The sequence below is a fragment of the Oncorhynchus masou genome, chromosome 10 (genome assembly GCF_036934945.1).
Source record: "Oncorhynchus masou masou isolate Uvic2021 chromosome 10, UVic_Omas_1.1, whole genome shotgun sequence".
In the NCBI taxonomy this organism is placed as follows: domain Eukaryota; kingdom Metazoa; phylum Chordata; class Actinopteri; order Salmoniformes; family Salmonidae; genus Oncorhynchus; species Oncorhynchus masou.
The window spans coordinates 42,159,389-42,231,477 of NC_088221.1; the positions used below are offsets into that span (position 1 = coordinate 42,159,389).

Genomic DNA, 72,089 nt, shown 5'->3' on the forward strand with positions numbered 1-72,089 from the left:
CAAATGAAGTGGTCTCTTGTCACAACCTACCTGAGTGGGCTACTGAGTGGCGCAGTGGTCTAAGGCATTTCAGTGCAAGAGGTACCACTACAGTCCCTGGTTCAAATCCAGGCTGAATCACATCCGGCTGTGATTGGGAGTCCCATAGGGCGTCGCTCTAGTTGGCCAAGCGTTGCTGGGGTAGGCCGTCATTGTAAATAAGATTTTTTTCTTAAGTGACTTGCCTAGAAGGCAATATAAAGGTTAAAGGTTCAATAAAAAGAAAAGTAAATAAATAAAACCCCTGGTATGGGTTGAGGTTAGCCAAGGGACGGGGTAAGTTCAGCTCCTACAAATTTCTGTACTGAATTAAATATTATGACTACCTCATATAAAACCATGTCTATCTTTTATCACAAGTTAGCACAATTACAATAAATGTTGTTGTCTTTTAAACATATTTTAACACAGAAAAACTAACAGGTCTGTGAGAGCCGGAATTCGTACTGGTTTGTAGGTGATCAAATTCTTATGTCATGCAATAAAATGCAAATTAATTACTTAAAAATCATACATGTGATTTTATGAATTTTTGTTTTAGATTCCGTCTCTCACTGTTGAAGTGTACCTATGATAGAAATTACAGACCTCTAACTGGTTTGTAAGTAGGAAAACCTGCAAAATCCAGTTTCAACTGTTCTGCCTTATTATTATTCGACCATGCTGGTCATTTATGAACATTTGAACATCTTGGCCATGTTCTGTTATAATCTCCACCCGGCACAGCCAGAAGAGGACTGGCCACCCCACATAGCCTGGTTCCTCTCTAGGTTTCTTCCTAGGTTTTGGCCTTTCTAGGGAGTTTTTCCTAGCCACCGTGCTTCTACACCTGCATTGCTTGCTGTTTGGGGTTTTAGGCTGGGTTTCTGTACAGCACTTTGAGATATCAGCTGATGTACGAAGGGCTATATAAATAAATTTGATTTGATTTGTATCAAATACTTGTTCTCCCCACTGTATATATATCACACTGTATATTAGAATTAAAGTGGTCTGTTGTTTGGGCATGTGCATGTCTTGGAGCATGAGTCCTCAAGGTTCTGAGCGCTGACTGTGAGTGGAAGGAATGTCTGACTTGAGTCATCTGTGCTGCTGTGGAAGTGAGGTGTGTACTGTATCCCAGCTGTGGCCTTCAGATTCCTCCACTCTGAGCTGTACTGGTTAGTAAGTATGAGTGCTGTAGTCCGTATATGTCCTTAACATTGGAATGTAGACCATATGGTTATGTTTATACCCCTGCACATCAACTCGGTACTGGTACCCCATGTATAAAGCCAAGTTATCATTACTCATTGTGTATTTATTCCTTGTGTTATTATTTTTCTATTTTTCTCTCTGCATTGTTGGGAAAGGCCCTTAAGTTAAGCATTTCACTATTAGTGTACACGTTGTATACGAAGCCTGTGACAAATAACATTTGATTGATTGATTGATTGGTAGGTTGAGGATTAGCAGGCTTTGGGCTGGAGGGACAATTCATTACCTTCCTGATTTCAGTTATAAAAATAATAATAATCATTTGGTGGGTGCTTATATTTGTTCTATTTCACAATTGGAATTATTTGTTGTTGTTGCATATCCCAACTCCCTCGAGACACCTTAGTTAGTTGGGGCGGCAGCTAGCCTAGTGGTTTGAGCGTTTGGCCAGTAACCCTGAGCAAGGTAGTTAACCCACTGTTCCCTGGGTGCTGTGGATGTTGATTAAGGCAGCGCCCTGCACGTCTCTGATTCAGAGGGGCTAAATGTGGAAGACACATATTAGTTGAATACGTTCAGTTGAATAACTGAACAAGAATCCCCCTTAGTTGCTACTTTCACTGTGTTTTAGACACTGGTGACCAGCCTTCTGTGTTTTTACTAGTGACCAGCCTTCTGTGTTTTTCCTAGTGACCAGCCTTCTGTGTTTTTACTAGTGACCAGCCTTCTGTGTTTTTACTGGTGACCAGCCTTCTGTGTGTTTACTGGTGACCAGCCTTCTGTGTTTTTAATATAGGCATAAGCCTATAGAAACCTATCAGGTGTTTTAACGTAGTTCACAAGGCTAGTTAGATGTACACTACCGTTCAAAAGTTTAGGGTCACTTAGAAATGTTCTTGTTTTGGAAAGAAAAGCACAGAAAAGCATCCTGGAGTAGCCTCTTCACTGTTGACGCTGAGACTGGTGTTTTGTGATTACTATTTAACGAAGCTGCCAGTTGAGGACTTGTGAGGCATCTATTTCTCAAACTAGGCACTCTAATGTACTTCTCCTCTTGCTCAGTTGTGCACCGGGGCCTCCCACTCCTCTTTCTATTCTGGTTAGGGCCAGTTTGCCTTCTTCTGTGAAGGGAGTAGTACACAGCGTTATACGAGATCTTCAGTTTCTTGGCAATTTCTCGCATGGAATAGCCTTCATTTCTCAGAACAAGAATAGACTGACAAGTTTCAGAAGAAAGTCTTTGTTTCTGGCCATTTTGAGCCATTTCAAACTGACAAATGTTGATGCTCCAGATACTCAGCTAGTCTAAAGAAGGCCAGTTTTATTGCTTCTTTAATCAGGTCAACAGTGTTCAGCTGTGTTAACATAATTGAAAAAGGGTTTTCTAATGATCAATTAGCCTTTTAAAATGATAAACTTGGATTAGCTACCACAGCGTGCCATTGGAACACAGGAGTGATGGTTGCTGACGACAGGTCTCTGTACGCCTATGTAGATATTCCATAAAAAATCTGCCGTTTCCACCTACATTAGTCATTTACAACATTAACAATGTCTACACTGTATTTCTGATCAATTTGATGTTATTTTAATGGACAACAAAACATGCTTTTCTTCCAAAAACAAGGACATTTCTAAGTGACACCAAACTTTTGAATTGTAGTGTAGTTCACAAGGCTAGTTATGTCACAGCTCTACCACAGAAATAGGGCCTGGTTTTGTTTTCATTTTGGGTACAGTTAAAACCAGAAAACACACACACACACATATATACAGTATATATATATACACAGTATATATAAAACGATATCTAAAATATATTTAAAAAAAATAAATATATATATATATATATATATATATACTGTATATATAACAAAAGCCATTTTACCAAAACGTGTTGCTATTAACCCTATCCTTTGAAATGCGTATTTCACACTACCCAACAAAATACTCACAAGAGATGTCGTCACACTTCCATAAAAAGTGTGAGGCCATCCTAGTTTTTTATTCATTGTTTATTTTGAAGGTATTAAACGTTTCGATGACGCATACACCAGCACCTAGACCTACTGCTGTTCACGTTTGTGTGTATTTGGTTCGCTAAATGTCAGCAGAAAGAAACCGTCACTTTTGTGCCCCTCCTAACAAGTCCTGGATCAAAGACATTCCCAGAAACCATCACTTTAGTGCCCCTCCTAACAAGTCCTGGATCAAAGACATTCCCAGAAACCATCACTTTAGTGCCCCTCCTAACAAGTCCTGGATCAAAGACATTCCCAGAAACCATCACTTTAGTGCCCCTCCTAACAAGTCCTGGATCAAAGACATTCCCAGAAACCATCACTTTAGTGCCCCTCCTAACAAGTCCTGGATCAAAGACATTCCCAGAGTTATTATAAACCTGGCCCAACAGCGTAAGTGTCGGCATCTGCAACGCAGCTTGCTTTTTATGGAAGTCGTGCAGCGGGCTGGAGAGAGGATGGGTGCAATACTGCATTCCTTACTGTCAACTGAGCCCCCAAAACCAATGTATCCCTGTAGAATAGCTGTCCCAGTGCTGTACAGCTGCTACAAGCCTTGGCTAACATGGTGGGGCATTTCAAAGGATAGGGTTAATAGCAACAAGTTTTAGTAAAATGGCTTTTGTTATATATATATATATATATATTTTTTTTAAATATATTTTTGATATTGTTTTATATATACTGTGTATATATATATACTGTATATATGAGTGTGTGTGTGTTTTCTGGTTTTAACTGTACCCGAAATGAAAACAAAACCAGGCCCTATTTCTGTGGTAGAGCTGTGACATGAGTGCTATGGCATGCTCTGTGCCCTGCATGAATTCCCCCAGATCCATTTTGCTCCTCTCCCTTCCAATAGCAGTTAGCACCAGTCTACACCCTCACTGTTCACACACACTAATCATCTGTTCCAATGGTTAGAGTAGTGACGATAGTGGGATCCCAACACACAAAACTGACAGTTATTCTTTGACAACTATACAACAAACCCTATACAGGTCTACTGATGTGAGCCAGGCAATGCAATCCATAACTCCCTGTGAGTCTGGAAAACATGTTCTGCATAGGATTTTAAGGCTGAGAAGTCTCTGTCTCTTTAGCAGGGGAGAGCTGGCTGGTTGAAAACCAGCGATGACTCCTATGACAAGCCCACCACACACACAAGGACCCACCTAGTGTCAGATTCACCCACACACCAGCCGTCTCCAGACAAAGAAAAAGGCTTACATCCCTGAAAGAACAACTCATCTGGACCAAGTTAGTTACTGTACCTGGAAGAGTTTCAGACTGGCAGCATAGGGAATATCCTAATCCCCACAAATACTTATAATGTTCCACACTCACGTTCTACCAGTATATTTACTGAAGAGAAGAACAGCTGCTGCTTTGGAGGGGATAACATGTTTTGATCATTTTCTTCCTAATTCATAAATCTACGAGTTGCTACAGTAACATATGGCAGCCTAATCAGTCACAAGGGATTTTCTAATATTTTGTAATCACCGATTTGCCCATACTATGTGTGAGTAACCTGACTCAAGCTTGTAGGAAAGCAACCTGACTTGTTGGAAAGTCCGGGACTAAAAACACACCTTTCTCCACACTCTTGTAGTAGGGAACTTTCCCTTTGCCAGAAGTCCGAAAAACACACTAGTGATGCATTGGCCTGTGAGTTACTGACAGAGTTGTAGAGTTTATTCAAGTTTAATTGAGGGACTCTTGCCAAGGTTTTCTGGTAAAGAGATTGAAGCGATTGAGCAATATCCTGTTTTCTGGGCGATTGGCTTGATTTCATAACCTCAGGTCAACACACTGAAATATAGCTCTACGTAGGAAAACAGTCCACTCTGTAGAATTTAACCAAGTATCAAGGGGGAATTCTTTGTTGTTTTCTTCTGTGTATTGAGGTAGATTTGTCCTGAGACATACAGTGTGCGGTCACAGGTTTAATGAAATACTGTTATTATTAAAAATATGAATGGATTCTGGAGTGTGAGGGATCATGTACACATAACAGTCATCTTTACAGAAAAACACAATTGAAGTTGTTTAATACTGTTTAATACTCTATAATGTTCTGCAGATACAGTAGATATTTTAAATGTTCACCTTTGGTCCGATGATTTATGACCAGAGGCTGGTACTATTTATGACCAGAGGCTGGTACTATTTATGACCAGAGGCTGGTACTATTTATGACCAGAGGCTGGTACTATTTATGACCAGAGGCTGGTACTATTTATGACCAGAGGCTGTTACTATTTATGACCAGAGGCTGGTACTATTTATGACCAGAGGCTGGTACTATACACATAACATTACACTCATTTACTCAACTTCCAATCCACTGTACAGTCCTGTCGACATGTCTGTATGACGCTTTAATATGACATCACTTCCACCAGTCATTAACGTTAGCCAGTTGATGTTTAGTTTGCTGGATATTTAAGATTCACATCACCATACCAACTTATGTAAGAGATTTCTCTACATGGACACGAGACTCTTCACCTCAGGGCGTTTTCCCAGTAAATGCTATTGCCTCGATCCTCATGAGTCATTTACATTGAGTTTAACGTGTTAAAAATAGATTTGCAGAGGTTACTACATCCCTCTACGGCCCTCTACGGCCCTATTCTGTGCTATGGTGGGTCTTGTTTGATGATCCAATCCCTTAACAGGGAATTAAGAGCAGAATGTCACTGATGCCCTTTCCTTCCATCCCCAAGGCACATTACATAACATACCTGCTGCATGTCGGAACAGCCTGGTCCCAGATCTGTTTGTGCTGTCTTTGCCAACTCCTATAGTCCTTGTCAAGCTATGTCACAATGACCATAGGAGTTGGCAAGATGACACAAACAGATCTGGGACAAGGCTGGTGTTGGAATGCCATGATTCCACAATGATTCTGTAATGCCCCTCCCATGGTAATCATGTTGTGGGCTAATGGGTATTAAAGTCCGTCTGTCTCCCTAGAGGGACACAGGAAGTGGCTTTCCAAGCTGTCTGAGTGTCTGGGAGATTCAGGACTCACTTGGAGATTCTTCTCTCATCCCAGCGATGATTTCAACCTATTACAGCCAGTCATATTACTCTCTCAGGACCTGCTTTAACCACCATTTGAATAAAGGTGGGCTAGAATTAGATAAATGGAAGGAGAACATTTTAAAATATTATATTAAACTGGAGAAACTATTGAAACTAAGTCAAACGGAACTCTTACAAAAGGAGCAAGATCTGTCTTAACCTCCCCCTTTCCTCCCTTCCCTCTTCATCACAGTGCCTACCATGATATAGACAAGGTTTCGATGGCGATGCACATACTATGATACAGAGACGAGGGGTCAAAAGCTAAACGTGAGCATTATGGATGCGTTGAGGGGGCATATCAATCACTGAAATACACAGGGCCTGTCGTTGCGCCATACGTAGCGAGGGCCCAGACTGGCAGAGCTGAGGTCATGTGTTATTTCATATGTGTGAGGTGGTCCCGTCCCATTGGAGGGCTCATGTTTCAATAGTGAAATGACAGCTTGATTTATGCCTCACTTCCTGTTGCCAGGGGCGATCACGAACGTTCCATGGGACATGTTAATGTGGCACGCTGAACCTATTGCTCTTGCTGAATTTTGATGCTAATCTAAGGCTGGTTGATACCTAGATTATGAGTATCATTTCAATGTCTCCAAGACATAGTTCTGAACTGAATGTGAAATTCCAGCAATTACTTAAATGCTGTAAAGCCTTATGATTATCCATGAGCAAGAAATCAAAACATTGTAACTAAAACTCTGACAAGAACTGACTCATGTCAACCTCTAATTTTCCTACTGTACTACAGACACCGCCTCTTTGTCAATATCAGTGAGCCCATGCCAACCTACTGGAAACCCAACAGATAATGAAGTTGAATACCAACCATGGTCAACCATGTTGACACTTATGGATGGTTCACAGTTCCTAATTATCATGGGAACACAACAGATAATTACCGTTAATGATACTCTTAGCTAGTGGGGAGAGAAAACGAAAGACACAAAACACTGTCATTACCTAGTTTCTTTTGCAGTAGCTGACAGAGGAGATAACTACCCTGTTGTGCAGGAGGATGATGATGATGATGATGATGATGATGATGATGATGATGATGCAGGCAGCCATATGAACTGTAGTAACCACTGGTCTGTAAGCACTCTCATTATCCCTGATCTGATGGTTGAAAAGAGATAGAACATGCTGCATTATACTGTATATACATAACAATGGACAAATACTGCGTTATACCTACAGTAGAGAATCATAACATGTTTAGTTGAACGATTCTGATGGCGGACTAGATCTTTAAGTGATGACATCTGGTCATGTAAATATTGAATTCTACGCATCTGTTTAAATTGATCGGAGTGGTATGCTCATGAAGCACACAGTTTATATTGATCCGCAGCGCCATGGGTTTGTGTGCTCTGTTCTGCTCTGTTTCTGTGGTAGACTGGTGTCGTTGGGCAGTCAGCAGAGGGCTCAATGCGAGGGTTCAGAGGTCAAAGGTCAGGCTGCCGCAGGAGATGACTTTCTCTGGGCTAGACGATGGGGACTTTGAACTTAATGTACAATCTTGTGATTTTTATATAAATATCATATAAAATCGTATTCAATTGTCAATCGTATTCAAACAAATGAACGCCAACTGAAATGTAAAGCTCATGATGTTCTTCCCAATGATTTTAATGCTCCTCATACAATCCTCTGAGAAAAGGGAGAGAGTGACTCTTCAGCTAGACCTGAGTCACGATAAAGGAAGATGGTCCTCGAGTCCATTACAACTCTGAAAAGAGCAGCTGCAATCGAAGAAGGCTCAGTGGGTAATGGGATGGCTATGGGCCTGGGTCTCTCTGGAAAATGTTGTCTCATGACAGACTGGGCAATCTTCCCTGGAGCAGAGATCCAATTAGGACTGAGCCCGACGCACCTGGCCCCTCATCATGAGGGAAGTCATTAGCAAACCAATCCTATTCACTGTATCCCTTTAACATGGTAGATGGCACTACACGACGCTATACTCTCACTAAAAGCATGAACAGATGGAGAGAGAGATTGTATTTTTTTTTACAGTGTTATGTAAAGTGGGGAGAAGATGGTAAGTTGGTAAGTGTGGGGTTAGCAGACTTAACCCACTGGGCACAGACTTCAGTTCAATGTCTCGTTTTGATTTAAATTTGAAATCAACAAAAAGTGGCACCATGACGTTGGATTTAGATCAAAAGTTAGCTGAAAAAAAGACGAAACGCCCTTATGCTGATGACTTTTTGCAAATCCAATCAGTTTTCCACGTTGTTCCAACATCATCACATAGATTTTTTGTGGTTGCAATTCAGTGGAAACAATGTTGATTGAACCAGTTTTTGACCCGTGGGAATATGGCTTTTCACATACTTTTCACCGTCTTAAAAGAACGTTTAATCTGTGGAAGAAAACATTTCTGATATAACTTCTGTTTATTAAACGTAGCTCCACTCACTAGCTCTATGGCATCGAGTGTATAAGAGGTGAAGTCAGGTGCAGGAGAGTAGCGTGAGGTAAACAGGCACACTTTTATTTTAGTTCCAAAACGAGAGCGCTACATAAATCAAATGCGCTCAAAACACGGAACACAACAAAAGTAAAGCGCGTAATAAAACACCACAATAACATGAAACAATATCACACAAAACATGATGGGAAACAGAGGGTTAAATACAAGTAGCTTCATTGGGGAAATGGAAACCAGGTGTGTATGGAAACAAGACCAGACAAATGGATATACGAGAAATGGAGCGGCGATGGCTAGAAAGCCGGTGACGACGATCGCCGAACGCCGCCCGAACAAGGAGAGGAGCCGACCTCAGCGGAGATCGTGAACCTCTATTACAAAAGCCAATAGACTCACTTCCTAGAGACTTTATTCTTAAGCCAAATGACTTATCAAAGAAATTGTAGAGTGCTGTCGGAAAGTATTCAGACCCCTTTACTTTTTTAAACATTTTGTTACGTTACAGCTTTATTCTGAAACTGATTAAATAGTTCCCCCCTTATCAATCTACACACAATACCCCATAATGACAAAGCAAAAACAGGTTTTTGCTCTTTTATAATTAAAAATAACTGATATCACATTCACATCAGTATTCAGACTCTTTACTCAGTACTTTGTTGAAGCACATTTGGCAGCGATTACAGCATTGAGTCTTCTTGGGTATGAAGCTACAAGCTTGGCACATCTGTATTTAAAGAGTTTCTCCCATTCCGCTCAAGCTCTGTCAGGTTGGATGGGGAGGGTCGCTGCACAACTATTGTCAGGTCTCTCCAGAGATGTTCGATCGGGTTCAAGTCCGTGCTCTGGCTAGGCCACTCTAGGACATTCAGAGACTTGTCCCAAAGCCACTCTTTCGTTGTCTTGGCTATGTGCTTAGGGTCATTGTCTTGTTGGAAGGTGAACCTTTCCCCAGTCTGAGGTCCTGAGTGCTCTGGAGATCAAGGATCTCTCTGTACTTTGCTCTGTTCATCTATCCCTAGATCCTGACTAGTCTCCCAGTCCCTGCCGCTGAAAAACAACCCCCACAGCATGATGCTGCCACCACCATACTTCACCGTAGGGATGGTGCCAGGTTTCCTCCAGACGTGATGCCTGGCATTCAGGCCAAAGAATCTTGTTTCTCATGGTCAGAGATTTTAGGTGCCTTTTGGCAAACTCCAAGTGGGCTATCGTGCCTTTTACTGAGGCAAAGGCACTGAGGCCTTCTCCCCTGATTGCTCAGTTTGGCCGGGTGGCCAGCTCCTGGAAGAATCTGGGTGATTCCAAACTTCTTCCATTTAAGAATGATGGAGGCCACTGTGTTCTTGCGGACCTTCAATACTCCAGACATTTTTTGGAATCATTCCCCAGATCTGTGCCTCAACACAATCCTATCTCGGAGCTCTATGGACAATTCCTTTGACCTCATGGCTTGTTTTTTTCTCGGACATGCACTGTCAACTGTGGGACCTTATATAGACAGGTGTGTGCCTTTCCAAATCATGTCCAATCAATTGAATTTGCCACAGGTGGACATCTCAAGGATGATCAATGGAAACAGGATGCACCTGAGCTCAATTTAGAGTCTCATAGCAAAGGGTCTGAATACTTATGTAAATTAGGTATATTTGTTTTTCTAAAGTTTCTAAAAATCTGTTTTCACTTTTTCATTATGGGGTATTGTGATGTCATTATGGGGTATTGTGTGTAGATTGATGAGGAACATTTTGTTTTATCCATTTTATAATAAGGCTGTAACGTAACAAAATATAGAAAAAGTCAAGGGGTCTGAATACTTTCCAAATGCGCTGTACAGTTGTGGTCAAAATATTTGAAAATGACACAAATATACATTTTCACAAAGTCTGCTGCCTCAGTTTGTATGATGGCAATTTTCATATACTCCAGAATGTTATGAAGAGTGATCAGATGAATTGCAATTAATTGCAAAGTCCCTCTTGCCATGCAAATGAACTGAATCCCCCAAAAACATTTACACTGCATTTCAGCCCGGCCACAAAAGGACCAGCTGACATCATGTCAGTGATTCTCTCGTTAACACGTGTGAGTGTTGACGAGGACAAGGCTGGAGATCACTCTGTCATGTTGAATGAGTTTGAATAACAGACTGGAAGCTTCAAAAGGAAGGTGGTGCTTGGAATCATTGTTCTTCCTTTGTAAATCATGGTTACCTGCAAGGAAACACGTGCCGTCATCATTGCTTTGCACAAAAAGGGCTTCACAGGCAAGGATATTGCTGCCAGTAAGATTGCACCTAAATCAACCATTTATCGGATCATCAAGAACTTCAAGGAGAGCGGTTCAATTGTTGTGAAGAAGGATTCAGGGCGCCCAAGAAAGTCCAGCAAGCGCCAGGACTGTCTCCTAAAGTTGATTCAGCTGCTGGACAGAGCTTGCTCAGGAATGGCAGCAGGCAGGTGTGAGTGCATTAGCACGCACAGTGAGGCGAAGACTTTTAGAGGGTGGCCTGGTGTCAAGAAGGGCAGCAAAGAAGCCACTTCTCTCCAAGAAAAACATCAGTGACAAACTGATATTCTGCAAAAGCTACAGGAATTGGACTGCTGAGGACTGGGGTAAAGCCATTTTCTCTGATGAATCCCCTTTCAGATTGTTTGGGGCATCCGGAAAAAAGCTTGTCCGGAGAAGACAAGGTGAGCGCTACCATCAGTCCTGTGTCATGCCAACAGTAAAGCATCCTGAGACCATTCATGTGTGGGGTTGCTTCTCAGCCAAGGGAGTGGGCTCACTCACTATTTTGCCTGAGAACACAGCCATGAATAAAGAATGGTACCAACACATCCTCCGAGAGCAACTTCTCCCAACCATCCAGGAACAGTTTGGTGATGAACAATGCCTTTTCCAGCATGATGGAGCACCTTGCCATAAGGCAAAATGGATAACTAAGTGGCTCGGGGAACAAAACATCGATATTTTGGGTCCATGGCCAGGAAACTCCCCAGACCTTAATACAATTGAGAACTTGTGGTCAATCCTCAAGAGGCGGGTGGACAAACAAAAACACACAAATTCTGACAAACTCCAAGCATTGATTATGCAAGAATGGGCTGCCATCAGTCAGGATGTGGCCCAGAAGTTAATTGACAGCATGCCAGGGCGGATTGCAGAGATCTTGAGAAAGAAGGGTCAACACAGCAAATATTGACTCTTTGCATCAACTTCATGTAATTGTCAATAAAAGCCTTTGACACTTATGAAATGCTTGTAATTATACTTCAGTATTTCATAGTAACATCTGACAAAAATATCTTTGTGGAGATTAATATTTATGTCATTCTCAAAACATTTGGCCACGACTGTATGTGTGCCGTACGAACACTGTAGGTTACATAATTGTGTGGCTGGTAGTGTTTACTTCTGTATGGATCATGTAACTTTGCAAGATGAAGCCCTGTAACCTGAAGGTCCTGCCACAGTCAGTCTCCAAATCTAAGGATTAGTGCGGTCTGTAACAGAGAACCAGTTAGGTGAGGTAGGGGCATGGGGCATGGGGTTAAGGGGAAAAACATTTATTTATCCTCTGTTCTGTCACCCATTTTAAGATAATCCTATATTCTCATTATTTCACCTCAACACAAAGCCCTGCTACACAAACTCACTTGCTTCCAGCAAAATCTGTCGAAACAGGTTAAATCCTTGCGTGAATCCTGTCCATTTGTCCCTTCTTGCTCTATAAAAGTAAACATAACGGTAGGCAAATGCCCTAACTCTAGCAAATGCCCTAACGAAAGAGCAAATGTGAGGCCTTATCCCAGACAATGCATCTCTCTGACTCAATGAGCTCTGACATTACCACTGTGTTGGGTGAAGACGAAGCTGACATTACCACTGTGTTGGGTGGAGACAAAGCTGACATTACCACTGTGTTGGGTAGAGACAAAGCTGACATTACCACTGTGTTGGGTGGAGACAAAGCTGACATTACCACTGTGTTGGGTGGAGACAAAGCTGACATTACCACTGTGTTGGGTGGAGACAAAGCTGACATTACCACTGTGTTGGGAGAGACAAAGCTGACATTACCACTGTGTTGGGTGGAGACAAAGCTGACATTACCACTGTGTTGGGTGGAGACAAAGCTGACATTACCACTGTGTTGGGTGGAGACAAAGCTGACATTACCACTGTGTTGGGTAGAGACAAAGCTGACATTACCACTGTGTTGGGTGGAGACAAAGCTGACATTACCACTGTGTTGGGTAGAGACAAAGCTGACATTACCACTGTGTTGGGTGGAGACAAAGCTGACATTACCACTGTGTTGGGTAGAGACAAAGCTGACATTACCACTGTGTTGGGTGGAGACAAAGCTGACATTACCACTGTGTTGGGTGAAGACATAGCTGACATTACCACTGTGTTGGGTGGAGACAAAGCTGACATTACCACTGTGTTGGGTGAAGACATAGCTGACATTACCACTGTGTTGGGTGGAGACAAAGCTGACATTACCACTGTGTGGGTTTAGAGACATAGCTGACATTACCACTGTGTTGGGTGGAGACAAAATTCTCCGGGGATATATACCAGGACCACACAGCAGCTGAGCAGGTCTGAGTAGACCGTCCATGCGATTCACTGATATGAAAGGAGAATGTTATGTTGATGCTTAATACTACCTGGTGTCATTACGCATGAGATGATATTGTCATTACAGTAGTAGCTGCCATACAATGTTACATTTTCTATAATTATGTGGCAGAATGTGAAGTGTCTGATCATTCTGAATAATAGTGTGACTACTTGTCTTAGCCTACTAAACCTGCTATTTCAGAATGTAATTTAATATCTGTGCTCTCGCATTGTCTTATATTTGAGTTTCTCATATTATGTATTCATGGCTCATTTTCAAACTACACTACATGACCAAAAGTATGTGGACAACTGCTTGTTGAACATCTCATTCTAAAATCATGGGCATTAATATGGAGTTCATCTCCCCCCTGGGCTGCTGTAACAGCCTCCACTCTTCTGGGAAACCTTTCCACTAGATGTTGGAACATTGCTGCGGGGAATTGTTTCCATTCTGTCATAAGAGCATTAGTGAGGTCGGGCACTGATGTTGGGCGATTAGTCCTGGCTCAGAGTCAACGTCAGGGCTCTGTGCAGGCCAGTCAAGTTCTTCCACACCGATCTCAACAAACCATTGCTGTATGGACCTCGCTTTGTGCAAACGGGGAATTGTTATACTGAAACAGGAAAGGCCCTTCCCCAAACTGTTACCACAAAATTGGAAGCACAGAATCGTCTAGAATGTCATTGTTTGCTGTAGCATTAAGATTTCCCTTTACTGGAACTAAGGGGCGTGGCCCGAACAATGGAAAAACAGCCCCAGACCATTATTCCTCCTCTACCAAACTTTACAGTTGGCACTCCTGGCATCTACCAAACCCACATTCGTCCATCGGACTGCCAGATAGTGAAGTGTCAATCATCACATCGGATTACTCCAGAGTCCAATGGCGGCGAACTTTACATCACTCCAGCCGACGCTTGGCATTGTGCATGGTGATCTTAGTCTTGTGTGTGGCTGCTCGGCCATGGAAACCCATTTCATGAAGCTCCCGGCGAACAGTTCTTGTGCTGACGTTGTTTCCAGAGGCAGTTGGAACTTGGTAGTGAGTGTTGCAACCAAGGACAGATCCTTTTTACGCTACACGCTTCAGCACTCGGCTGTCCCGACCTGTGAGCTTGTGTGGCCTACCACTTCGCGGCTGAGCCATTGTTGCTCCTAGAAGTTTTCACTTCACAATAACATCACTTACAGTTGACCGGGGCAGCTCTAGTTGGGCAGAAATTTGACAAACTGACTTATTGGAAAGGTGGCATCCTGCCAAAAGCTTCCTTTCTGAGCTTATTTCATGTCTACGAAAATAAACAAAAATGGCTGCCATCAGATATATTCACCTGAGAGTTTTCTGTCTCGACTCATTCCTCCATGATGACCACTACCCTGTGACCCTCCATACCTAACTATTCCAGATATGGACAACAACATTACTATTCTCACTTGGTGCAACTTTGTTGAGCAATGATGAGATGGTGGTGAGTTCCATGTGTGAAGAAAAGTGTAGGGAAGACCTAGGAAAAACATTGAGGGGTAATTGTTGCCTTGTGAATCTCCAGCTGTCATCCACATGTTGTTAGAGGAACATCAGCATGCATATAGTGATTATCCTGACATACTGCTATACAACATACAGTTACAACACCAGAACAGCCAGAATACGGAATATATTCATATTTACCACCTTCCCTTCTCCCACGTGGATTACTTTGTAATACCAGGGATTTGCTTTCTACACCACTGATAGAATGAATCAAACCTGGCATGAAATTGCATCTCTTTTCTTACCTTTCTTTTGCATTATTTTTTTTTATTTTTTTTGTATTCATGCCCACGGCTGGTTGAATATCATAATAGAGGAGTGAAATACAGTGGGGTACGTAAGAAGAACCTATCTGGTGATGTCAACATTTGTTCTTGCATCTTTCATTCCATTTTCTGAAATCAGAATCTTTGTGACATTTCACAACACCTCTCCTCTCTCAAACAGGTGAATAGTACACAATAACAAGTTCCATTACAGACCCCAGTGCCTTTGCCAAGTTATACCAGTGAGACAGGCGGGTACCTTGGATATAGTGACAGCGATCACTACAGACTTGGATGAATCAGACTCTTCTGTAGTTGGCCTGCTGTATGTCTTCAAGCCAAAACGTATCGCATCATTAGCCACTTCAAAACCACAAATCATGACTTCTTTGTTTCTCTAACAGAACAGATTAAAGGTTTGAGGGAACCAGAGGTTAGTCTCCTCTTGTATACTGAACAAAAATATAAATGCAACATGGAACAATTTCAGATTTGACTGAGTTACAGGTCATATAAATTGAAATTAATTAATTAGGCCCTAATCTATGGATTTCACATGCAATACAGATATCCATCTGTTGGTCACAGACACCTTAAAAAAAATAGGTAGGGGCATGGATCAGAAAACCAGTCAGTATCTGGTGTGACCACCATTTGCCTCAGGCAGCGCGACACATCTCCTTCGCACAGAGATGATCAGGCTGTTGATTGTGGCCTGTGGAGTGTTGTCCCACTCCTCTTCAATGGCTGTGTGATGATTAGACTCCTCTTGTAGGTGTAACTTTCTAGTGAGGAACGGAGAATGTCAGTTTCCAATGTCATTATTGACAGATTACTGCATTGCAGCTTTGCAGTTTTTTTAAAAACATTATTTAAATGAGTTTACGGCATTACAAAAGCACAGGTACCAGAGACTAGAAAGCTGTTCTATTTTCTCCTTCCTCTCTTATAATTTTAAGGAGGTCGTTAATTTCTTCCGCAGATGAATAAAGAGGGCAATTATAACTTCGGGTCTGCTCTGATGCATACAAGAGCTGATTTGCCTTAGTTAAGGACTGCACACATACAGGTCTTCTTAAAAGGGAGGCTGAACAAATGTGACCTTCAAGTAAACATCTGCGCTGGGATTTGATCTCTGAAAGATGGAAACCGACCTCCTTGTCCGACTCCTGCCATGTTAAATAATAAATACCTACAGAACAGTGACAATGAGATCAGCGGATCCTTTTACATTCAGACAAGTAGGCATTTTAGATGCTTTGTCATTTGACCATATCTGGGTTGACCTTTAAGATTCATCTCGCCGTTGTTTTTCAGTACAACCAGTTTGTATGTAGCCTACTTATGAACACTCCCCGTTGAAATCATTTGTCATTTTGAGCAAATGAAGTAAACAAAAACAAACATTTGGATATTACAGAAAAGCAATCTGAGATGCACCAAACCATATAACAAGATAAGGCTGTCTATGAGTCTGGCCAATATACTGAGGATAGAGAGGAGTTATTGTTCTATATATTGAATTTAGACCAGGGTTGCAGCTCTGGTAATCAGACCTAAATGTTTTGTTGTGATATGCTGTATTGGGTGCCTCTGGCTAAAGGGTAGAAGCTATTGTTAATGGATTTCCCTCTAACCTGTGCTGTATTTCGTATTGAGGACCAACCAACCAGTGGTGGACCCTTACTGTATTTGATCGTCCCTATGGCTCATGGGACTCCTGCAGTCAGTCATTGGTAGCTTTGCTTTAAGACTGGGTGGTAGGGTCTATAGCACATTCACAATCCTCTCTTCAACGAACCTCCTCCATCTACTGTGCGCCGGCCTCAGACTGTAGAAAGTGGGCGTTTACAGACAGCGGAACATGTGGAGTGTGATTGATTTTGAGAGAAAAGTAACTCTTGCTTGAGATGACAGTTCATAATTGAGGCGTTTCATCAAAATTATCTACACAGAACATTTGGCTGAGCAAGAAATGCTTTAAAACTTGAATACTGTATATTGTGCTTGAACAAGTAGCTAGCTGTCTTTTATTTTCCCATATCGGCCAATTCTCCCTGTGTTACAAAACAGACATGGGCATGTTTTTTCAGTCCAAGTCACAGCAGGGTCACATGAGGTCACATTGAGCTTCCAGATAAAAATGTGGTGCCAATCTGCATCATACTCCTCCTTGGCTGTTAAAACATATATTTTGTCCAGGAAATGAACGACTGATAAATTGGATATATGTCTTCTCTTGGCAGGCCCATGCACCCGTCCTTCACTGTTGGGAGCAGATGCATTTTCAAGACCGCAGTTGAGGATTTGGGAGAAAGGGACGGGCAGTGATTGTGATTCCCCCTATGGACACCCCTATCCATCTGGCTTCACAGGTTTCTGGTGATATAACTGTATGTCATGCCAGTGGTCATGGCAGCACCTTCCTGGAATCAGCTTAAAGACAGATGTATGTTTTAAGAGTCTCTGGGTCAATGAAAAGCTCTATATAAAATCCATGTATTGTGTATAATCAAACCACTTTCTCGATTTTCTTAAATCCTCTATGTGCTATTTTCACACTTTAACTAAGCTAGAGTAAATATGGTTGTTAATGGTTGCGAGATGGGGTGCCCTAGGAATAATGATCTGAGGGTGTGATGGGGAGAGGGAACAGTCAGGTGAAAAGGTTTAGTCCACAAAGCCCACTAGGCATTAACCTGTGGGTAACGCTATTCAATGCTACGAGGAAGTCAGAATACAGACAATGTTATGGAAGGCCACGCTACTAAGGGGAAATGGTCAGTGATCATTTTTTTTCTCTTTAGTACAATCTGGTTGATGTACACATGTCAGTGTTATTCCAATGGTTATTAGGCTTATCACAGGGTTATTACAACTGGTCCGATGAATAAATCCTTGTTGTAACCTTTTCCTCTGCTGACACACTGACTAAAGTCTAGACTGACCATTAGCTACACACACATCTGAGGAGAGGTGGCCAGACCGGCTGGCGGTACATATTTGGCACAGTTGGGCTAATCATATGTGGTATAAATCACTAATTTTGATGTATTTATTTAACCTTTATTTAACTAGGCACTCATAATGCTGTGTGAGTAGGATGTCAAGGTGTATGACCTTGCCTCCACACAGCTCAGGCTCTGACGGGCTTGACTTTATCACTCCAGAAATCCCATAGATTTTTCCAACCTCGTTAAATTTTAATGTCTGAAAGTATTGAGTGAACGTCCTTTGAAAATAGCACTGCTAATCCATATATCAGAATGGATTAATTACTTTTCATTTTACCTTAATGAAAAAGTGAGGATTTATGTCATCAACCTCCACTCCCATAGCCTCACCCTATTAAATACCCAACCAAACTATGCCATAAATATCAAACCTATCCCAAAAATCACCATTTTGATTTTCCATCGCAGAAAAAACATCATAATAACAAATAACCTTGGTAACTTCCAGACACATCATGTTGTACAGCAAGGGACTCCTTATCAACAGTCACTATGCCTTGTACATAGGGTTCAACTTTAGTCTACTTGACCCCTCTGTCACTAGGGTTACATAAAACAGACATGGCCGTTTATGACATCTGCCATGTCATTATCATGATAGTTTTGCATAGCTCAAGTTGTGTTACCCAACAAGACTAGGCTGACATGATCACATGAGGCTCAGATGTCAGACCGCACTACATCGACTACTCTTCTGTTCTGCCTTTATGGAGTTACCTTCAGCAGAGCACTGGGAAAATCTAGCACTAATTCTGCCTCAATTTAGCACTAGGACTTTGAAGTGAGGTGGATTACAGAGAGAGAACAGGAAGGAAAAGAATCTTCCAGAACAGCAAGAGCTTCTTTAGAAAAATGGAAAGGAAATGACAGTTGAGTTTTCCATTGCTCACCTCTCCCAGAGCAGAGCTCTAGAACATGAGATCATCAGACATCGCTGTGGTTACTACTGAGGACAGGAAATTCCCCATCTGTGTGGCTCAGTCGGTAGAGCATGGCGCTTGCAACGCCAAGCGTCGTGGGTTCGATTCCCGCTGGGACCACCCATATGTAAAAGTAGTGGCCCCAGCCGACTTGTAAGTCGCTTTGGACAAAAGCGTCTGCTAAATGGGATATATTATTATATTAATTATTTGTACCTGTACTGTAGGTAGGGGTGAAATGACTATGTATAGATAATAAACAGCGAGTAGCAACAGTGTACAAAACAAATGGAGGGGGGGGGGTTAATGTAATAGTCTGGTGGCCATTTGAGTAACTGCTCAGCAGTCTTATGGCTTGGGGGTAGAAGCTGTTAAGGAGCCTTTTGGTCCTAGACTTGGCACTCCGGTACCGCTTGCCATGTGGTAGCAGAGAAAACAGTCTATGACTTGGGTGGCTGGAGTCTCTGATCATTTTATGGGTTTTCCTCTGACACCGCCTATTATATAAGTCCTGGATGGCAGAGAGCTTGGCCCCAGTGATGTACTGAAAAGATTTGGCATGGGTCCCAAGATCCTCAAAACGTTCTACAGTTGCACCATCGAGAGCATCCTGACCGGTTGCATCACCGTCTGGTATGGCAACTGCTCGGCATCAGCACTACAGAGGGTAGTGCGTACGGCCCAGTACATCACCAGCTTCCTGCCATCCAGGACCTATATAATAGGTGGTGTCAGAGGAAAGCCCATAAAATTATCAGAGACTCCAGTCCTCCAAGTCATAGACTGTTTTCTCTGCTACCACATGTATATAGCACACTGCGGTACCAGTACCCCCTGAGAGCCAAGTCGGTAGGACCAAAAGGCTACCCCCTGTATATAACAGCTTCTACCCCCTGTATAAGCCATACGGTACCAGACTGCTATACAACTAATCAAATGGACACTGGACTATATCTGTTTTGTACACTGCTGCTATTCGCTGTTTATTATCTATGCAGTCACTTCACCCCTACCTCCACACTGTGGTACCAAATATAGCCTCTAACCTGTACACACTGACACGGTACCAGTACCCCCTGTATATAGCCTCCACACTGACACGGTACCAGTACTCCCCTGACATATAGCCTCCACACTGACATGGTACCATGGTACCAGTAGCCTCCACACTACCCCTGGATATAGCCTCCACACTGACATGGTACCAGTACCCCAGCCTCCACACACTGGTACACCCCCTGATATAGCCTCCACACTGACATGGTACCCCCTGGATATAGCCTCCACACTGACATGGTACCAGTACCCCCTGTATATAGCCTCCACACTGACATGGTACCAGTACCCCCTGTATATAGCCTCCACACTGACATGGTACCAGTACCCCCTGTATATAGCCTCCACACTGACATGGTACCAGTACCCCCTGTATATAGCCTCCACACTGACACGGACCAGTACCCCCTGGATATAGCCTCCCACTGTACCAGTACCAGCCTCCACACTGACATGGTACCAGTACCCCCTGTATATAGCCTCCACACTGACATGGTACCAGTACCCCCTGTATATAGCCTCCACACTGACATGGTACCAGTACCCCCTGTATATAGCCTCACTATTGTTACTTTATTGTGTTCGTTTTTATTTTGTTTATTTGGTAAATATTTTCTTAACTCTTCTTGAACTGCACTGTTGGTTAAGGGCTTGTAAGTCAGCATTTCACGGCATATGCTCGGTCTGTACACACCATGCCTATTTTACTTGGTTTTTCAATAACCTGTTATACAGTCCTGTGCATGCAGTTCAAATGTACTTCAGGTTCCGCCACTGATCATGTCATGCTGTTAGTAATTCAAAGAACTCAAGCAAACACACCCTAATAAGTAAAATCACAGCGTCATTGTAGATGTTGGGCAGTTCCATAGAGGAGTTTCCTACCCTGCTGGCCTGTGAGGCATAATGGCCACACATTCCAGAAAGAGTGAGTCAGAGCGACCGACACATAAGGAGGAATTACACAGGAATTACCTCACCAAATAGATCCACCCCAGGATGACAGACTGCTGTTAAACAAAGAAACCCATATTGTGTGTGTGTGTGTCTGTGTGTGTTTTATCTGTGTTTGTGTGTGTGTGTTTTGTCTTTGTGTGTGTCTTTGTTCGTACGTGCATTGCTAACATGCATCTGACAGGACAGGCCTACTGGACTTCACAGCCTGGGTGACCAATCAAATACACACTCCCTCACACACTACACTGACACTAAACCCACACACATTCACATACAGTGTATACGTACACACACATGCATACCCGACACAGCACAAACACACACACACACATGCATACCGACACAGCACAAACACACACACACACATGCATACCGACACAGCACAAACACACACACACATGAATACCGACACAGCACAAACACACCCACACACATGCATACCGACACAGTACAAACACACACACACACATGCATACCGACACAGCACAAACACACACACACACATGCATACCGACACAGCACAAATACACACACACACACATGCATACCGACACAGCACAAACACACACACACACACGCATACCGACACAGCACAAACACACATACACACACATGCATACCGACACAGCACAAACACACATACACACACATGCATACCGACACAGCACAAACACACACACACACACATACCGACACAGCACAAACACACACACACACACACATACCGACACAGCACAAACACACATACACACACACGCATACCGACACAGCACAAACACACACACACCCACATGCATACCGACACAGCACAAACACACACACACACATGCATACCGACACAGCACAAACACACACACACACATGCATACCGACACAGTACAAACACACACACACACATGCATACCGACACAGCACAAACACACACACACCCATGCATACCGACACAGCACAAACACACACACGCATACCGACACAGCACAAACACACACACGCATACCGACACAGCACAAACACACACACACCCACATGCATACCGACACAGCACAAACACACACACACACACACATGTATACCGACACAGCACAAACACAAACACACACACACACATACCGACACGGCACAAACACACATACACACACGCATACTGACACAGCACAAACACACATACACACACGCATACTGACACAGCACAAACACACACACACACACATGCATACCGACACAGCACAAACACACACACACACATACCGACACAGCACAAACACACACACACACATACCGACACAGCACAAACACACACACGGTTTGATTTACACTCATCATATGCTGCTGTCCTCCTGCCCCACTTCATCTCTTCTTCCCTTTTCCCTTGTTGGCTTTGTTTGTCTGTATCCTCTCCTTCTTCCTCTCTTTCTCCCTCTTCTTACCACTCCTTCCTCCCCCACACCATCTCAGAGGAGTCTCTATTTTTCTCTCTCTCTCTCTCTCTCTCTCTCTCTCTCTCTCTCTCTCTCACAGTGCCTGCAGACACCCAGATTCTAATCTGCGGTCACTTGATCCATGGCTGTGACAGCCCCACCAGGACCCTAGGCTAGTCTGTATCCCACCAGTGGGTCTCTGTGAAGGCTGACTAGCAGCCAGACAGGAGTAGACCCTGCGGCTGCAGCCATTTAAGCTAGCTCCAACACATGGAGTGTAATTGAGAAAGCATATGAGGTGTGAAAATAACAGGCTACCAAGTTAATGTGGTTTAACAACACAACTATTGATCTGGTTTACGGTAATATAGGGTTTATTTTCCCTGAGGTGGTTAATTTAATGTTTGACAGTAGCTTAAAGAGCGCTTTGAAGAAGCGCAACCTTCTCAACTCAACCTTCCTCAGTCTGTGAGCAAAAACATAAAGCCAAATTTAATATAACAACACTTGAGAAGGTTGGGGAAATGAAAAAGCAGTATTCTTCTCCTCAACACTGAGACAAAGGGGAACCGATGATGACAGCATCTGTCTGTCACACCTTGTCCATGTGATGCCTGTTTCTAGCGGGTGGATGCCATTGCACATTGCCAGGACCCAATACATATAACTGTGAACTGTTGTGAACTGTTATCTGCAGTGGCGACCCATCATTCAGGGCAGATGGGACAGAGCCCCACCTATTTTGAGCCCCACATTTTTTTGTTAACAAAATAACAGGTTTACCTGTTTTGCATGTTGTTTTGGCATTAATACATGTCACATATCAATTTGCAAACAATGTAAAAAAATAAAAATAATAATCATTGAGTTAATACAGCTGCATAAAAACATGGTCTCTTCTTTATTTTCTTGAGTAAGGCAGCTCCAAATACAGGTGTTTCAGTCTAGCTCGGTGCTTTCAGTGTTGGTGGCAGCCAGTGGAAAATACAGAGCGTATGTGTTCTCGCCATGATTAGCTGTGTTCTGTCACTTGTGGGGACAGTACGTCACCGCCAAGTCTAAGGTTAGACCTCGAGCTGCCATAGATGTTGCAATATAGGTGCCCATCCAAGAAGTCTCAAGGTCATTGGCCACAGATAAAATGACGTTAATACCCGTTATAGCTACAGTAGCTTTGATTGGACTGTCAACATGTCGACATCATACTTTCAAAATCTTGGCTAGCAGTCATCATCATCATCAGTCAAGTTGACAATCTACTGGCAAATTCTTCTTAATCCTTGTCGTATAAAGAGAAATAATCAAGAGAAATTATAGATGAAACATATCGGTGCTCATCCGCCATAAACATGACACAAGTTGGAAATCTCAAAATCAACAATGAGTGGTTTGGAAGGAATCAATGACAGTGGCTAACAGCAAGAATTGCAGAGCAATCACTAGCCTGCTATTCAGTGGAGTGGCTGTGTGGTCCCAAATCTGGGAATAAGTGTCTCTTTTCCAAGTTTAAAATGATAAACATTCAACATTGGCCATGCTGTCAATGAAGAATGATTTGTGCAGCCGCAAAACAACTGTTAACTCGGAACTGGGGGGTCAATGTAATAGTCCGGTGGCCATTTGAGTAACTGCTGAGCAGTCTTATGGCTTGGGGGTAGAAGCTGTTAAGGAGCCTTTTGGTCCTAGACTTGGCGCTCCGGTACCACTTGCCATGTGGTAGCAGAGAAAACAGTCTATGACTTGGGTGGCTGGAGTCTCTGACAATTATATGGGCTTTCCTCTGACACCGCCTATTATATAAGTCCTGGATGGCAGAAAGCTTGGCCCCAGTGATGTACTGAAAAGATTTGGCATGGGTCCCAAGATCCTCAAAACGTTCTACAGTTGCACCATCGAGAGCATCCTGACTGGTTGCATCACCGCCTGGTATGGTAACTGCTCGGTATCAGCACTACAGAGGGTAGTGCGTACGGCCCAGTACATCACTGGGGCCAAGCTTCCTGCCATCCATGACCTATATAATAGGTGGTGTCAGAGGAAAGCCCATAAAATTGTCAGAGACTCCAGCAAAAACTTGACTTGAGTTCAAGACAATTGGGAATTCCGGAAAAAAAATTGCTCTGATTGGGAAAATACGTTTTGAAATGACATCCAACCCGGAATTGTAAGTCTGGAACTCGGGCCTCTTTCTAGGGCTACGACCTGAATATCAATGACATTATCATGATTAATCATCTGCGCAATCCACAAGGGCACGAAAGCCAAAAAAAGCACAGGTACTCACACGCACCAACGGACATTGTAACAATAATCGACCAAGACAAATGGAACAGTGGGCACATATATACAAATAGAATCAGTTGGAATAGGGGCCAGGTGTGCGCAATGAAAGTTCCAGTGGGATCCGTGACACGTCCGTCCTAGCTCACTCATTAATGTCTTAATCACAATTGCGGATCGCCTCTTATCCTCTTGTCGTCCCCTTTTATGCCATAGTTTGTACATCTCAATTGCCATTATAAACCACATTTGTTTAAGCAAGTCAGCCATATCAGCTACATTTCTTGACCAATATACCTCGGCTAAGGGTTGTTCAAATGCACGACACAACGCGTAATGCCTGCACACAGCCCTTAGCCGTGGTATATTGGCCATATACCACAAACCCATGAGGTGCTTATTGCTATTACAAACTGGTTACCAATGTAATTAGAGCAGTAAAAATACATGTTTTTTCATACATGTGCTATATGGTCTGACATACCACGGCTGTCAGCCAATCAGCATTCAGGGCTCGAACCACCCAGTTTATAATTCAGATTGACTTGCACTGCTTCCCACCGACGGAAATCAATAGCATCAAACTATGAGGTGCATTGCAGTAAAATGTATCATAATTCTCCTTTTCTCACTGTTTTGGTTTTTGCACAGTAGTTTGGTCAGTTTATGTTCATCAGTGATTTTGGAAAGGGGGATACCTAGTCAGTTGTACAACTGAATGCATTCAACTGAAATGTGTCTTCTGCATTTAACCCAACCCCTCAATCAAAGAGGTGAGGGGGGCTGCCATAATCGACATCCACGTCTTCAGTGCCCAGGGAACAGTGGGTTAACTGCCTTGCTCAGGGGCAGAACGACAGATTTTGTAACCTTGTCAGCACGGGGATTCGATCCAGCAACCTTTCGGTAACTGGCCCAACGCTCTAACCAAGGTGGTGGTGGTGAATATTCCCAGCTCTCAGCATCTAATCACACACACTAATATTTCTTCATATTTATAACACCCGTTTCCAATGATTAGCTTATTCAGGAAATGACAGCATGTGAGACCGCATGGTGAACATCATTAGCAGTAGTCGACACCATTAGTGGCTAATTTTAATGAAGAGGAGGGGGGGGAGGGGCTAAATGTTGGGGCCCCGGGGCAATGCTGCAGAATGAAGTGCTTTCCTTAAACCAAAGCAGAATCCTCTCCCTTATTTAGAGCCTCATTGTGTGTTTACTATGACGAACAGCTGCAGGGCAAAGTCAAGGGAACTCATCATATCTCACAATAAGTAATGCTCAGAGAGAGTGTGTGTGAGACGTTGTTTCCTCCATCGTGCTACAGAAGAACACACTGACTGATGGTGAGATAGGTGAGAGACAGCAGATGTTGCCTATGGGCTCTGTCATCATTCATATTCATCTCCTCTATGCACAAGAACACACAGTCCCAGGAAAGGTCCTTTAAAAGAGTAGACCTTTTTAAAAGAGTAGACCTTTATAAGAGTAGACCTGTTGTAGTTGTTTACATTTTACATTTACATGTTAGTCATTTAGCAGACACTCTTATCCAGAGCGACTTGCAGTTAGTGCATTCATCTTAAAATAGCTAGATGGGACAACCTGTGAAATAAAGGTCCCTGCACATTTTTTTCATGTTATTTATTAATGTGTCCTTTCATTCATTGATACACTGCATTCAAAGTATGTTCCCTTCACGAATTACATTCATCACCCATCTCATCCCTGATGGGCCTACTTAACCCAAAACAAATGTAATTTCCCTCCCTCTTAATCTTGAACCACTCCAGTGTCCTTCATCTCAAAGTGAATTGAATTAATCTCACTGCTTTCCCTTGACCAAACCCAAGGGAGGGGCGGGAAAACACAGGTTGAGCCTGTTGTTACCAGATGCAGAAGCAGACCTACCAGAAGTGAAGAAAAGTATCTTCATACACATGCCTGTTTCGCCCTGGGGGCAGCCACATGTTCTAAACACGAGTTATGTGTGCATTAGTTCACCAGGTGTTGAACAGACACCTTGTTCCAGCCTTCCAGGTATTTCTGCTGAATTACATAATGGACCGTTTAGTTAATGGGGCGGCAGGGTAGCCTAGTGTTTAGAGCGTTGGACTAGTCCAATTTGTAAGTGGCTCTGGATAAGAGCGTCTGCTAAATGACTTAAATGTAATGTAAACGTAGTAACCGGGAGGTAAATCTGTCGTTCTGCCCCTGAACAGGAAATTAACCCACTGTTCCTAGGCCGTCATTGAAAATAAGAATTTGTTCTTAACTGACTTGCCTAGTTAAATAAAGGTAAAATAAAAATAAAATAATTCACTTTATTAATACCTTCATCTTGAGGTGTCCCACTTATTCAGCCACAGTGATAATGACTTATTTTTACTATCAGGTGAAATAAACTTGCTGGCTTCTTTTCATCTCTGAACATGTCTCTATGTTCTGTTCCTCTGAGATCCTGAAATACCAAGAAATAGAGGGCGCTGTCCTCGTGGTAATGTTGATTGCCTCCACGAGGGAGAAAGGGGCGGACTACTGCTTCACAAAATGACCAGGGAAAGCGATTGGTTCACCGGTGGCCCATATATACACCCCCGTACGCATCGCTGGGCATTAGCCACAGTAGTTTTTCAGTGCAACGAGGACGCGTGTGAATTAAAGGCTAAACAATATCACAGCACAGGAGCAATTGTTATGGGGGATCTGATTTCTATGCGGAGTTTTTCTCTTTGAAGTCGGCAATCTACATACATTTTAAAAAGTCAATGAAGGATACAGGATCCAGTCAAAAGCTTTCACCGAAATCCGGGATGGATCCTAACCAGAGCGTGAAGCGTAAAATCGTGGTCGTTGGGGACAGTCAGTGTGGAAAAACTGCTCTTCTTCACGTCTTTGCGAAAGATTGCTTTCCAGAGGTATGTTGTTGGCTATCGTTTGGGTAAATGCATATAAACGTGCAGGTTTGTAAGGCGTTACCCGGGGAAGTGTTGGAAAGAATTTCGAACTTTCGTGTGCGCTTTAGTACATGCCAAGTCTTCAATTATTCAAATGATATGCTTGCAGCGTTATGGATCAAATTGTGATGGAAAATGTTTTTCTGGGTACAATTCATTTTAACATTGTTGGACAATTGTGTGTGTGTGAGAGCGACAATAATGCGTTGTAAATTCTTTATAGAATTATGTCCCAACGGTGTTCGAGAACTACACAGCCAGTTTCGAAATCGACACGCAAAGAATAGAACTCAGTCTCTGGGACACTTCAGGTGAGTAACTTTGCATGACAATGTTTTATTTAATCTCTATATAATTTCTTAAATATGGCAGTGTCACAGGGAACGAGTCCGACTGGAATTTGGATTGGAACAGTGAGCGTTCGAATTAGACTGCGCTCTGCCTGAAATCTTAATTTGACGGGTCATTAATATATTAAACCACCCCAGTGAGTGGAGACTCTACAGAGATTGAACTCGGTGACGCATCTCTAGCATGTTGGGATGGACCGCTGTAGCGCGAGGATTTGTCTTCAATGTGCAGTGTTTACATCCACACCTCTGTGCATCTTGGTCCAGAGCTGAGTAAAAACAGATGAAGCCATTTGGCACTCAGTTGCGGTACCAGCTAAGAAAACACAATACATTTGCAAATTAATTATTTATATTGTTAGTTTTGAATAGCATAGCATTTAGAAAAAGCCCTGATTGGGGACAGCAACAGGCTAACTGAACTTAAAATCACTCGGCTGCCATTTGGAATCGTTTTTGACTCAATAAATGCTGACACATTCCTTACATCTGTTCTTGCTAAAAACATTTCCCCACAGAGGTCCCGGGAGATCTAACCCTAAAGGCGTTCGCATAGTAGGTTCAGTTTGCTCCTAACAGAACTCGGCTAGGCGAAGTGAACGTATGTGCCTCGCATACTCTTAAAATAACTTTGCTTGAAAAACAAGGGAAGCGGCATTAGTACTGTCTGTTCGTCTTGATACACCGTAGCTATTTAATTTAAAGTGTAAATTAATATAAAAACTTAAATTTATTACAGGTTTATTGAGTTACCGAGGAGGTCTCAGTCTTCAATTTTACATTAACTAAGATGTTTGGTCCGTTATTTCTCCAGTGAAATAATTTGCATGACAACGAGTAGTCTCGTTGATGACTAACTCACTGTAGGGGGCGTAGAATTTGGCTTCCGAATTTAGGCTTGCCTCAAGAAAAAAATGGGTGCATGAACAGCCGAAAACCCTTGTCGAAGACCATAATAAAACTGTTTCGGATGGGAAGCATGTGGACACCCCTAAGGCGTCAGTATGCTTCAGTTCGGCTGCACTCATCTAGGCGAACTGAACGAGTGTGCTCGCATGCTCTCTTAAAAAAAAGTAACTTTCGTTTGACAAACGACAAAAAAGCAGCAATAATACTATTTGTCCATTTTGACTCGCCATAGCCAGTATACGCTTCCTGGAATTAGTCAGAATTAACATGGCACAATAAATCTGTCATTCATTTTCTAGTTTTTGAAGACTAGATCTAAATAGCGCAATGTACATCAAACGAAGGACTTGGTGCAGTATTTGGAAAAGAATGTTCATGAAAACTCATATCATTGAATGACAAGACTTTAATTGAAGAATCTCTACTGATGCCCAATAACCGACAAAGGGGCGTAGACTACCGATGTGTTTGCCTCGAGTCGAAAATAAAACCTTACCGAAGTCCACAACGAACGAAAACGTAACAATGTCATAAAGTATACATGCCGTCTTCCGAACTGTTTCGGCTGGGAAGCAGGTGGACGCCTTTAACCCAGCCCCTGGTGGTAATAATTTCCTATCTACAGCCTCTGAATCAGCCTGGACTGGCTGAGGGATTGGGCTCCTCCACTCCCACGGCTGGCTGCTGTAGGGGGAGGAAGAGCTGTGGGCTGCTTCACCAGCTGGGGGGATACAAGAGCTCTGGGCACCTCCCCTACTATGTCCACCAGCTGATTGTAGCTTCCCATGTGTCTGTCCAGGACATTACTCCGTGACTACACCACAGCTTCAGGAAAAGCTCAGCTCACCACACCAGGCCTGATATGGGTGATGTTGGGGACTGCCTTAGCTACACTGGGCAATATTATTTTTACAAATGTAATCTTATAGCAGAAGCTGTTCATGGGGATATTTCTGTCCAGCACTACGAGAAGCCTGATGTTTTAGTGTCTTGTGCTAATGTTAAAGCAGTTTGTTTGGAAGCGTCACTATATACTGTATGTTACTGGATCTCTGGTCTAGCCATTTGAGCAGATGGTTGTCGGTACCTGGCACACAGCAAGTGTAGGTTTCTCAGCTGTCAGTTGTCTCACCTCTTAGCCTCAGGCTCACCACTACACTGTTACTATCTGTGCATAATAAATGAGGTCATGTTTGTTATTGAACCAACCGCTATCACCCAGTGTAATGAATGGGATAGTTTGTGAAGAGACACTGACTCGCAATCAGGTACACCCTCTATTGCTGACTGGGTCCATCTTTATTGTCTTTATGCAGTGGTGTTTGATTAGAGGCTTATTTCAAACTGGATGTCCATGTTGGGGTGGCAGGGTAGCCTAGTGGTTAGAGCGTTGGACTAGTGACCGGAAGGTTGCAAGTTTAAATCCCCGAGCTGACAAGGTACAAATCTGTCGTTCTGCCCTTGAACAGGTAGTTAACCCACTGTTCTGAGGCCTTCATAAGAATTTGTTCTTAACTGACTTGCCTAGTTAAATAAAATAAAATAGGTGACTCATTAGAACTCCCACTGACATCCACCCATGTTTCATGTAGATGCCCCGAAGGCTGGTCATTCACCTATTGGAGGAGCAGGTCAGAGAAGGAGTGCCCGGGCTGTTGATCTGGTGTTTAGGTAGGATGTAGTAAGCAAGCACACACAGCATTTGGTGTCACTTGTTTGTAGCTTCTTGATGTCTTTAGTCTAATGAGACAAAGGAACAGCATAAGGCCTACCTGGCTTTTTAAGGATTTCATTATTTTTGTAGTTCAGCCCTTGACCGATATGGCTGGGCTGCCCTCTAATATGGTAGCACTGGCAGGGCTCTTGACTCTGTGTTGAGTGAGTTTGAGCTGCATGCCATTCACAAGAGGCTGGATCTATTCACAAAGACCTCATTGTTTGCATCGCTTTATTTTATTTATTAAGCTCGTTTTCAAAACTCTGCCTATGTTGTGAGCAAAACATTCTCACCTTTTTATATTTTAAGTACAATGCCTTCGGAAACCATTCAGACTCCTTTTCCCACATTTTGTTACATTTTAGAATAACGCTGTATTGTATGGGGTGGCAGGGTAGCCTATGTAACAGTATAATTTTACACCGTCCCCCCGGGCCAAACCCGGGCGCAAACCAGGGACCTTCTGCACACATCAACAAGTCACCGTCGAAGCATCGTTACCCATCGCTCCACAAAAGCCGCAGCCCTTGCAGAGCAAGGGGAACAACTAATTCAAGCTCTCAGAGCAAGTGACGTCACCGATTGAAACGCTATTTAGCGCACACCGCTAACTAAGCTAGCCGTTTCACATCCGTTACACTTAGTGGTTAGAGCTTTGGGCTAGTAACTGGAAGGTTGCAAGTTCAAATCCCCGAGCTGACAAGGTACAAATATGTCGTTCTGCCCCTGAACAGGCAGTTAACCCACTGTTCCTAGGCCGTCATTGAAAATAAGAATTTGTTCTTAACTGACTTGCCTAGTTAAATAAAGGTCAAATAAAAAATCCTCAGCAATCTACACACTACCCCATAATGACAAAATGAAAACAGGTTTTTAGAAATGTTTCTGAAAGTGTTACACATACCTTTTTATATAAACTATTCAGACCCTTTGCAATAAGACTTGAAATTGAGCTCAGGGGCATCCTTTTCCCATTGCTCATCCTTGAGATGTTTCTACAACTTGATTGGAGTCCACCTGTGGTAAATACAATTTGATTGGACATGATTTGAAAAGGAACACATATCTATACACTGTCAACTGTGGGACGTTATATGTCAGAGCAAAAACCAAGCCATGAGGTCGCAGGAGTTGCCTGTAGAGCTCTGAGACAGGATTGTGTCGAGTCATAGATCTGGGGAGGGGATGTCTGCAGCATTGACGGTCCCCAAGAACATAGTGGCCTCATCATTCTTAAATGGTTTGGAGCCACCAAGACTCTTCATAGAGCTGGCTGCCCTTGGTCAGGGAGGTCACCGGTCAGTGTTTTTAGAGGTCCCGGAGACCCTTCTGTGTCGAAACATGTCCTCCGTCATACAGGGGTGGCTAAGGATGAGATGGGTACCTGGCTGTCGGAATCAGGGGACTGAACAAGCCTCAGGGCTGCACTGAAATGGGGCTAATGAGCTGTCTGTCAGCAGTGCCATCGACCATCCTCACCTTTTTCCTGTGCTCATGTATTATCAGTGTCCCTATTTGAATTTTATTTAACTAGGCAAGTCAGTTAACATTCTTATTTATTTTCAGTGACCACTGTTTGTTTCTTTATAGTACATTTAACAATCCGTCTCCATGAGCAATGTATACTTTTGCTGAATCTATTCAATGACGTTAAACACTCCTATCTTCATTCTTTAGCTGATCGATGAGCAGTCTCATTGTTCAGAAGGGTAAAGTCCAGGGAAGGGCCACGTATCATCGCTGAGTTATCAGGTTAGACAAACCAACCAGGGTGGTCCCCCTAACAGACCAGTTAGGGGCTTGATTGTATGCTGGGGGGCACGCGCAACTCTTCTGTTTGGCGCTCTCAAAGGATCTCCCAGACATGCTTGTAATCTCACGAAACAAATATTCCTAATATTCTTGGCATAGCATTCCACATCTGTAAGCTCAATGTTCCACTGCTAGTCATCAGACTGTACACGTATTGTTGGGCTTTAATGAAGTAGTCCTATTCCAAATTCAGTTTGAATCTCAGGTGTCTTGCTTTTTGCATGTGGCATACCACCTCTACTGGATAATAAGTAAAACAATTTGTCTTTAATTTGCCTTGTTTTTACCTGACTTTGTTGGTGACTCCTCCGGGCATTATTATATTAGTGTGCAGTAGAATTGAGGAAATTAAAATTCATGTGGAAAGATGCTTCAAAGAAATGCAAAAAAAAAAAAAGATCATGCCATATTTAGGTTCCAATCTAGCCTGCTCCTAATCAGTTGCCCAGTCCCCCTTTTTATGGTGAGACACTCTGGGGGGGGTAACTGGTGGGATCTCATGTAGTATACAGCAGTGACCAGGGACGGGAGTGTATAATTTTGTTTCTTAGATGAAGCTTTGAATAGCTAGCCTAATCAGTGAAACCCTTATCTGCCGAATTTGGAAGAGGTCTCCTGTCCTAATTCTGACTGTGGCCTCTGGGCTGGATATGAATGGATGCCAGAGCTCCGAGCAAGGAGCGCGTGTGTGGGAGAGCTCTACGAGCATATTAAATGATTACACAAGCTGTTACTATGGCTGTCCCTAGGTGTTGACTCGCACAGTCACATGGCGTCAGGGAGTAAGTTTTCTATCCCTGGGTCATTCTAACACCTGCACTGTATAAAATCTATGTCTGGAACTGATGACATGTTTAGTTTTAGCACAGTTACAGTGCAGAGCTGAGGAGATGTGATGGTGTATTAATTTGACCTTGTTTGCATATTTTGACCTTGCTCTTATGCTTGTCTTTGCAGGTTCACCATACTATGACAACGTGCGACCTCTCTCCTACCCGGACTCTGATGCAGTCCTCATCTGCTTTGACATCAGCAGACCAGAGACCCTGGACAGTGTACTGAAGAAGGTGCGTTTTCAGGGCATGTATGTCCTGTATATTGTAAGCTACCTCTGCTTTGCCCCTGAATTATAGTAGGAAGTGGCCTGTCCCACTAGAATTTTCAATCAGCCCCCTTGACCCTCTCTAAAAGTCTTCTTTGTTACTGGGTCAAGTGGCTTTTCAGAAATCCCAGCGCTCCAAATTACTTTACCGGGCTGTACCAATGAGGGGACTAGAACTCGGGTTGTACCATTTGAGAGGAATGTGAAAACAAACTCGCGTGAGGCTCAGCAGTAGTCCAACTGGCCTTGTTCACACATGGTCGTCCAGATCCCAGACACGGCTATGGTGGGTCTCGGTGCCCTTTGACCTGTAATGTCACCAACGCTCAGTATTGCACCAGCTGAGAGGCGTGTGGTCCTGTGTTGAACAACTAAGGGGAAACATGATGTTCAAGGCTCTGAATAAGCCTGGAAAAGTGGAAGAGGGTGTTTTCCATTACTTAAGTTGCGCGACACAAAGCTAGCGCTGTCAGAGTGACTTTTTTCCCTTTCTTTTCAACGATGGCATGATAGAAAGACAACGAGAGGGTGTGGGTGGTTGACTTGTTGAGATGCTCCAGTGTCCATCAATACAGCCCTTTATGCACATGTTTTACTCACAGAAGCCCAAATCTTAATTTGATCCTTGCGCATAACAAAAAGTCACGTTATCCACTTAACTCATGTTGGGTTGTCTGACGCTGAATATAAACCAATCCTGTAAAAGCACAACTTTTTTTTTTTGTACTAGAACTGTTGCTGATCTCTCCCGTTCTCTTTCCTCCGTATAGTGGAGAGGCGAGATCCAGGAGTTCTGTCCCAACACCAAGATCCTGCTGGTGGGATGCAAGTCAGATCTCCGTACAGACCTCACCACACTGGTGGAACTATCCAGTCACAGACAGACACCCGTGTCATATGATCAGGTAGGCGCTACATGCTTTTTGCTCGTAGTTTGACACTCACTAATATGCAGTTCATAGTTTTTATTGGACTTGTACTGTATGTCTTTCACTTGCCACATTTATTCATTAATAGTGCCATCTATTTACAGCTTAAAAAAAATGTTAAGTCTGCTAAATTGCATAGATTTTCAATACTGAAATATGCTTGAGTTCCAGACTCTTTGTTCATCTCTCCCACTGATTCTCTGTCTCAGGGCTCTAACATGGCCAAGCAGATCAGTGCTCCGTACATCGAGTGTTCGTCTCTGCAGTCTGAGAACAGCGTCAGGGACCTCTTCCACGTGGCCACGCTGGCCTGCGTCAACAAGGGCAACAAGAACGTCAAACGCAACAAGTCCTCCAGGAGCACCAAGAGGATCTCACACATGCCCAGTAGGCCCGAACTAACCGCTGTCACGTCAGACCTTCGCAAAGACAAGGCCAAGAGCTGTACAGTCATGTGATTGCCCTAGACTAGGGCGACTGACTGTTATGGACTGGCAGGAGCAGGTGGGTGGTGAGGACTGTGCATAGAGCCCCTTCCCTCCTTCTAGACATGCATGCAAAGCAGTGAGAAGGCGGGTTATCGCCGCACATGACATTATCAGCCCCCCCCCAAAAAAAACTATCAACCTACATCTAGCTGCCCTACTCTGTCATAGGAGAAGTACACCGGAGAGACTGAGGCCACTGAAGACTTAAATGTCTTCAGTTTATTTATTTTTAAAGGTCAATAAACTAATCCACAAAGACGTGTGGACTTCTTGTCGACATTTCTTCACCCGCGGAAATGACGTGCACTTTTTTTGGTCCGGGATCTGGACAGTAAATGCGCTAATCTGGTTTTTGACTTTTGTCCTCAAAGAGAAAAGTGTACTGTGTATTCACCACTGAGTGAGAAGATCCTTGTTCAGATGCGAGAGACCGCTACTGTGTTCTGCTCAGTAAAATGGTTTACGAAGAGAGATGGAGCTCTTGCGCTTGCCCCCAGGTCTCGCACTTACAGCCAGAAGTTCAAAGGACTGCCTGTTCGAGTTTTGTTTTGTTACTGCCTTGAGTTTGTCAAATGGAAATGGGATGTTTGTGTTAAAAACTTGTTGCACACTGTTACAACAGAGCTGAAAGCCTTTTTAATGTGTTTTAGTACGTTGCATATTGTTCTAGCGATGTTTTCGATCAGCATTGCCTGCTTCCTCCTTGTTTTGCTGTCTTATAAGTTTACAACCAAAGAAAAACTTGACAGTGGCGATATCGCTCAGCGTACTACTGTTGTGACTGGCTGCATAACGATCATAGCCAATGATTTGAAAAGATGTGCTACATCTCTTTGAGGACGTATCCTACACCATGGCTCCTCTGTCACTGGGTAGATTTCAGCGGTGGTGTCTAGTCCCGAAGCCAGTCACTCCGTAACGGTAGGGGTGAACACCCACGCCAAGTTTTACATGCAGGATGGGGTTAACGATGCCAGTGCTGAAGGTCACTGAGCTCAAATCCATTATTGCACGGATTCTTTTTAAGGATGTCCTCAGCTATGCAATGCACAGATTCTGATGACCAGTGTCTAGTTTTCAATGTTAGCTGGTTGAAGGACTGTACAGTGCTGTTTGCTTTGTGAGGTGCTCTAGTGCAGGCTACACACTACTCAGTCAATCTCTGAATCCATAGCCTACTTTAATTCAAACGCATATCTCCTAGCTTGTATCATTGTTTGGTACTAGGCGTTTGACTAGTTCACTGGGTCAGTAGGCTAAGTCAAGTAGCTAAGTAGAACTAGCCTGCAGACGCTGTAGCTATAGATCCCTCCGCCCTCTCCAAGCAGCTGCTGGTGAAGTAGTTCTAAATCTAACAGCTGCAATTTTATTTTCTGTTCTGTCATCATAGTACTTTGGTGTTTTCCAATTTCTCATAACTGGAGAAGTCTGAACTGCTTTGACAATAGTATTATCAGCCAGCGGGTGTAGCCTCCTCTGTATGAAAATGGTTTAAAGTAACGGTCAGTGTTAGCTGTAGAACATCAACCTCTTTTGAAATTAAGTCCATTTGTGCGTCTGTATGATTGTTACCACAGTATTTATTGAAGTTATATATTTTCCATTTGACAATAAAGTTCAGTGTACAGTACAAGGTCCATTTCTGTCTTGACTAAGACCTGATTTTTGTCAAACTGTCTGGAATACCACAGATTCTGCCTGGATATTTTCAGAACACATTTCAGACATTTTGTTTTTCTTGCTGCATCTGCAGTCTCCTTGCAGTAAAATAATTGCTTCGCTTGGGATAATTAAAACATTGATTAATAGTCAATTAAATATTTCATCCTTCTGGCACATTAATAATCTGAGAACATCATGGACATGGTAACCGCAGTCTTTTCAGAAATAGTAATGCTGTTTGATGAAATTGTTCTCTCATCTACTTGGCCAGCTTGCACTTTCTCACCAGGTTCAAACGACTGCCTCTTGAGATGTCAATTAGGTTCGACTCCCGTAGATATGCTTTCACTCGCAAATTAACAGAATTAAGGCAAATGTATGCAGTTTAGTCAGATACTCCATGATAGATTAGTCAGTTTCTAGTTTGAGTTTTACATTTTGTATAACATCTTGACTTATTTCAAGACTGGCTGTAGGCCTACAGTGTTTGAGTGTCTAGGTAACCACGATTACCCTGGAAATGTTATACATCTGACAACCTGTGCTGAGATGCATTAAGTAGGTATGTTTCGTTACATTTTTTGCTAAAACTAAATGTGGTTGGAGTGTTACCGTTACTCAGCACATTAAATTGCCCCCCCCCGCTACATGTAGACCGAAATCCCGGGTGGCTAGAATGCAATAACTAAGACTTGCCATTCTAATAAATTGGCTGCCTAGGCTAGTCCGTGCCATGGTGGAACATGTACTCCTGTAGCTCTGAAACAATTGGCTGGTGAAAGTTGCCTGCCTACTGAATGTGATTCAGACATGCTACAGAGCCATGCAGGACAGAACAGTGGCTGTTATGCTCATCAGATCACAGATGGAAGCGTTGATCCAGTGGATGTACATCAGTCTTCTCTGGTGAAAGAAGTTGGACCTGTTCCAAAAAGGATTGGGGATTTCCTCCCTGGACCCTACCTGAATAAATTGTTTTAAAGGAAATGTAAAAAAATAAAATAAATCAGCTTCCTCTCCAGCACCACATGTGAAAATGGCACGTTTTATAGTAAAAAAGATGAGAAGTGTTTCCAATGACATCAACCAATTAATTGGCAATACCTAGTCAAAATTGGTAAAAATCACAATGCACACCGATGTCATTGGAAATGCATCATCTGCCATCTTTTGTACTAAACGTAAATGTGTAATTTTCACATTTGTTGATGTTGGGGTGGTGCTTGAGAAAATGAATATGAAGTAGATTTTCTTTTTTTCACATTTCCCTTGAAATATGGAGACCCGGTTTGAACAAACCCGAGAACAACCAGACCCGGCACGATCCAATCCGAGTCAGGGAAGCAGTTGAAGATGTATCATTTTTTTAGATATGTTATTAATTAAAACTGTTAATGCCCGCATCGAGAGAAAGAGGAACAGACTTGGCAGCAGGCCAACGTTTGTGAAAAGAAGCAGCAGCATAAATTAGTTCTCTTTCTACTGCAGCAGTCAGGTTCAGGTCTGTACAGGTCCTTACCGGCAAATCAGTTCTAATTACACACCCAAGAACCGTGACAATCAAATCTGTTCCAACCCGGATCCGATGGGCAACTACAGAATTTCGGACCCGGTCAGGTCTCAGGTCGACCCTGGGTAATCCGGTTCGGGTGGACCCATGAACACCTCTACACTGTGCATGTCTCTGTGTGTGGAATGCACAGCATCATGATGGATTACGTGCTGATGTCGCAGTTGTTTGCCAAGCTGAATTTCTTTCCGACCCCCCCCTTCCTTTCCTCCCCAGTGAGCAATTTTTCAGGCAGAACCCCTGGTCAATTTGTGACACACAAGTATAACACATACATTTGTCATCAGCAGCAAGGCATGTTGATTGCAGACAATTTGCCACGTGCATTGTGAATGCATAGTAATTATATCTGTAGGGGTCTTGTCACATGCACTAACTCTGTGAATGTCCCCCTAACCATGTAATGCTTTAGATTTTATTTTTTTAAACCATCTTATATATCACCTGCTGGTCGATCAAGGTTACAGCTCAGATGACCCCTCTTTCCCTACAGCCCCAGTAGTCCCTTAAGAACCTGTGTCCTTGAACCCTAGAACATCTGCTGTAAAGTCATTGGCCTATCCTGTAATATTCCACAAGGTATAGGTAGCATGATGCATGACAGTTCCTCAAGTAGTATGAACTACACTACAACAATCTTAGAACAATCTGTGTTGTGAAAAGTGTTATTAAATGTAATGTCATGTAATATTTGAAATTGTATATAACTGCCTTAATTGTGCTGGACCCCAGGAAGAGGAGCTGCTACCCTGGAAGCAGCTAATGGGGATCCTTAATGAATACAAAATACAAATAAATACAAATCTCCCTTCGACCTCCTCCCACCTGATGACCTTTTGGCAGTTCAACATAATACTGTTTTTCAGTTTGTATGTAAACTGTTTGGGAATAAAGAATGTGTATTTCGGTTTAGTGTATGCATGGTACTTGGTTTAGTAATAAACAAAGCAAATATTTATGCCCTGCTTTTCCTCCAGCTGCGCATGGCACCTAATGAAAGAAAACTTGTGCATCAGTAGTTATGTCCCAGGAATCCAATAGAGACAATGAATTTCTATTATCTTTTGATGTGTGTGTGTCTGTTACTAGCTTGTGACAAAGTGGCCCCTGCTTGACGATAGAGAGAGAGAGGTGGAGGAGGGAAATAGAGGATAGGCTTTAGGGAACATTCTAATCCCCAGAAACAATTGGCCAGATTGTGAAGACGGCTACACACCAGCTCAAGCAAAGAATATTAACAGACTTCTAAAGTGCTTTAGAAAGAGACAGTGAATTCAAAACAGTGTATTCCTCACTTGTTCTATATTCAGCTTGATGGCATTTTCATTATTTTTTTTATTTCAGGGTTCAAAGCGTAGACATATTCAGTGTTTCTGCACATCAGCTTTGATCATTTAGTACACAAACACAGGTTGGTGGCACCTTAATTGGGGAGAACTTGCTTGTGGTAATTGCTGGAGCAGAATAAGTGGGAAAGTATCATTCCATTTCCTTCGCTCCAGACATTATTATGTGCCGCTCTCCCCTCAGCAGCCTCCTGTGTCGCAAAGATACAAAAAAATGTATGCACAATTGAATCACAGACTTTCTAAACTCAGAGACGCAACATCACGAGACTTCCGGAAACGCTTACGAAACAGAACAGGCGACCAAGTAAAACAAATATTCCTTAGTTGTTCTCTATAGTCTGGTTGACACCAGCTCTCGAAGTCTTCTCGTTGTCTGGTCACGGGTCAGACAGGCTACATTTTTCTCGAAATACAACCTAGGCTACGTTTCAAACTCAAAGTAACCAGCCCTAGGCCCTAAACCCTCAGCCCTTGAATGACATTTTACATTGTCACACCCTTAAATGTCCCTTGCCCAAGCGAGGGAAAGTGATGATCGAAGAGGCAACGTCCTTGGTGAAAATCTTCAAATTGAGCTTAAAAACAACCAACCTAAAGCTATGAATGTACCTAGTAAGCTAACATATCTAGCTAGCACTCATGTCAGGTAGCTAGCTACAGTTACCCATAGCTGGCTAGCTAGTTTTATATTTTGGTAATTTATTCCAATACATTTCAAAATTGCAAAAACATGTTTATGAATCTAGCAACATTTTATAGGCTCCTCACTACGAGACTAAGCCAATTTGCCAACGCTAAAATCAATGTATATATATATATATATGATTTTTTTTTTGCAAGCTGGAGTCATACTTTTTTCTGACATGCTGAAAATGCAGCCTTGTTGATTATATTTGACACTTCACGGCCATCAGAGTTACCTTACCTACCACTGCTATACCTGGCTTTCAGTGTAGCCTTGTCAAGCAGCTAGACAGTTCATTCAGCATAATTTACTGCCTTTTAAAATGCTTTTTTTGTGCTAATATGGCTGACTTGTTTAAACAAATGTGGTTTCTACTGACAATTGAGATGTGCAAACTATGGCATAAGGGGATGACAAGAGGATAAGAGGCAATCCGTAATTTCGATGAAGACATTAATGATTGTTGAAACTCTGGGGGCGCTATATCATTTTTGGATAAAAAGACGTGCCCGTTTTATGCGCATTATTTTGTCACAAAAACATGCTCGACTATGCATATAATTGGTAGCTTTGGAAAGAAAACACTCTGACGTGTCCAGAACTGCAAAGATATTCTCTGTGCGTGCCCTAGAACGTGAGCTACAGGCAAAACCAAGATGAGACGGCATCCAGGAAATGAGCAGGATTTTTGAGGCTCCGTTTTCCATTGTCTCCTTATATGGCTGTGAATGCGAGAGGAACGAGCCTGCCCTTTCTGTCGTTTCCCCAAGGTGTCTGCAGCATTGTGACGTATTTGTAGGCATATCATTGGAAGATTGACCATAAGAGACCACATTTACCAGATGTCCCCCGGTGTCCTGCGCCGAAATTGGTGCGCAAAACTCAGCTGCAAGTATTTTTCCATGGAATTTAGAGAAGAAAGCAGGCTTCCACGAACGATATATCAATGAAGAGATATGTGAAAAAACACCTTGAGGATTGATTCCAAACAACGTTTGCCATGTTTCGGTCGATATTATGGAGTTAATTTGGAAAAAGTTTGACGTTGTAGGTGACTGAATTTTCGGTTCGTTTCGGTAGCCAAATGTGATGTACAAAATGGAGCGATTTCTCCTACACAAAGACGCTTTCAGGAAAAACTGCACATTTGCTATGTAACTGAGAGTCTCCTCATTGAAAACATCCGAAGCTCTTCAAAGGTAAATGATTTTATTTATTTGGTTTTTGTGAAAATGTTGCATGCTAAATGCTACTCAAAATGCTAAGCTAGCTTAGCATACTCTTACACAAATTAGTGAATTGCTATGGTTCAAAAGCATATTTTGAAAATCTGAGATGACAGTGTTGTTAAGAAAAGGCTAAGCTTGAGAGTAGGCGCATTATTTTCATTTTATTTGCGATTTTCAGAAATCGTTAACGTTGCGTTATGCTAATGAGCCTGAGGCTTTAGTCACGATCCCGGATCCGGGATGGGGAGTTTCAAGAGGTGAGCGAGCGACGACTGACGTAGTCAATACAACTATTTGTTTAGCACTTTTGAAATGTACAGCGACAAAATTCAGAACATGGGCGGTTCTTACAGTGTAATACTCTCCGCAGCACTGTCAAAGCTATACACAAAAAGTTTGCAAACAAGCACACACCAGCCACGAACGATCTGTTTTACAATCCCGCGTTGGTGAAAATAGACCAAATGATTAGGCACATGGGCTACTAACAGCACAACATACACTTAGTATTACTTTCTTAGCTACAGTATACATATCTCTCTGGCATCCTACGTAATTTATGAAGCAGCAAAACACATTTTTGGACTCACATTGTTGTGATGTGCTTGAACAGGAAAGTGGCGCGATGGTCCCTTGTGTGCACATTTTGTCATCAAAGAGAAATATGCCGGATTTAATATTCCGAGTTGAATGACCATTCAAAACTTATTATTTCCGACTTCCCAGTTGCAATGCTTGCAGAAACACCTGCATTTTGGAGCTGCCTGTTTGTATGCAGCTTTATTAACTCACTGATATATATATATATCAATATATATTTTTACATTGTTTGCAAACTGATATATACGACATATTAATGCCAAAATAACATGCAAAACAGGCTACCCCACCCCCCCAAAAAATATTTTAAAAATCATGTAAAAATCAATTTTTCAGTTTTTGATTTGTTAAAAAAGTTTGAAATATCCAATAAATGTCGTTCCACTTCATGATTGTGTCCCACTTGTTGTTGATTCTTCACAAAAAAATACAGTTTTATATCTTTATGTTTGAAGCCTGAAATGTGGCAAAAGGTCGCAAAGTTCAAGGGGGCCGAATACTTTCGCAAGGCACTGTGTATATATATATATGTATGTATTTTATTTTTTGCCAAGAATATGGGGCTCAAAACAGGTGGGGCTCTGCAGGCTAAATTGAGGGCCGAGGGGGCAACGTTAGTGAATTGGACCTCCACTTAAGATTTCAATCAAACTACACATCCGGTTTCGATGGGGATTCTCCCGAGGGAAAGTGGATAGCGCCAGGGCTAAGGGGGTAAAAATAAGGTGTTTGGACTGCAGCCCTAGATTCGAACCAATGTCTTATGCTGCGTTCTAGTGCTAGTCGGAACTAGGAAACTTGTATTAGCAAGTCATACATTTCAGAGTTTCCTAATGCAGCATTAAGTAATTGAATATGTTATTTCTTGTGAAATTGACAAACTGACATGTATACATTTTCGTCAAAATCAACTTTATATCGAACAAGTGCCTTTGATTTGACGGCCTGCTCATCCACAGTCTGAATCGGGATGACTGTTAGACCCGGCGACGTGTTTCTCTGAACATGAGCTTAGCTACAAGCATGATCAGGGATTTCCATGTGTTGGTTAATGTTATACTTCATCTTATGTCTTTTCAGGATCTTTGTGAAGGAGTGTGAGCTGGAGGGACAACTGTCACCTGGGTGAAAAAGAAGTGGAGGAACCTTAGTCTTAAACAAAAATAAACTGCATCTTTGGGCTCCTCTCCCTCCCAGAAGGGTCCAGATGTGGAGGCTGGAGAAGGAGGTGACTGCCAGGGAGGTTTGTATGCATTTTATTTATAGTTATTAATGTATTCATGTTCTACTATTTTTGGTGAAGTCCTCTTTTTTTTAAACCCAAATTTAGATGTTGTTTTCTCATTGAAAAGTGTTTCTTGTAATAAACATTTTTATTCGATATTGGCACATCTACTGTTGGTGTTTTACTTTCAACATTAAAAAGTCACTCACACATCTGAGATATCTTGTTGCAAACACATCAACCACATGTTTGATTCCACTGACTCCATTCCAGCCATTATCATGAGCCGTACTCAATTCAGCAGCCTCCACTGGTAGGCAACGACAACACCCGACAGTGCAAAATAACAAACAAGGAGGGAAAAGCAAAGGGATTCTTCAAAATGTCCCTCTTTTGTCCTATCTGTTGTTTAAACCAATGTGTTTTCCTCAAATACAACATGCAAGTTAATTATAGTGATTCAGTATGTTGCTATCAGTCCAGTGTTTTAGACCATGTGGTAAAGTGGTAGCATACCAAATCATCATAAAATGGGTAGGCTACAAAACGTTCTCTCCACAGTTGTAACTCACATGCCACTTTCCACATACTCAGTGCTGTAATCAGTAACCATGGTATACATAGGACTTCCTAGCAACAAAGGCCTTGAGGCATCAAAAACAGTAACCATAATATCCTCTATGATGAAAGCAGTAATGTGAGAAAAGCTCAATCTTATTTGAACTGTATTCGGTACTGATGCAGCAATATTCCACCCATCACATATTTCCACTTCACTGTACCCCTCTAGACCTCTTCTCTTCCCTACTGCTCTGCTTTGGAGAAATCTCTCAGGATCCTCCACTGTGTGGCTAAATTGCACTGCAGGCTCCTGTTCCTCTTGTTGGGAGACTGTAGTTTAATCAGACAACACCGGCAGAGAGAGGCTATAGATCTACTGTCTGTACACATACAGACAACACACACACACACACACACACACACACACACACACACACACACACACACACACACACACACACACACACACACACACACACAAAGCACACACACACACAAAAGCACACACACACACAAAAGCACACACACACACAAAAGCACACACATACACACACACAAAAGCACACACATAAACTAACCCTTGTTCTATCGAAACAATCACATTTCTTTTCACATAGTCACATACACTCTGAGGCAAAGTCCCGACTGGAGTAGCCGTCCCTCCCCTCAGTCTGTTTCATATAGGATTGATGTCATAAAACAAAAGGTCTGTCAGTGATTATATGTCAGCATCTCTCTGTAGGGAATCCTCCTCGTCTCTGTTGGAATCAACAGCAACACTACAGAAGAATAGAATCTCTCTGCAGCCATCTGCAGACAACACAGTGTCTCCTTATACCACCAACAGATATTACACCGGGCTGAAGTAATAATAAAAGAAACTCCAGCTCATAAGAGTATGATCGATATAGAGATGTATCTCTTTGTGACAGGGGATGCAACCGCAAGTGGCTGTGTCACTGAAACACAAGGCAATGGAATATGATATGAGTGCTGCTGGCAACACTGACGTTATTCACTTTGTCATTGAGATTGTGCTCGGATCAAATCAAATTGTATTTGTCACATGCGCCGAATATAAAAGTGAAATGTTTACTTACAAGCCCCTAACCAACAATTCAGGGTAAAAAATATGAATAAGAATAAGATTTAAAAGGAACAAATGACGAAAGAGCAGCAGTAAAATAACAATAGCGAGACTATATACAGGGGGTACCGGTACAGAGTCAATGTGAGGGGGTACCGGTTAGTCGAGGTCATTGAGGTAATACAGTGGGGCAAAAAAATATTTAGTCAGCCACCAATTGTGCAAGTTCTCCCACTTAAAAAGATGAGAGAGACCTGCAATTTTCAACATAGGTACACTTCAACTATGCCAGACAAAATGAGAAAAAAAATCCAGATAATCACATTGTAGGATTTTTTATTAATTTATTTGCAAATTATGGTGGAAAATAAGTATTTGGTCACCTACAAACAAGCAAGATTTCTGGCTCTCACAGACCTGTAACTTCTTCTTTAAGAGGCTCCTCTGTCCTCCACTCGTTACCTGTATTAATGGCACCTGTTTGAACTTGTTATCAGTATAAAAGACACCTGTCCACACCTCAAACAGTCACACTCCAAACTCCACTATGGCCAAGACCAAAGAGCTGTCAAAGGACACCAGAAACAAAATTGTAGACCTGCACCAGGCTGGGAAGACTGAATCTGCAATAGGTAAGCATCTTGGTTTGAAGAAATCAACTGTGGGAGCAATTATTAGGAAATGGAAGACATACAAGCCCACTGATAATCTCCCTCGATCTGGGGCTCCATGCAAGATCTCACCCCGTGGGGTCAAAATGATCACAAGAACGGTGAGCAAAAATCCCAGAACCACACGGGGGGACCAAGTGAATTACCTGCAGAGAGCTGGGACCAAAGTAACAAAGCCTACCCTCAGTAACACACTACGCCGCCAGGGACTCAAATCCTGCAGTGCCAGGCGTGTCCCCCTGCTTAAGCCAGTACATGTCCAGGCCCATCTGAAGTTTGCTAGAGAGCATTTGGATGATCCAGAAGAAGATTGGGAGAATGACATATTCAGATGAAACCAAAATATAACTTTTTGGTAAAAATTCAACTTGTCGTGTTTGGAGGACAAAGAATGCTGAGTTGCATCCAGAAGAATACCATACCTACTGTGAAGCATGGGGGTGGAAACATCATGCTTTGGGGCTGTTTTTCTGCAAAGGGACCAGGACGACTGATCTGTGTAAAGGAAAGAATGAATGGGGCCATGTATCGTGAGATTTTGAGTGAAAACCTCCTTCCATCAGCAAGGACATTGAAGATGAAACGTGACTGGGTCTTTCAGCATGACAATGATCCCAAACACACTGCCCGGGCAACGAAGGAGTGGCTTCGTAAGAAGCATTTCAAGGTCCTGGAGTGGCCTAGCCAGTCTCCAGATCTCAACCCCATAGAAAATCTTTGGAGGGAGTTGAAAGTCCGTGTTGCCCAGCAACAGCCCCAAAACATCCCTGCTCTAGAGGAGATCTGCATGGAGGAATGGGCCAAAATAACAGCAACAGTCTGTGATAACCTTTCGAATACTTACAGAAAACGTTTGACCTCTGTCATTGCCAACAAAGGGTATATAACAAACTATTGAGATAAACTTTTGTTAAATACTTATTTTCCACCATAATTTGCAAATAAATTCATTAAAAATCCTACAATGTGATTTTCTGGATTTTTTTTTCTCATTTTGTCTGCCATAGTTGAAGTGTACCTATGATGAAAATTACAGGCCTCATTCATCTTTTTCAGAAGGAGAACTTGCACAATTGGTGGCTGACTAAATACTTTTTTCCCCCACTGTATGTACTGTACATGTAGGTAGAGATATTAAAGTGACTATGCATGGATAATAACAAAGAGTAGCAGTGGCATAAAAGAGGGGGTGGGGGGGCAATGAAAATAGTCTGGGTAGCAATTTGATTAGATGTTCAGGAGTCTTATGGCTTGGGGGTAGAAGCTGTTTAGAAGCCTCTTGGACATAGACTTGGTACTCCGGTACCTCTTGCTGTGCAGTAGCAGAGAGAACAGTCTATGACTAGGGTGGCTGGAGTCTTTGACAATTTTTAGGGCCTTCCTCTGACACCGCCTGGTATAGAGGTCCTGGATGGCAGGAATCCCTGCCCTACTGATGTACTAAGCCGTATGCACTACCCTCTGTAGTGCCTTGCGTTCAGAGGCCGAGCAGTTGCTATCCCAGACAGTGATGCAACCCGTCAGGATGCTCTCGATGGTGCAACTGTAGACCCTTTTGAGGATCTGAGGACCCATGCCAAATCTTTTCAGTCTCCTGAGGGGGAATAGGTTTTGTCGTGCCTTCTTCAAGACTGTCTTGGTGTGCTTGGATCATGCTAGTTTGTTGGTGATGTGGACACCAAAGAACTTGATGCTATCAACCTGCTCCACTGCAGCCCCATCGATGAGAATAGGGGCGTGCTCGATTCTCCTTTTCCTCCTTTTCCTTTTCCTCCACAATCATCTCCTTTGTCTTGATCACATTGAGGGAGAGGTTGTTGTCCTGGCACCACACGTCCCTGTCTCTGACCTCCTCCCTATAGGCTGTCTGTGGCGGATGTGTTGTTACCTACCCTTGCCACCTGTGGCCCTTCAGGAAGTCCTGGGTCCAGTTGCAGAGGGAGGTGTTTAGTCCCAGGGTCCTTAGCTTATTGATGAGCTTTGAGTTCACTATGGTGTTGAATGCTGAGCCGTAGTCAATGAACAGCATTCTCACATAGGTGTTACTTTTGTCCAGGTGGGAAACGGCAGTGTGGAGTGCAATAGAGATTGCATCATCTGTGGATCTGTTGGGGCGGTATGCAAATTTGAGTGGATCTAGGGTTTCTGGGATAATGGTGTTAAGGAGAGCCATGACCAGCCTTTCAAAGCACTTAATTGCTACAGACGTGAGTGTTACGGTTTGGTAGTCATTTAGGCAGGTTACCTTAGTGTTCTTGGGCACAGGGACTATGGTGGTCTGCTTAAAACATGCTGTTATTACAGACTTGGACAGGAAGAGTTTGAAAATGTCAGCGATGACACTTGCCAGTTGGTCAGCGCATGCTTGCAGTACACATCCTGGTAATCCATCAGGCCCTGCGGCCTTGTGAATTTTGACCTGTTTAAAGGTCTTACTCACATCAGCTGTGGAGAGAGTGAGTCGTCCGGAGCAGATGGTGCTTACATACATGTTTCAGTGTTATTTGCCTCGAGGCGAGCGTAGAATTAGTTTAGCTCGTCTGGTAGGCTCGTGTCACTGGGCAGCTCTCAGCTGTGCTTCCCTTTGTAGTCTGTAATGGTTTGCAAGCCCTGCCACATCTGACGAGTGTCGGAGCCGGTGTGGTACAATTCGATCTTAGCCCTGTATTGACACTTTGCCTGTTTGATGGTTCATCGGAGTGCATAGCGGGATTTCTTATAAGCGTCTGGGTTAGAGTCCCACTCCTTGAAAACGGCAGCTCTAGCCTTTAGCTCAGTGCGGATGTTGCCTGTAATACATGGCTTCTGGTTGGGGTATGTAGGTACGGTCACTGTGGGGACGAAGTCATTGATGCACTTATTTATGAAGGCAATGACTGATGTTGTGTACTCCTCAATGCCATCGGAAGAATCCCGGAACATATTCTAGTCTGTGAAAGCAAAACAGTCCTGTAGCTTAGCGTCTGCTTCATCTGACCACTTTTTTTATTGACCGAGTCACTGGTGCACTGGATGAGAAAGCTTGTGAGTTATGGGCATGGTTCGAGAAAACATGCTCATGTTCGTTCATGTTGTTTGCCTTTTTTTTCTTCTTTTAATTCACCTTTATTTAACCAGGTAGGCTAGTTGGGAACAAGTTCTCTCTTTTGACTTGTTAGAAAGAGATCATATATTACCACTGAAGTTTAATATACAATCTGCTTGTATCGTAATGTTTAATGTCAGAGGTTGGAGCCAGTGGAAATATAAGGTGGGATATTTCTTATGGTTATCCAATTAATATATTTTTTCACAACCAGTTCTATTGGAAGTGAGCCATCTTGTGGAGATGGAGACAGATTGTTGAAGATGTATGTATTCAAACTGAACCGATACAAAATATAGAGAACGTAGTAGCAACCCCTGGACCAAATATGGTAATTTACATACCATTATTCTAACCTCTCCCCCACACAAGAAATTAGCTGGAAGATCAAACCCGTTTTTGAGGAGAATTAGCCTTTTATTAATATTGTAGGCACCACGAGCACTTGAGGAATGCCCATCCCGAACCATGGTTGTAACACAAATGGCACCCTATGCCCTATATAGTGCACTACAATAGACCAAGACCCATCGGGCTCTGGTTCAAAATAGTGCACTATTTAGAGAATAGGGTGCTATTTGGGATGCAACCTGTGTTAGATCTCAATGTACAGTACTCCCTGTTCCAGACCAAGCTGAGCTGTGCTGACGGAGCTGTGGACCATCGAACTCACTCTGTCTGGCAGAGAGAGGATCTCTTGATCTGGAGCTGAAGCTCAGTCAAAATCATGTCCTGTAATGTCCTGCATTAGACAGACAAAGGCCCTGTGTCCCAAATTCCCCGTACAGTGCGCTACTTTTTACCAGAGCATTATGGGACCTGGTGACAGGTAGTGCACTATCAAGGGAATAGAGTGCCATTTGGGACGCACTCAGTCTGAGCAGGCCTGGAAGTGAGATCATCAACACGGACAGTGCAGCTGTGGATCAACCAGTATCGATATCACCCCAGGGCAGGGACTAACAGGAGAGGACCGAACTGTACACATTAGAGATATACTGAGTAGACATTATCCGTCAAGCCTGGACCCAGAGGGCAGGGTTATTGAACTCCGTTCAGAGTATTTGGAGAACGGAGAAAAAGATAGAACAGCCAACAGGCTGTGGTAAACGGTCCATGTTGAACCGGTCCATGTTGAACCGGTCCATGTTGAACCGGTCCATGTTGAACCGGACCATGTTGAACCGGACCATGTTGAACCGGACCATTTTGAACCGGTCCATGTTGAACCGGTCCATGTTGAACCGGTCCATGTTGAACCGGACCATGTTGAACCGGACCATGTTGTTGTTGCCTACTGCTCTGTGTGTCAGTGTTGCCTGGGGTGACTGACTCAGCGGTGGTGAATGTCAGAGTGTGAGGGCAACATTAGTCTCGTAACACACCCTGTCTTTCTAGTCTTGATTGTCATGTTTAGACAGAGCCTCCTGTTAGTGCAGAGTTGGCCTGTCTGAGCACCATTTCTGCAACAGACCTGCAATTCTTCAGCTATGTCCTCCAGTGGACTCTTCAGCTATGTCCTCCAGCGGACTCTTCAGCGTTTTCCTGGAATCCCCACAAATTCACCCCTGTTTCACTCACACACCCCTCCACACTACTCCTTGACCCTCCACCCCGACCTCCCCACCTCCTTCCACTTGAATTAGCATTACATATAACCTGTGTCATTTGTCATGATGAACCACCAGACTACTTTGTCATCCCTGAGTGGGGAGTTGATTGAAATGCTGTCCTCATCCCTTGGTGTCAGAGGGGTCACGGTGTTATGGAGTAATGGTGATTATCAGGGGACAGAGGCTCCACTGAGGAGAGAGAGAGAGAGAGAGAGAGAGAGAGAGAGAGAGAGAGTGTGAGAGAGAGTGTGAGAGAGAGTGTGAGAGAGAGAGAGAGAGAGAGAGAGAGAGAGAGAGAGAGAGAGAGAGAGAGAGAGAGAGAGAGCAAAAGGGAGAGGTAGGGAGAGAGAGAGGGGGGTCTGTCATCAAGAGGTAGGGTGAGAGAGAGAGCGAAATGGAGAGAGAGTGAGGGGGTCAGGCAGTGAGAGGTATGGAGAGAGAGAAAGAGGGTCACAAAGAGATAGAGCGTGGTAAACAATATGTTACTGACCTGTCCAGATTAAACCTCCTGGTCTTGACGCTGGCCCTCCTCCACAACAGGGGGCGTTGTATTTAAATTCACACTTCACGTTGGGGTCAGTGCTCTCTTTCATCTCAGAGCGTCCCTATGGACAATTAACCTGACAGGGTGTCACTCTGAGGAGCATCAGACATCTCTGTGGACACATCAGACTCTCTGTGGACACATCAGACTCTCTGTGGACACATCAGACTCTCTGTGGACACATCAGACATCTCTGTGGACACATCAGACTCTCTGTGAGAGATGGCATTTCCTGTCCACTCCTGACCAGTGACCCATAGGTCCTTATAGGAGCTCATCTAACTCTAATGACCAAGGCCGGATTTAGAAATCATAGGCACCGGGGCTTTGTTTGTTTTTTAAATATCAAATTGGGAGTTGTTGAGAAAATAGTTTCTCTGTTGGTTCTACAGACAGACTAGTCTTCTCTCATCAGCAGTAGGCATTCTCTTTCCAAAATGTGTGTTTGTCCCGCGATTGTATTTAGAAATCTGCAAACGGCAAATTGACAGCCACAACCAACCATTGAAATATAATCCATAGATGGTAGTTCCCATTCAAGTCATATGAATGGCATTGTTTGCTAGTGTCCCCATGAGTTTAACAGTCAAATTGCCAGGGTTAGAGGTTACAGAACCTCTCTATAGATGATATGTCTATGGCCACAACACAAAAGCTGTAGCCTGTATTTGGAGCTCAAGCTGCCCAAACTGCGGCTTTCCTGACTGTAGGCATACCGTAGCTGCCAAAATAAAGTAAACACTTCAGTAAATGTTCTTGGCATGGTTTAGGTCCACTTGTAGAATCTATGCCAAAGTGCATTGAAGCTGTTCTAGCAGCTCCTGGTGGCACAGCATCATTTTAAGACAGTTTAGGTTGGTGTTTCCTTAATTTTGGCAGATACCTCTATGTTCTTGTGATAAAACTTAATCCACAGTTATTATTTATTAACTATTGATCCTCTGCGGCTAAATTATACCCTCTGGTGTATTTGAACATTGAAAGCGGGCTCGTGTGGTTGGATAATATATATATTATATATTATATTATTACGTACTTTAATTACATTTTTGCCCGACTCACACAATTAACCAGTCACATGTATGTGTTATGCTGTTCATTTTTTATTTATTTTATTAATCAGTTCCCCAATGAAGGCAGGGCCCCCCAGTTCCCCAATGAAGGCAGGGCTCCCCAGTTACTCAATCTATGCAGGGCACCCCAGTTACCCAATCTAGGCAGGGCCCCCCAGTTACCCAATCTAGGCAGAGAGAGGGCCCCCCAGTTACCCAAGGCAGGGCCCCCCAGTTAGCCAATCTAGGCAGGGCCCCCCAGTTAGCCAATCAAGGCAGGGCCCCCCAGCCACTCAATCTAGGCAGGGCCCCCCAGTTAGCCAATCAAGGCAGGGCCCCCCAGTTAGGCAATCAAGGCAGGGCCCCCCAGTTAGCCAATCAAGACAGGGCCCCCAGTTAGCCAATCAAGACAGGGCCCCCTAGTTAGCCAATCAAGACAGGGCCCCCCAGTTAGCCAATCAAGACAGGGCCCCCAGTTAGCCAATCAAGACAGGGCCCCCAGTTAGCCAATCAAGACAGGGCCCCCAGTTAGCCAATCAAGACAGGGCCCCCAGTTAGCCAATCAAGACAGGGCCCCCAGTTAGCCAATCAAGACAGGGCCCCCAGTTAGCCAATCAAGACAGGGCCCCCAGTTAGCCAATCAAGGCAGGGCCCCCCAGTTAGCCCCTTGGCCCCACTACCTCCGCTCCTCCCCCCATCTGATGATTAGTAGAATGTCAGCAGGCGGCAGCAGGCTATCTATGCTCATTGAGAGCAGACACATGAGTCTTCCTGTGGTTGGCGGTTGCAGTAAAAAAAAATATATAAAATATATACAACATATATAATATATTGTGTACAGTGGGGAGAACAAGTATTTGATACACTGCCGATTTTGCAGGATTTCCTACTTACAAAGCATGTAGAGGTCTGTAATTTTTTATCATTTTTTCTTCAACTGTGAGAGATGGAATCTAAAACAAAAATCCAGAAAATCACATTGTATGATTTTTAAGTAATTCATTTGCATTTTATTGCATGACATAAGTATTTGATACATCTGGTACAGAAACCTTTGTTTGCAATTACAGAGATCATACGTTTCCTGTAGTTTTGACCAGGTTTGCAAACATTGCAGCAGGGATTTTGGCCCACTCCTCCATACAGACCTTCTCCAGATCCTTCAGGTTTCGGGGCTGTCGTTGGGCAATACGAACTTTCAGCTCCCTCCAAAGATTTTCTATTTGGTTCAGGTCTGGAGACTGGCTAGGCCACTCCAGGACCTTGAGATGCTTCTTACGGAGCCACTCCTTAGTTGCCCTGGCTGTGTGTTTCGGGTCGTTGTCATGCTGGAAGACCCAGGCACGACCCATCTTCAATGCTCTACTGAGGGAAGGGGGTTGTTGGCCAAGATCTCGCGATACATGGCCCCATCCATCCTCCCCTTAATATGGTGCAGTCGTCCTGTCCCCTTTGCAGAAAAGCATCCCCAAAGAATGATGTTTCCACCTCCATGCTTCACGGTTGGGATGGTGTTCTTGGGGTTGTACTCATCCTTCTTCTTCCTCCAAACACGGCGAGTGGAGTTTAGACCAAAAAGCTCTATTTTTGTCTCATCAGACCACATGACCTTCTCCCATTCCTCCTCTGGATCATCCAGATGGTCATTGGCAAACTTCAGACGGGCCTGGACATGCGCTGGCTTGAGCAGGGGGACCTTGCGTGCGCTGCAAGATTTTAATCCATGACGGCGTAGTGTGTTACTAATGGTTTTCTCTGAGACTGTGGTCCCAGCTCTCTTCAGGTCATTGACCAGGTCCTTCCGTGTAGTTCTGGGCTGATCCCTCACCTTTCTCATGATCATTGATGCCCCATGAGGTGAGATCTTGCATGGAGCCCCAGACCGAGGGGGATTGACCGTCATCTTGAACTTCTTCCATTTTCTAATAATTGCGCCAACAGTTGTTGCCTTCTCACCAAGCTGCTTGCCTATTGTCCTGTAGCCCATCCCAGCCTTGTGCAGGTCTACAATTATATCCCTGATGTCCTTACACAGCGCTCTGGTCTTGGCCATTGTGGAGAGGTTGGAGTCTGTTTGATTGAGTGTGTGGACAGGTGTATTTTATACAGGTAACGAGTTCAAACAGGTGCAGTTAATGCAGGTAATGAGTGGAGAACAGGAGGGCTTCTTAAAGAAAAACTAACAGGTCTGTGAAAGACGGAATTCTTACTGGTTGGTAGGTGATCAAATACTTATGTCATACAATAAAATGGAAATTAATTACTTAAAAATCTTTAAAAACTTAAAAAAATGTGATTTTCTGGATTTTTGTTTTCGATTCCGTCTCTCACAGTTGAAGTGTACCTATGATAAAAAATGACAGACCTCTACATGCTTTGTAAGTAGGAAAACCTGCAGAATCGGCAGTGTATCAAATACTTGTTCTCCCCTACTGTATATATTTCCTTCACATTTATTTTTGTTGTTACTATTTTGTTGTTGCTGCCTCATAGGCCCCCATGGGGACTGGGCACAGTGGCTTTCAGCCCTGGTAAACCCCTGCATTAATCTGACCCTGCTAATGACTGAAGGGGAGAAGGGGAGGATGTCCTTGTAGTAATGGGTGACCAAAGGTCAGGTCTTCTTGAATGGAAAAGAAAACACTGTCTTACGTCCCACCCTTCCACCTTTTAACCTCCTGTAACAGACACACATTAATCGGTTTGACGTAGGCTACTAACTGTTCTATAATTAAGAAATAAGGCCCAAGGGTGGTGTGGTATATGGCCACTATACCACGGCTAAGGGCTCTTCAAAAGCACAACGCAACGCAGAGTGCCTGGATACAGCCCTGAGCTGTGGTATATTGACCATATACCACACCACCCTTGGGCCTTATTGCTATTATAAACTGGTTACCAACGTAATTACAGCAGTAAAAATAAATGTTACACGGTCTGATATACCACGGCTGTCAGCCAATCAGCATTCAGGGCTCAAACCACCCAGTGTATAATGGAGTCTAGAATCGACTGAGAAAGGAGTCCAGTGGAGTGAAGGAAAGTTTGACTGGATTATTATCAATGTGTTGAGCTCCCCCCCCAGTTATGAGCATTTAGATGGAGTCAGATCCTTCATTTCTTCCGTGGTGGGTGTCCTTATCTCATTTGCTCTCTGCTGGAGTCTTGTCTCTGGCATGTACACCTCCATTATTCATCTCCCCGACACAGCTGGGGGGGACCCATGAGGCAGGAACGCTGGTTTCTGGTTCCCTCTAACAACACACACACACACACAGACACATATGGATAATGTTGCCATGACAACGGGTACAACAGGCACTCTTTACATTTGCAGGAGAATGAATGTGAATTGTGAGTCCCCCCCCCCCCCCTTCCGCTTTTACCTCAGTTCAAATGGGTTTGTTGATGGAGGATAGTGAATGAATTACACCCTTAGGAAGATAAAAGCTTTTTGGTCCTGTTTCCCTGTGTTACCCCCCTGTGTTGTCTGTGCTTTTCCTCACAATATTTATCGTACTACCTCTTCAAGGCCTCCAAAATGTTTACAGCCCAGTGTGTATTCATTTTTAGAGCAAAGAGCTGTGCTGTTGCTACAGTTACTGTGTGAGCACTCTGAATACAGTATTAGGCCTATAATGAGTGACTGGGGGGTGTATCTTCATGATCAACTATTGTACTTGTTCGGTGTCTGGGAACAAAGAGGAGATGCTCTTGAGTATGTGTCTGCTACTGAGAGTGTGCTGGGAAGAACAACCATCCTCCCCAAGCTCCTTATAGGAACACAATTAATACTGTATGTGATATTAGGCAATATCCCATTAGCGACATGAATGATTTTCGATACACTTGATACGCGTAACAGAACACACTTGATACAGTACTTCAATATGTTCGGGAAAATAGAATCAACACGACAGTTTTCTTGGAAGACTGATAAAAGATATTACGGACGCCTACCATAATGTTTTATTATGTTAGCCTTAACATGTGGCTGAAATGAGTCTTCACACGTGTGTAACTAAATCTCATTCAAATGTATTACATCTAAGGAAATACATGAATGAGGGCTTTAATGTTCTCAAATGTTTTGGGGAAAGACCAAGTGTGTAAAATCAGCACAAATCTACAGCTGCCTTGAGCCTAAAGGATATTACATAGCAGCCCTCTAAACACAGGAAGCTGGCTGTGTGAGTATAATCTATTATAGTCTGTTTTCAGCAGTCTATATGGGTTTGAGTTATATTTAGTTTGGACTAATTCAATCCACGGGTCTCTGGTTCTGCTCCACCTGTTGAATGACTCACAGAGGTTCTGAACCTGAGAGGAAATGACATCATTCACCTACATTCACTCACCATTGCTCTCCTAGCGAGTCAACACAGTGGCAGGTTACGTTCTACAGTGTGTAGACATTATTATTTTACTTCACTCTACATTTAATATACTCCCGATATTGTAATGGTCATTTCCGTAACATAGTCACAATCACAATCTTGTGTCCATCACATGTTTAATTTGACATTTGATTAGCCCTGTGTGAGCTGATTGTATTTTTTCCTTCTGGTGTAATATGAACCTGTGCAAACAGATAAGACCGACTCAGAGTGAAAACTCCGGAGAATCAAGAGAATTACACTGTATAAAATAACACCGATAGCATCCCCACATTATCATGCATCAGTTAAGACCAAAGCCAGAGTCTAATGTTGAGTTCTATTGTCTCTGCTGCTACAGATATTCTCTGGGATTACTGAATCAATAGTCTGGTTCAGGGTTTTAATTTGTGGCTTGATGAACCCATTATCCAAAGGGTGCCTTAATCAGATTTACAGTAGTTGTTGACCTTCGAAACGATGCTGAAAGTAATTAAGCCAACACATTGGTCTGATTTCTCTTGGGAGGTGGGAGGGAGGTAGGAAGGGAGAGAGAGAGGAAGGGAGAGAGAGAGGAAGGGAGAGAGAGAGAGGAAGGGAGAGAGAGAGGAAGGGAGTAAGAGAGAGGAAGGGAGAGAGAGAGAAAGCATGCTGGGGTGGACGACATACCATATGGTATGGTATATTGGAAATTGAAAAATTGAGATTCTGTCAGCGTTAAATTGATTGGGCATGATGGGGAGTTTAATTGCGTTAGAGGACTAACCTTGTCATACAGTACACCACTGTTACTTTACATTCATTTAAGATGGTACATGTCGCACTAGGCACTATTTGTAGCTGATGTAATCTTATTTTATACATGTTGAAGTACATTCTGTAACTGCATGTCACACTTGAAGTGAACTTGAGTGGTGCATGAATGACATGATTCTCTTTACAGCTATACTGCTCTGTCAATGTAATTGTTTTCACCAGTACATGGTTTGAAAATTAACCGCCCATTTCCCCATTTATAGACATGGTCCAATAGAACCATACAAACCTTCCTGCTGCTGTTGAATACCTGCTTCTTTCTGTCTTATTGCTCATTCATAGAAGCTATGTTTATACCTGGTGCTAACATGTGTCCTTTGTCCTGATCTTGTCAACATTCTGACTATGCCCTGATTATGCATGTGTCTCTTATCCATCCACTGTGTTTGCATTGTGACCAGATTTAATGGTCCCTTCCTGTATTTGCATGTGTAGGCGCATATTATTGCGTCATGACTGCAAGATGTCCCGATATCTTTTCCAACTGTCTCGATATCTATTTAAATTCTCCCTTTATCTGGTTTTAATGTCCAATGTAAAATGCCCTTCCAGCCAATCAGAAATGAATATTCAACAATGCTGTGGTATAATTTAATATAATATTTATTTATTTTAAGACACAATTTGATGCCATAAATCAATGGTGCCACCTGTAAATGATTTTAGATGGTGGGATAAGGATGATTTAAAGGGTTTCACTGTCCAGATCCGTCTACACTAGATATCCAGACAAAATGTTTGCCTGACTACCTCCAGTTGAGGTCAGGAAGATCTGACCACATTTAGATCACACCTGTCCAATGGTTTGGGCACCATAATGATGTGGACAAAATCAGGACAAAGGATACATGTTAGAACCAGGTATAAACAGGGCTAGTGTCTCATGTATAAATTGTTTTTTAGTTGTTGTTTTTTTTACCTTGAGACACAGGAGCAGTGTGTGCTTTCCCAGTACCCTATGTGTGATGGATGTGTGAGAAATGAGTGGGACTAGATTGTGAATCTATCTCTAATTGGTTTCCATGTCAAAACGTTCCTCTGGAGCTGGAGTCACTGTGCAGAGTGATGTTCAGTTTGTGGACATGCCTTTTGCCTTTTGTCATTTTTAAATATAATTAACAGTTATTTGAAAAGAAGTAAACCTTAATTATAGAGGAATTGGCTCTGAATATATTTGTTGTTGTTGTTGTTTTTTTTTTTTTTTTACATCTAAAGAGTAAACAAATAATTGTTCTTAATTGACCATGAAATACATATACATAAAGTTCAACATTTGTAGTAAAGAAAGCTGAGTAGCTAAGGTAACGTTGAACAGATGTGTTTAGTCTGACCTGCCTAAATGTTTTGGGACCAGCATTACTTACACACACAGTCAGACCAGTGGTTTCCAACTCCAGTCGTCGTGTGGAATCAGTTTTTTTTTGTTGTCTGCGGCCTCAACACAAATGTGTGTGGTTCAGGTACTGGAGGACTGGAGTTGGAAAACACTGCTTTAGACACCCACACACAGACAGGGCCCAAGCCCACCTCCTCCTCCTCGTTGTTGAAACATGACAATTAATGACATTTGGCTTGTGGACCAGCCAGCTATCCAGCCACCCCGAGCTGACCTCCATGGTACCAATGGCCAATGGCTGGTCTTTACTTTCTACTTCCTGTGCCGACCCATACTTCCTGTTCTGACCCAATGGGGGCAAAGGTCATATCTCTGGAGGTCTGGAGGGGTGTGCAGTCCCTCGCTACCTAAGCCAAATATAATTTCCTGATTTCCTGATCTCACACAGTGTAACTGTGTGAGATCATCTCTTTGTGCTCCCAGCCCTGGGCCTTTGTCCTCTCTGTGTGGAGTCTGTCTCTTTCAGATACTCCGTTGGTAAATAAAGATGGCAAATTGAAACCACAGATGTATGATAATTCTCTAAGGATGAAATAAATATGGACACCAGAACACTGTTGAATGCTCCCACAGTTTTATTGAGTGCAATGTTTCAAGCCAAAGGTCTCCATCAGGCCACTAAGGATGCGCTGGGGAAGACCAGTCTCAACAGTTGTCTCAGCCTCCACCTCTAACCAGTGTCCACATCTCCAGGCTCTGTGTGTGTTGCTTGGCTCTGGCCCTCTTCTCTCTAGTCTCCTCTCTCTATATGCTGTGTCCTCAGGCTGTGCTGTGGTCAGACCAGGCTCTGTCTTCTATCTCTGGACCCATCTGGTCCCCTACTTTTTGTTTTCCTTCTCTCGCTTTCTCGGAGGAGCTCCGGTTCCTAGCGGTCCTCCATAGAAATTGAAACGATTCCAGGAAAGTAGAAACCACAGGAAGCCCACAGGCCTCAACTCGCCTGTGTCTGTTAATGTGCCTGTACATAACCATCCCTACACACCACAAAGACATCAGTGTGTATGTTGTCACTGTGCTCATTTCGCAGGCTCCCACCCACCCTTTGTGCACCAACTGGGCGTGAGTCTTAGCGTGAGACTGTGAGCTATCCCTCTCTCAGTGTGTTGTTATTCAACAAATCCCCTCGGCCAGACGGAGTAAGAGTGAAAAATGGCGTCACCTCTCTGTAATGGCCCCAGCAACAGACTATAGAAGGGCTATATCTCTGTCTCATCTGTTTCTATAAAAACACACCCCTACTGTGAGTCTTTCCTCGCAGACTATAATTGATTTAGATTTTTTTGCAGGACAAACAGCCAGCCAGCGCCCAGACCCTCACAGTCACTAAAAGGCGGATAGCTGGGATGGGGGGAGTGAGGGGTGCGGTGGGGAGGGGGGAGAGATACTTCTATAGCGATTAGACCTCTGTGGGGGTGTGGGAGGGGTGCGGATGCTGCATGTGACGATTGTCCAGCGGCAATCCGATTATGCAGAATTGAAGGGTGTTATCGTCTCTGACATCGCTCCACATATGAAGCCTCAGCATCCCCATGCATCTCTATGCATCCACCAGTATAATTACACTTCCCACCCAGCGATCCGTGTTTTAATAAGCAATTACAGCTGGGCTAGTACAGTGTAAATTGTCCATTTGTCTGGTGTGATTAAAAGAGCCAGTCTCTATGTTGTGGCTGTGTCGGATCTTGCAATGCTACAATACTGTTTGGGCCCCATTATCTGTGACCTTTTAGGAAATTGAAAAAAATGTGCCCCGATGTTCAGGGACCGGGAGTGTAGGGAAGCATTTTGTTTGTTATTCAACTACAATAAAACAAAGATAATACATAAAAGATGAGAAAATAATCTACATGGGTGATTTCTGCGGTGGAATAATGAAGAGTTTAATGAGCACTTCTACATCATTATAATGGCTATTGATGAAAAATATAACCTTCATTTAGCTGTTAGAAAATGCAACAGACTGACCCCATCACTCAATCCCAGGCCAAACACCTGAATTGATCCTGAGGTTGAATGAATTGCGTGTGATTGTTATGGTCAGTGTCTTCGTATGGATCAGTTGGGACTTGACCTTTTCCCTAAGGAGATAGGGGCAATTTACAAAGACAATCAATCCCCATTAACTCTGTTCTACTGAGATGCCTTCACCACTTGATTCCACATCCCTGGAAAAAGTAATGCAGTAGGCAAGACCGACATCAACCAACTGCTGTGATAGCATCAAATGCAATTGACATGATCTACAGTTAGAACACTGTTCATGATAGCCTGGATTCAGATCGGTTTGTGTTGTATTGACAACTGATATGACAGTGACCGCAGGGGATGGCAAGACTAGGGTCCTGTGGGGGGTGCAGGGCTGTTGACCGGGTCGGGGTAGCCAGGAGGAAAGCATGGCCAGCCGTAGAAAAATGCTTATTGAAATTCTCAATTATAGTGGATTTATCGGTGGTGACAGTGTTTCCTAGCCTCAGTGCAGTAGGCAGCTGGGAGGAGGTGCTCTTATTCTCCATGGACTTAAAAGTGTCCCAGAAATGTTTGGAGTTTGTGCTACAGGATGTAAATGTCCTACTTTGAGTTTTTCTCCTCTGTACTGGTCCCTCCATGGGAATCGAACTGACATGTCATTCTGTGGCAGAGCATCTGGTTGTGTTTTCAGTGTAGACATGTTTAACCATGTGCTCTACCCACAATGTCAACAGTAGAAACCACTGAATGGTGTGAGAGCCACCAAACACCAGTTAATTAAACAAATACATCAGTCACGTCTGGTCAACACTGTCTTCATTGTGGTGAGCTGCAATACATTTTTTTTTTTTTTACCTTTATTTAACTAGGCAAGAAAGTTAAGAACAAATTCTTATTTTCAATGACAGCCTAGGAACAGTGGGTTAACTGCCTGTTCAGGAGAAGAACGACAGATTTGTACTTTGTCAGCTCGGGGGTTTGAACTTGCAACCTTCCGGTTACGAGTGCAACGCTCTAACCACTAGGCTACCCTCGTCATTATGTGGTGAAGAAAAACAAAAGAAATGTATCATGAATTCAATGTTGCCCAGATACAGTGTTTACCTAAACACGTCATATTAAGTGTTATGGTTGACACCGTGTTGGGTACTACTGTTCAACTATTCTACGGTATCTCATTCACATTTACATATCTGGCATTACTCATCTCATATGTATATCCTGTATTCCATACTATTCTCCTGTATTCCATACTATTCTACATTTACATATCTGGCATTACTCATCTCATATGTATATACTGTATTCTATACTATTCTACTGTATCTTAGTCCGTTCCGCTCTGACATCACTCGTCCGTATGTATATAGTCTTAATTAATTTCTGCTTAGATTTGTGTGTATTGGGTATATGTTGTGTAATTTGTTAGATATTACTTGTTAGATATAACTGCACTGTCGGAGCTAGAAGCACAAGCATTTCGCTACACCCGCAATAACATCTGCTGATCACGTGTATGTGACTAATATAATTTGATTTGATTTGAACAGGGTTCTTCAAGGTTGTTTTTCCGTTCATACTGTGTCAACTATTAACAGTCTTTATTGTTTATCCTCTAAAGAAAATCTGTTTCACTGGTTGTCAAGGGCTTGTCTTCCACTTCGACATACCATTGCTCTGTTAGTGCCCTGACGCCATTTTGTCCTCTCCTCCATTAAGGGCAGGTGAACAAATCTGCTCTCTGAGGAAATATGTCTTTCCATTCCTATTTACCACAGGATTCCTCTATGTCTCCTTCTGTTTCTGAGACCTATCTAACGTCTCCCATCCCTGGTGAGCTCAGAGAGAGCGGAAGAATATGCAAACCTGTCCCTAGGCATTGAATTCCATTACCAAGAAGCCCCTTGTTAATCATTGTAATCAACGGTACTAGATTTAATGGGCACATAGCCTAGCCCATAGCTACAAGGGCTCTCTCACTCTGACAACGACCACAACAACAGCAGAAACCCTGTGACAGCCATGTTGTCACTAATGGAGTGTGTTCACTGTTGTTCATGGCAACAGTGGCCTTAGGTTATGTGGCGATGTTCTTACTGCAGCTCTTTGACTTGCTGTTTGGAATCCATTTTGTGGTAAATGCATTTAGGCGACTGCAGGTATGAGATGCTCTTATCAACTTTGTTTTCAGCTTCACCAGGCCTTGCGCCTAAGGACAAAAGGTCCATTCTGACAACATTTGACTCGTCAAGTAAATTTCTCTGTTTCAGCTTGGTGGTTGTGTGCTGTGGATATGTCCCGCCCCCCAATGTTTGTTGTCATTCATTGCAGACGTAGGCTTAGATTCAATGCGATAGTCGACACATGCATAGCTGATGTTTTGGCAGTGTCGGAGGTGTAACTGCATTGTAGCTGTCAAACCAGTGAGCAGCTGCTCTTCCGATCATTGTCACAAAGCCACACCCCTCCCACTCAGGTTAGAAGTTCAGAACTAGAAAGTATAGGCTATATAGAAGTAATGACACTCTAATTGAAAATCACTAAACACAATTATGATTTCTATCAGCCGATTCGAGGTGTAGATAACATCTCACGTTCCAGCGTACAAACTTACAAACGAGGCTGCATGGGATTTCTCTTAATGCAACTCAGTGCAGCCAGAGACAATGTCCACTGATGGATCTGACAGCTCAAACACAGTTCCACCTCCTACACCACCAAAACAACCGCTTTGCGGATGTCGGCTGAAGTTGATCTGATGGAATAGAGCCCTTTCGCTTGATCCCAGAACAAATTGAATGACTTAATATTTGAAATTGCTCCGTTTTTAAAGCAACAAACGATACATCATCTTGACATTTTGTCAAATTTATTTATTTACACAATTAAGATAAAAGCGTTTACTCTGTGAAATCAGAGGAAGTGATGAAAAGCCATAATTTAGCAGACAGCTCATTAAATTGACAGTGAGAGCTCATATTTCAAACAGCACAGTAACGAGGACTTGATCATTTTCACAATGATGGGAATGTGTACGAATAGTAATGATTGGAATGTCTCAGTGTTATTCTAAAATACATGAGTGAAATGCATAGAGAAGGGGCCTCATATTTACTGTCTGAAAATAGTCTTATTGAAACATCACCCAGGGTAGCCTAGTGGTTAGAGTGTTGGATTAGTAAGTGGAAGGTTTCAAGTTCAAATCCCCGAGCAGACAAGGTACAAATCTGTCGTTCTGCCCTGAACAGGCAGTTAACCCACTGTTCCTAGGCCATCATTGAAAATAAGAATTTGTTCTTAACTGACTTGCCTAGTTAAATAAAGGTAAATAAAATCAAATTAAAGTTGCTATGGAAGTATCCTGAGCTTGTTCAATAATATTCTAGTCCGTGAAGAAATACTATAGTTTCCATAGAATACTACACTACCTATTCTAGAATTCTGTAGAATACTATACTACGTGTTGTAACATACCTTCATCATGTGTAGTTCTTACCAGAGGTGGGACCAAGTCATTGTTTCACAAGTCACAATTAAGTTGTCACGCCCTGGTCTATATTTATTATGTTTATCTTCATTTATTGGGTCAGGCCAGGGTGTGACATGGGTTTATTTGTGGTGTGTTTCGTCTTGGGGTTGTGTGGGGTGTATAGCATAGTCTATGGCTGCCTGAGGCGGTTCTCAATCAGAGTCAGGTGATTATCGTTGTCTCTGATTGGGAACCATATTTAGGTAGCCATATTCTTTGTGTGTTTCGTGGGTGATTGTCCTCAGTGTCCTTGTTCCTGTCGCTGTGTTAGTTTACATAAGTATAGGCTGTTTCGGTTTTTGTTACGTTCTTGTTTTTGTAGTATTTTGTATTGATTCGTGTTTACGTTTTTTGATTAAACATGGATCGCAATCTACACGCTGCATTTTGGTCCGACTCTCCTTCGCCTACAGAAAACCGTTACATAAGTCTCAAGTCTTAGCACTCAAGTCCCAAGTCAGGTACCAATTCAAGACAGGCAAGTCCGAGTCAAGTCTCAAGTCAAGACCGTCAAGTATCAAGTCAAGTCTCAAGTCCTAAACTTTGAGTTTCGAGTCCTGAACAAGTCATAATGTGCTCTTCACCAAATGTAATACCATTTCATATTTTTAACAAGGGTAATAGTATATTACATTTACCCAAATCATGAATGCTTTTAAAAATATCTACATATTTATTACTTTCCAAATAAACTTTATATTTCCATGGAAATACACAGGTAGCCATGAGAAAAAAATATATAGCTGTTGGCTATATTAGCCACAACTTACCGTTCTTTGTGCAGCTTCAAATGTCGGAAAAAGTTGGAAATTGTTGCGCCTCCGTCTGTAATTTTCTTCCTTTCTCCGCTGGCACAATTTGATTGGCTGCTGTCCGATTCAAACTACAATCCGTTAAATGAAGAGTTGATACGCTGCACACTTTTGTAAATAGCATAATTTGTAATATTTGAGCTTGGGGAGGGTATCAAGTCAGTTTGAGTCATAAGGCTCAAGTCCAAGTCAAGTCACGAGTCATTGGTGTTATTAAAGTCAAAGTCGAGTTGCAAGTCCTCATATTTGTGACTTGAGTCTGACTCAGTCCAAGTCATGTGACTCGAGTCCACACCTCTGGTTCTTACCATAGAATGTTATAGTATACTGTAGGGGGTTTGTGGTATATGGCCAATGTACAGCGGCTAGCGGCTGTATCCAGGCACATTGCTTCGTGCTTAACAACAGCCCTTAGCCGTGGTATACTGGCCATGCCATACCCCTCCGTGTGTTATTGCTTAAGTATATTACAGACCGCAAAACACTACAGTAATTGCTTTAGTATTGTCACGCCCTGACCTTAGAGAGCCTTTTTATTTCTCTATTTGGTTAGGTCGGGGTGTGATTTGGGTGGGCATTGTAGTTTTTCTATTTCTTTGTTGGCTGGGTATGGTTCCTAGTCTATCGTTGTCTCTGATTAGGCAGCCTTTTTTCCACCTTTAGTTTGTGGGATCTTGTTTGTGTGTAGTTGCTTTCTGCACTGCATGTAGCTTTATGTTTGTTTTTGTATTTTGTTGTTTTTTCAGTGTCATTTAAAATAAAGTAAAATGTGCGCCTACCACGCTGCACCTTGGTCCAATCCATCTCTAAACGATTGTGACAAGTATATTCTTCCTCAAGGACAAAGCCCCCACTACTATGTCAAAAATAATGAAACAAAAACACTATAATAAATACTACAGTAATGTCTGCAATAAATACTACAGGAAATACTACAGTATACAAAAACACTACAGTAAATATTACAATCCCCAGAAACACTACAGTAATGACAATAGTATACACTACAGTTTTTTTTCTCATACAGTATTTATAGTATAGTAAACTGTAAATACTACATTATAAACTGGGTGGTTCAAACCCTGAATGCTGGTTGGCTGACAGCCGTGGTATATCAGACCGTGTAACATTTATTTTTACTGCTCTAATGACGTTGGTAAGCAGTTTATAATAGCAATAAGGCACCTTGGGGGTTTGTGATATATGGACAATATACCACGGCTAAGGGCTGTGTCCAGGCACTCCGCATAAGAACAGCCGTTAGCCGTGGTAAATTGGCCATATATCACACCCGCTCGGGTCTTATCTCTTAAGAATACAGTATTCACTGTAGTGTTTTTGCTGACTTTAGTCCACAAAAACACCAGTGAATACTACAGTAAAGTCAGTAAAATAATATAATATCTAACCATAGTATACTATAGTATATTTTCATGTGGGTCCTCTTTTCTTTCCATTCTCTCTCAGCCTGTCTCACCACTGTCTGGTTATGCCAAGGATAAGGAGGATGAGTAGAGGAAATGGAGGAGAAGGAGGAGGAGTTGGATGGTCTCTTCTTGTAACAGGAGACACCTGTACCCAGAGATTGAACCAAACTCTCATTTGCCAGAGCAGAACAGCAGAATGTCAGAGGAAAAGACAGATTGAGAGGTTTGACAGAATGTTGAAGGTTCATTTATTTGCTTAGAAGATGCCTCAGCTTTTTACAGTCAGCAGAAATCCATCTTTATCGAGTCTCCTGAAATGTCTTGTAGACCTTTAGTTGTTAATATACACTGAGTGTATAAAACATTGTGCTCTTTCCATGACAAAGACAGACCAGGTGAATCCAGGTGAAAGCTATTGATCCCTTATTGATGTCACTTGTTAAATCCACTTCAATCAGTGTAGATTAAGCGGAGGAGACAGGTTAAAGAGCGGGGGTACAACTCAATGCTAGGAAGGTGTTCCTAATGTTTTGTACACTCAGAATATATTTTCTTCCAGATTGTGAGGTATGAAAACGCTGCTTTTTACCCATTAGAAGATCCTGTTCTTTCATCTGAAGATTAGTCAGCTGCTGTAGGGAGAAAGGACTCATGGATTAAACTTACTTGATCCTGTAATAAAAGGTTATTTCTAGAGCAGCACTGAACCCCCATGGCAACACATTTTGTTCAGCAAGTGTGGCGTGCTCTATAATTATACCATTGCATTGTATGGCAGGGACCTATAGGCTGGCTATGACTGACTGTGGTGTCCCTCGTGTGCACATTTGCATTGATCATGTAGCATGCATGGATTGTCACACTCCAGGGCAGATCCTTTTTATATACTAGCTGAGCATTTCAAGTCCTTTTGCAGCTAAAAAAACTGCTTTGTCAACAGTTTACTTTGTTTATCTCTGCTTACACAAACATTGCAATGGCTCAACAAATAAGTTGTTATTCAATTGGGGCGGTAGGGTAGCCTAGTGGTTAGAGCGTTGGACTAGTAACTGGAATGTTGCAAGTTCAAACCCCTGAGCTGACAAGGTACAAATCTGTCATTCTGCCCCTGAACAGGCAGTTAACCCACTGTTCCCAGGCCATCATTGAAAATAGGAATTTGTTCCTAACTGACTTGCCTGGTTAAATAAAGGTAAAAAAAAAATAAAAAATTAAAGATATGGCAAAAATGCTGGTTTACTAGAGAGACATTTCATTTTGTTTACATGGCTTCCGCTTCAGAAAGATGAGTATCAACTGTGGTTTTGAAAAAGCTACATCTCAAAGGAAGCATCTACTGCTATAGCAGTAATAGAAACAAATCAACAAACTGTATGCCCTTGTTAGTTTTGTTGGTGAGAGCTGGTAAGGAATGTTGCTGAAAAACTTGACACAGAATTAAGGAGAATTTAGGGAGATTCTCAAGAGTTGTCGACTCTCGAAAAGACATTATTGTCTCAGCTACTCAGCTAAAGGCTTTGAGATCTCCTTGAGCAAACATTTTCAGTCACAGAGTGTGTGTGTGTGTGTGTGCACATACAGTACCAGTCAAAAGTTTGGACACACCTACTCATTCAAGGGTTTTTATTTATTTATACTATTTTCTACATTGTAGAATAATAGTGAAGAAATCACAACTAAGAAATAACACATATGGAATCATGTAGTAACCAAAAAAGTGTTAAACACATCAAAATGTAGTGCACGCTAACCAAGGTCGCCAGGTGCACGGTGTTTCCTCCGACACATTGGTGCGGCTGGCTTCTGGGTTGAATGCGCGCTGTGTTAAGAAGCGGTGTGGCTTGGTTGGGTTGTGTTTCGGAGGACGCATGCCTTTCGACCTTTGTCTCTTCCGAGCCCGTACGGAAGTTGTAGCGATGAGACAAGACAGTAACTACTAATAATTGAATACTACGAAATTCGGGAGAAGAAGGGGGTAAAAAAAGTTTTTTTTAAATTTTCATAAATTTGGTTCTCTGTTGGTTGTGGATGTGTTCTCGTTTTCTCCAGACCGTTTGTTCTGTGTTTGGGCTGGTCAGTGTTATGCAGTGTCCCCACATTTGGTGCGACCGTTTTGTGCCGGAGAATAAATACTACAAATCACCGAACCCTCTGCTCTCTGCGCCTGACTCCTACCCACCACTCCCAGTAACCTGTGACACAGGACAATGACCCATCACACCTCCAGGCTGTTTAAGGGCTAGTTGACAAAGAAGAAGAGTGATGGAGTGCTGCATCAGATTACCTGGCTTTCACAATCACCCGACCTCAACCCAATTGAGATGGTTTGGGATGAGTTTGACTGCCGCCAACAAGTGCTCAGCATATGTGGAAAACTCCTTCAAGACTGTTGGAAAATCATTCCAGGTGAAGCTGGTTGATAGAATTCCAAGAATGTACAAAGCTGTCATCAAGGCAAAGGGTGGCTACTTTGAAGAATCTCAAATATAAAATATATTTTGATATGTTTAGCACTTTTTTGGTTACTACATGATTCCATATGTGTTATTCCATTGTTGTGATGTCTTCACCATTATTCTACAATATATAAAATAGTAAAAATAAAGACAAACCCTTAAATGAGCAGGTGTCTCCAAACTTTTGACTGGTACTGTATGTGTTCCCACTTACAGTTGGTGTGTTGATCATGTTTGTGCATATGGGATGAAAAGGGTGCTTGCTGCAACGTGCGTTTCACACAGCATTGAATTCTACTGGGAAGGTAAAGTCTAAAACACCCAAAGAGATACAGTATCATACATATATATTTATATTCCGGACTCTGACATTACTAATTCTGATATTTCTTAATTTCTGAATTTTAATGTTGTGGATTTATATTTATAGATATTGCTGCACTGTTGGAGCTAGAAACATAAGCATTTCTTCTGCAAAATATGTGTGTGCGACCAATTCATTTGATTTGAATACCACTGTAGCCTCACAGTAATGTATAGAGAATGACTAAATTAAAAGCAGCATGTCATTTTCTACAGGCCCGTGTGGCGTTCCTATATCAGATTCCTCAATGACCCCCAATTTTTCAAACACTGAATTGTGTCGCACTGTGACATTAATTGCATTTTGGAGTAAATCAAGGCCACAGTTGACTAGAGTTCATAAAATGCCCATGAAAGATGTATGGTGTAGCTGTTATCTAGCATAGTGCAGGCACATGTTGACACATGACACCTTGAGGATTCATGTCATAGAGCTGGGTAATCTGAGGGAGTTTGGATTTGGAAGAGGGTTATTTCAGTGAAATGCTTGATATTTCAGATTGACAGCTGTGCTGAGCTACTGTGCTGGGCCTGGCATCCATCCAAACCACAGGCAGTTGGTGGCACCTTAATTGGGGAGGAAGAGCCTGTGATAATGGCTGGAGCAGAATTAGTGGAATGGTATCAAATACATCAAACACATGGTTTGATGACATTCAATTCACTCCGTTCCAGCCATTATTATAAGCTGTCCTCCCCTCAGCAGCCTCTCTACTGATCTAAATCCAACTACCACAATTTCACATCGCTTAGAGTTTTGTTTCAAAGAGCAAGTAGTGGAACAAGTTTTGGAATCATAACGAGCCCAGACTTTTAGTGAGAGGTTAAGGTTTAATTTTATTTGTATTTTATTTTATTTAACCTTTACAGGATTGGTGGGTCCCCCGCGGGACGGTTAAGCTAACGTAGGCTAATGCAATTAGCATGAGGTTGTAAGTAACAAGAACGTTTCCCAGAACACAGTCATATCTGTTTCCATGTTGGTAGAAAGCTCAAATTCTTGTTTATCTAACTGCACTGTCCAATTTACAGTAGGTATTACAGTGAAAGAATACCATGCTATTGTTTGAGGAGAGTGCACAGTTATGAACTTGAAAATGCATTAATAAATTAGGCAAATTTGGGCAGTCTTGATACAACATTTTGAGCAGAAATGCAATGGTTCATTGGACCAGTGTAAAATGTTGCACATACACTGCTGCCATCTAGTGGCCAAAATCAAAATTTTGGGCTGGAATAATACATTATGGCCATTCTCTTGCATTTCAAAGATGACGGGACAAAAAAAACACCAACACGTTTTTTCATTGTATTATCTTTTACCAGATCTAATGTGTTATATTCTCCTGCATTCATTTCACATTTCCACAAACTTCAAAGGGGTTCCTTTCAAATGGTGTCAACAATATGCATATCCTTGCTTCAGATCCTGAGCTACAGGCAGTTAGATTTGGATATGTCATTTTAGGTGAAATTTGGAAAAAAAGGGTCAGTTACCCATTATTTAACTAGGCAAGTCAGTTAAGAACAAATTCTTATTTACAACAACGGTTTACGTATAGGCAAAAGTCCTCCCGCGGGGACGAGGGCTGGGATAAAAAATAAAAAAAAATATAGGACAAAACACAAATCACAACAAGGTCAAGGGTCAGTTTCTGAAAGGATCAGGAAGTTTGTGGAGAGAAGACTGTTGACAGGTAGACACGGGGTCATTCAGTCACCACTTGGTGAGAAAATAAAGACGTGACCCAACATGTCTGTTAAAACTTCTACAAATATTTGAGTTCCTCCTAGGTCTGTTTCCTGTGTCTGCATGAAGCATAACATTTAGGTTGGAGAGAAAGGAAGGTGACGGTAGGGCGTAACACAGAGTTCCCATGCAGTGTTTTGGAAGCAGAGCAGATCCCATGAGCCAATTCCCAGGTTAGCGCAACTAGCTGTACTGTAGTGGTTTGACAACCATCAGAAAGTATGGAACAAATTGAAGTTCTTGGACTTGCACTTTGCTTGGAAGACAATATAAATGAATGTATTTGTGAATTGTAGGAATGATGTTGGTCTACAGCAGTGGAAGCTGGTGGGAGGAGCTATATGAGATGGGCTCATTGTAAAGGATGGAATGGAATCAACGTAACAGAGTCAAACATGTGGTTTCCATATCTTTGATGTGTTTGATACTGTTCCATTTATTCTACTCCTTCCGTTACAATGAGCCCATACTCCCATAGTTTTATGGCTATTTGAAATGACGGACAACAATTCCCAGATAGGGGAGGGTTACTCTTGCGATGAAAGTTTTAAATGTTGAGATAGAATTCCCTCCTGTTGCCAAACCATGAGGAGGTGATTAGTCTGGAAGTTAGCAGCCTTTGATTTCCCCAGAACATGCCATTTTCAGCATTTCAATACCTGAAAGTTCCCCGCAAGCACATTTTTTCATAGACCGCTGCGAACATGCATACTAGTTGTAATGACAGCTCACACTGTGATAAGTGCCATTAGAACAGCAAAAGTGTCTCATGCTCAGGATTTGATGGGTAGTTAAACCTGTTGCATGTCCCCCTCTCATCACCTTGTGTGGCCACAAGAGCCATGAAGTAAAATAACATCCTCAATGGAACACACAATCAGTACATTAAATTCAGAGTGATCCAAAATTAGATAAGGGGTAATACAGGAAATACTCAACCACATAAACAATGTTTTCATCAGCTTTTGAGAGTTATTTTTGTGATCATGTTAGCTTTCATATTAGATGCGTTCCCTAATTGACTAAATATCCATCCACACCAGTTACTAAACTTCAGACGGTCACTGTCACAAGTGTAGAGAGGAATGGGCAGGAAGCAGTCGCAGGTTTAGAACTACTGAA

The 72,089-nt window shown here is 42.7% G+C and overlaps 1 protein-coding gene across 1 annotated transcript; it reads left to right on the forward strand.

The window, feature by feature from the left end:
• The first annotated feature begins 27,494 nt into the window (after positions 1 to 27,494).
• On the forward strand, positions 27,495 to 36,778 carry LOC135547648 (rho-related GTP-binding protein RhoE). The gene is made up of 5 exons (XM_064976833.1): positions 27,495 to 27,795; positions 28,058 to 28,145; positions 33,580 to 33,689; positions 34,495 to 34,629; positions 34,863 to 36,778. Exons 1-5 carry the CDS (start codon positions 27,646 to 27,648, stop codon positions 35,109 to 35,111), a joined length of 732 nt encoding a protein of 243 aa, XP_064832905.1. The 5' UTR covers positions 27,495 to 27,645; the 3' UTR covers positions 35,112 to 36,778.
• The last annotated feature ends 35,311 nt before the right edge of the window (positions 36,779 to 72,089 follow it).

What these genes read in the sequence shown, in the direction of transcription:
- LOC135547648 (XM_064976833.1), top strand. Translation starts at nt 27,646, where the DNA reads ATGAAGGATACAGGATCCAGTCAAAAGCTTTCACCGAAATCCGGGATG. An exon ending in TGGACAGTGTACTGAAGAAG is followed by an intron (nt 33,690 to 34,494) that starts GTGCGTTTTCAG and finishes TCCTCCGTATAG; the next exon opens with TGGAGAGGCGAGATCCAGGA. An exon ending in CACCCGTGTCATATGATCAG is followed by an intron (nt 34,630 to 34,862) that starts GTAGGCGCTACA and finishes TCTCTGTCTCAG; the next exon opens with GGCTCTAACATGGCCAAGCA.